The 72,089-nt window shown below is 39.1% G+C and overlaps 3 pseudogenes; all 3 read right to left on the minus strand.

Moving 5' to 3' along the window:
• Positions 1-32,630: 32,630 nt before the first annotated feature.
• On the minus strand, positions 32,631-34,654 carry LOC128576970 (ferritin heavy chain-like; annotated as a pseudogene).
• An 18,164-nt stretch (positions 34,655-52,818) lies between these two features.
• LOC128577332 (ribosome biogenesis protein NOP53-like) lies at positions 52,819-54,225 on the minus strand (annotated as a pseudogene).
• Positions 54,226-62,710: 8,485 nt separating this feature from the next.
• On the minus strand, positions 62,711-64,722 carry LOC128576971 (histone-lysine N-methyltransferase SETDB2-like; annotated as a pseudogene).
• Between the last annotated feature and the right edge of the window lie 7,367 nt (positions 64,723-72,089).

The following is a 72,089-nucleotide window of genomic DNA, read 5'->3' on the forward strand; positions in this document are numbered from 1 at the left end:
TGCCCTTATTGTAGGAAATTTAGAAAATGACACATATTTTGTAAGTAAGGCATGAAGCGTTACTTTCAAATCTTTGTACTGGCTAACAATTTAATATCACGTAGTTGTCATGCACACTGTGCCAGTAACTTGGACTGGTTTGTTCAGGGTTCAGAAGACACTGGTTTCTTGTACTATATGCAGGTCCTTGTGATCACGTTCTGTTAAAAAGAAGCATTGATGCAAGGAGACAGAAAGAGACCAGGTAAGCATGGCTCAAAAGCATCATAAACCCATTATGACCTCATCTAGTTTGCACTGTAATTTTAAACCAATAATTTACTTAGTTAGCTTTCAAATAAACAAAATAAATGAATGTTTCCTAAGTTTTTGTGGATAAGGATCTTTGTGAGAACCTAATGAATACTGTGGGAATTATTTATTTATTTATTTATTCATTCTGAGGCAGACTGGGTACAGTGCCTTGGTGGTCATGGTTTTCTGTTTTTTTTTTTCTTGAGAAGTGGTCTTACTCTTGCTCAGGCTGGTGTCTAATTCCTGATCTCAAGTAATCCACTCACCTGAGCATCCCAAAGTAGTAGGATTACAAGCGTGAGCCACTGTGTCTGCTTGGGAAGTTTTTTTAACGCATATATGCACATACAAACAAAAATTAAGAAACTCGGATGAAACCTAGAGTGCTGTCTCTAAAGAGCACCCAGAGAATAGGAGATCAGTCTTTGACACTTTCACAGATATATGTGATTCTAGTATTATCCATCATTGAAACCAGATCTGACCCCTGCCTAAAACTCTCCAATGCATTTCCTTTCAGTTAGAATCCAAAATAATGATCAACCAAGGCCAGCATTCCACAAGCTCTGCCTAATTTTCCCTCATCACTTACTGCTTTCCTCCTTAGTAGCTGTACTCCAGACACACAGGGTTGCTTTCATTCTCTTCTATCCTCCTTCCCTTTTCCCTTCTCAGAAAAGTCAGTTACACTTTCTTTTTCACCCCTCAATAACACATTCACCTAGATTCTTCCCTCATCTGACGACAAAGGACATGCATTTATGAGGAAGTAGTAGCAGAACTGACTTACATGTGTGAGAACTACATTCAAACCTTTTTTTCTTTGAGCCAGTCTCACTCTGTCACCCTGGGTAGAGTGCCATGTCATCATAGGCCACAGAAACCTCAAACTCTTTGGCTTCAGCGATTCTCCTGCCTCAGCCTCCCAAGTAGCTTGGACCAAAGGCATGTGCAACAAATCCTGGCTAGTTTTTTTTTTTTTTTTTTTTTTTCCCCTATTTTTAGTAGAGAGGGGTTTCACTCTTGTTTAGGCTGGTTGTAAATTCCTGAGTTCAGGTGATCCACCTATCTCAGCCCCTCAGAGTATTGTTTTATGTATTACAGAATTGTTCATCAGCTTAATTGAGATGTAACTTATGAATTTTAATGGCCCTTTGTATCAGAACATAACTACATGGAAGGAAATTCTGAAAGAAGTGTGCTGTACTGGTAACTGTGTAACCTCTGGGAATGGTATGCAGATTATGGCTGGTAATCAAATGTGATTTTGATTAATTCCTTCCACAACCATTAATTGACCACCTACTATAATGCCAGACTTACCATGCTGACACACCATGAAAAACACACACAGAGAAAACCTCTGCTCACATGGACTTCACATTCTAATTGTGTGACTGAATAAAATGAAGTCAATAGGATATGCATATATCATGATGGTCAGGAACACAACAAATTAAACAGAAATTGAGGGAAAAGAAATGGCATTGGGTGGGTTTGGGATGGGACCTTCAAGTAGAAAGTGACACAGGAGGAAAGGCCTGAGGGGGATGAAGGGCAAGTTGTGGAAGTCTGAAGATGTAACTTGCAATGAGACCGTGTTCTGAGTTTCCTGCTGATTTTTTCCCAGTAAATGTATTAGTCACTGAGAAACAGTAATGTTACCCAAATAATTGATGAAAGAGGTGAAATGTTCTTGTCCTTTGGCAGATATAAATTGGTCAGACTTAATGCCAGAATTACATTGATAGTTGAAACAAATAAGGGTTTAAGACCTGTGATGCTTTGACCAAATTGAGGCTATAGCTGGGCATATTAAATGTGTATGCTTGTATAACATGGATCATTTTGGACATGTGTTTAAACAGGTTCTTGCAATATCTTCCCAAGTAAGTGGCTCTGTTCATTGTTGTAAACTGTATTGTTACTTGAGTCACAGAGCTGTAGAAAATCCCAATGGGAAAGTAGTAGGAAAAATTACTTAGGTGTGTGAGAACTGAATTAAAATCTTTTATTTTTATTTATTTCTTTATTTTCTTTTTAGTAATTCTTACTCTGTCTCTATGGGTAAATTGTCATGACATCATAGCTCACTGAAACTTGAAACTCTTGGCTCAAGTGATCCTCTTGCTTCAGTCTTTCAAGTAGCAGGGAATACAGGCACCTGCAATAACATCTGGCTAGGTTTTCCTATTTTTAGTAGAGTGGGGGGTCTCCCTCTTGAGCAGGCTGGTCTTAAACTCCTGATCTCAATCCATCCACATGTCTTGGTCTCCCAGAGTGCTAGGATTATAGGCATGAGACCCCAACTCTAGTCACTGTATAAACTTTAAAATCTTTATCATATATCTATAAATTTACATATCTTTTGCTTGTAGTATGAAGTCCTTGAACATTGATAAATTAATAAGCAGTGTACAACTTCTAAGAAATCATCAATGTCTACTCTTATGGAGTCTACATTGCATATTTTATTAAAAACATTTAAATATTTGACTATTTGTATGACAAATGCATGGATCCTTAAGTTGGTTTAAATTTCAAGGTTGTCCCAGCATGTCCACAGGTAGATAGAGGGCCATACCCACCAGCAGCTCTACCAGTGCCGCCTCTATCCAAAGGAGTACATTTTCCTCCTCCAACTCATTTACCTGGACTAATTAATAATCTATCATCATCATCATCACTTTTGGAGGCCTCCTCCTCTACCACCACCTTTGTTGGGGGATCCCATTTCTAGGAGCACCACTTCCTCTGTTTTATAGAATGAGGCAGAAATAAATGTATAAACATGAGCTCCATGTGTTGATTTTTGAACAGCATGGGAGTTCTTTTTGAAGACAATCAGCCCATAAAAAGCAAAACTTTGACTTGTTTTTCACATCTTCTGGACATTGGTGGTCATGAGTGGTTGAAAACTATGTAGTCATATGTAAGAAGGATATAATGTTTGAAAATACGACTGCTGATCCTTGATTTCCTATATGAGCCCTCGATCTTGTGTTTCCCTTTCAGTACACTATCTTAATGATAGATAGTCCATAGAGGCTTGGGGCCTGTAGCACAGTGATCATGGCACCGGACCCATGCACTGAGGCTGGTGTGATTGAACCCGGCCTGGCCAGCTAAAACGACAATGACAACTGCAACAAAAAATAGCCAGGTGTGGTGAGTGCCTGTAGTCCCAGGTATTTGGGAGGGTGAGGGAAGAGAATTGCTTACCCCCAAGAGTTTGAGGTTGATGTGAGCTGTGACACTACAGCAGTTTAACCAGGATTCAAGCTAGAGATGCTGTCTCAAAAAAAGGAGGAGGAGGAGGAGGAGGAGGTCCATAGAGCATAAGAAATTCATGTAGAAGGAAGGAAGAATCAATCCTAACACTCTGGGAAGCAGAAGCGGGTGGTATAAAGTAACTGGGCATTATATGGGGGGCCACCTGTATGCCTAGAAACTCAGGAGCCTGAGGCAATAACATCTCTTAAGCCAAGGAGTTTGAAATTGCTATATGCTACAATGACATCAGGGCACTCTTCCCAGGGAAAAGGAGCAAGATTTTGTCTCAAAATAAACAACAATTCCAAATGAAATAGTATGGAATAATATGCCTTCCATGTCAATTCATGGCAGTGTGAGTGTGAGCAGGGAGATAGGGTTGACTTTATATTTAGGCACTCCCACTACCTTGGTAATCATGATGAGAGCATTTAGAGCATATAAAGTTTTGGAAAACACCTTTAAGTATCCTTATTGAAATATGTAGTTCACCCTTTTCAAGTGTACAATTCTGCATTTCTTAGTATATTCACAGGATTTTACAGCTATCATCACAATCTAATTTCAGAACTTTTTATTCTCCCTCCACTAAGAGAAAGTCAATACTGACTTGCAGTCCCTTTCCTCTTCACCACCTTTCCTCACCTCCCTTCTTCTAGCATGCATGTTTGGCAGTGTCTTGATGTTTTCTTATATGTTCAATCATAGTATATGTGGTCTTTTGTAACTAACCTTTTTCGCTTATCATAATTTTTCAAAGGTTTATTCAAACTGTAACATAAAAATGCCATTCATTTCATTTTAATGTTTTAAAATATTCCAGCATATGAATGTAGCACATTTGACCTATCCAATCATCTGTGGATCCCATTTAATCTACTGAAGAAGTAGTTCCCTTCTACTCATAGTTTCTTTCTCTCTTTCTTTCTTTTCTTTTTTGAAACAGAATCTCACTATGTTGCCGTTGATAGACTTCCATGGCATCACAGCTCACAGAAACTTCAAACTCTTGGGCTTAAGCAATTTTTTTGTCTCAGCCTCCCAAGTAGCTAGGTCTACAGGCACCCACCACAATACGTATCTAATTTTTTTTTTTTTTTTTACAGTTCACATTGTTGTTTAGCTAGCATGGGCTGTTTTCGAACCCAGCAGCTTCGATGTATGTGGCCACACACTGTCATACACACTGAGCCACGGATGCTGCCATAGTCATAGTTTCTTTAATGATTTTCATCTTCAAGATGTGTTGCATCTATCAAATGACTTTTCTGTGTTTCTTTACAGGATCATGTGGGTTTTTTTCTTTGTTCAATTAATGTATTGTAGTCTATTAGTTGATTTTCCCTTGTTGAACTAGATTCTATTTACTGGTACGAAATCAAATTTGGTGAATATGTTTACAATATTTTGTATGCTACTGGACTTTGTTTGTCTTCTTTTTTTTGTTTATTACATCATAACTGTGTACATTAATGCAATTATAGGGTACAGTGTGCTGGTTTTATATACAATTTGGAATACTTCCATCAAACTGGTTAACAAAGCCTTCACCACATTTTCTTAGTTATTGTGTTAAGACCTTTATATTCTACACTTAATAGATTAAACTCATACCCTTGTAAAATGAACCATAGGTGTGGTCCCACCAATTACCCTCACTCCACCCATCCTCCCCCCGCCCCCCTCTACTCTTTACCCTTCTTCTTGGTCTATAGTTGGGTTATAGCTTTCATATGAAAGTGTGGGTGTTTATAAATTGGTCTCATAGTAGGGATGAGTACATTGGATACATCTTCTTCCATTCTTGAGATACTTTGCTGAAAAGAATATTTCCAGCTCCATCCATGTAAACATGAAAGAGGTAAAGTCTCCATATTTTTTAAGGCTGCATAATATTCCATGGTGTACATATACCACAATATTTTAATCCATTCATGGGTCGCTGGACACTTGGGCTTCATCCATGACTTAGCAATTATGAATTGGGCTGCAATAAACATTCTGGCACAAATATCTTTGCTATAAAGTGATTTTTGGTCTTCTGAATATATACCTAGTAGAGGAATTGAAGGATCGAATAGCAGGTCTATTTTTAGATCCCTAAGTGATCTCCAAACATCTTTCTAAAAGGAACGTGTTAGTTTGCATTTCTCTACACATATACGGTCTATCATTTATGTATTTGAGGCTGTGTTTCCCCCCTATGTTTCACAAAAATACAGTGGTACAATCACAGCTCTAGGCAATTCAACCTGCTTAACTCAAGTTATGCTCCTGACTGGATACTCCTCAGCACCTGGGAGTCTAGGCACATGCCACCACTGCTGGCTATGTTTTGCTTTTTTTTTTTTTTTTTTTTTTGGACAAGTGGAGTCACCCTAAAGAGACTGGTCTAGAATCCCTGGCTTCAAGTGACACTCTTCCTGGGAATCTTAAGTGCTAGGGCTATAGGTATGAGCTACGGTGCTCATCCATACTTTTGTTTTGATGAAGGTTTCTTCCTATTTCCATAACAGATAATTGCCTGTAGATAAAAATAAAATTTTTATTCAGATATAATTCACACACTCCACAGTTCACCCATTTGGAGTATTTAGTTCAAGACTATACTTTCAGGGATCACTTGTATAGTTGCTTATTTGTTACAAGAGTCTTTTCCCTGAATGTGTAGATGAGACAGAGAAAGTGAAAGTGAGAGAGAAGGAAGAAAGGAATGAAGGAGAGAAAAGAAAAGAGAGAGAAAATGAGAGAAAGAATGAGAGAGAGAGAGATAAAAGGGGAGGAAAAATGGATAAAGGGAGGGAGGGAGGGAAACAAAGAAACAGGAAATGAACAATCTTGGTGATTCACACCTATAATCCTAGCCCTCTAGGAGGCTGAGACAAGTGGAATTCTTGAACTAGGTGGTGCTGAGAATAGACTGACCAAGAGTCATACCCTGTCTTTACTACAAAATTGAAGAATTATCTAGGCATTGTGGCAGGGTCCATAGTCCTAGCCATTTGGGAGGTTGAGGCAGAAGGATTACTCGAATCCTGGAGTTTGAGTTTGCTATGACCAAGGCTGAGGCCACATATGCCTAGCCTAGGCAATGTATCAAAACTGTATCTCAAAAATTCCCCACCACACAGATACACACACTCATGCACAGACAAAAAAAAGAAACCAATAACAAACATTTTAATCATCTAAAAAGACGGGAATTACCTTGATGGTTCAAGCAAAGTGGACATATTTTAAGATGTGTGAAGCTGGTGGCGCCTGTGGCTCAAAGGAATAGGGCGCCAGCCCCATATGCCGGAGTTGGTGGGTTCAAACCCAGCCCCGGCCAAAAACGGCAAAAAAAAAAAAAAAAAAAGACGTGTGAAGCTATGACAAAATTGAGGCTGTAGCCAGGCATAGGAAATTTGTAAGCTTCTATGAAATAGATCTTTTTAGTTATGTGTCAAAGCAGGTCTCTTAAATAGCATCTCACTTAAGTGACTGTCTAGATCTGCCAGCTATGATGCAACTTGGATCACAGTGCTGTACAAAAATCTCATCTGTTGTGTGAGCCTACAGCCAGTAACTCAATTTTCATTGGAATCTATAAGGCATGTTTGGGAGAACATTTCTCTCTCTGCGAATGGAGGACTAACAAGTTTACTCTTCCAAACCCTTCAGGGATATCAGCTGAAGTGAGCAGAAAAGGCCAATTAGTATTTGTGACCATAAGCATGGATCCCAAGGCATTACAGGATGAAGTCACTACATAGTCATAGTAGATGACATCACAATGGGTGTTGCCTCTTGTTACCATTGTCAAGCTTAGCCTTATTCCTGCTAAGCCTGGGTAGTGGCTGTGAGGGTTTCTTATTGTTGTACTTCTTGTGTTTCAACCTGTTCCAAAAGAATGGGGTTCTTTTCTCCAGAGTCAATTCCCGCTTTGGAAATTTTCTTTGTATCTGTGTGTAAAGGTATTCAAGGCTACTTTCTTTCATTTTCATGTCATGGATTTCTAGAAAATGAATGAGTGTGGTTTATACCTACTGCTGCCTTGGGATGTTGTAGACCAGGAACTCAAGCACAAAGATCAGATACTGATTTTGTAGACCTGACAGGTATGTCACAAATTCTCAATTCTACTTTTCTGGTGTTTTACTTCTATCTCTAGAATTGGCTTGATTTTAAAGGTAGGTGTCTCACTGAAAGTCCTCTCTTAATATCAGGATAGACACTGTATCCAGTAATGTCCTCAATAGCTCTAGTTATTTATGAAGATCATTGGAAATATCAGGTTATCTAGAAAGTTCCAACATTCCTGACCTCAGTGCCAGGTGTGCCCAAGCTTTTGGCTTCTCTTGGCCACATAAAAGGAGAAGAATTTTGTTGGGCTACACATTGAATACACAAACACTAATGAAAACTGATATGCAAAAAAAAAGGTTGTGCATAATTTTGGTGATATATGCCATTACAGATATGCAAAATATTCATGAAATAATCCACATGTGTCATAGGGTCCTGAGGGACTGGATAATCTTATATACCCCAGTAAGAATCAGTTTTTAAATAGAGCTCAAGGACTTTTGATAAGCATGACTAAAATATTTGGATGCTCTGGTAGGCTAAGGGGGATAGAACCCCTGAGCTCAGGTGTTGGAGACAAGCCTGAGCAATAGCCGGACACCCTGACCCCCCATGCCCCACATGGTTTCTACTAAAGTAGAAAAGGTAATCAAGTGTTCTGGCACTTGACTGTTGTTCCAGCTTCTCAAGAGGCTGAGGAAGGAGGATCCCTTTAATCCAGGCAGTGGCTGTGTTATAGGCTGATGCTATGACACTCTAGCCTTGGCAACTGAGTGAGAGTCTATCTCATTAAAAAACAATAATAATAATAGAAAGAAAGAGATTTTGCTATCACACTTTCTCAGAGCAAAAGTACAAGGATGGGTCAGTAGTCTGGTGGAATGGTGGACTCCTTAAAGGAGCAAGTTTATTGTGGCCCTTGTGTGGAGTAATGAGTAAGTGAAGACAAGCAGGTGTGTTATTGGTTATTTGGGATATTGTCAGTGGATCTGAAATGTAGAGGTTGTCTAGACATGTCTGGTACCTGGCTTTGGACTGATTGGGGCAAGGGAATAATAGCCCAGATTGAAAGAGCCAAAAAGAAGAGGTGGAGTGACACTCTGGATTGGTTTTGTGCATATGAAAAGCCAGATTTTAGTTAAGAATTTATTATGGGGGCAGTTTCTAGAGGACTATAAGAATCTAAGTTATCAAAAGACGAGTTACATCAAATGAAAAGGCTTCATTAATAAAGATTTTTAAGAAAACAATTCTTATATAGTATTTTCTCTAATTGACATCCAATCTAGGGGTAAAATTTCAAAACTAGATCCATGGTAAAAAGTCAAAATGAGGGGTAAGTCCCATCATAATGGTTTTCTTCATTTCAATATTGAGAAAGAGTCTTATTTGGTTTCCCTCGGTGGAGTCTTAATATCATTGCTCGCCTCAATCTTCAAGCGTTGTCATCAAGTGAACCCTATTCCCTCAGCTGGGGGTATAGGTTTCTGCATAAAATTCAGACATTTTTTAATCTTCAGAGATGGGGGTCTCACCCTTACTCAGGCTGGGCTCTCATTCACTGACTGGGCCTCCCACAGTGCCAAGGTGTGACAGGGTTGAAGCACCACTGCTGACGGCAAACCATATTTTTTTTCTTTCTTTTTTTTTTTTTTCAGATACAGTTTCAATTTGCTGCCCTCAGTAGAGTGCTGTGGCGTCACAGCTCACGGCAACCTCCAGCTCTTGGGCTTAGGCAATTCACTTGCCTCAGCCTCCCAAGTAGCTGGGACTACAGGCGCCCACCACAACGCCCGGCTATTTTTTGTTGCAGTTTGCCTGGGGCCAAGTTTGAACCCACCACCCTCGGTATATGGGGCTGGTGCCCTACTCACTTAGCCATAAGTAGTTTTAAACATATCACCACTTCAGAGTATATTTGCTTCTGAGGATGTGTTGGGAAGTTTTCCTTCTTTTTCTATGCTTTGGAAAAATTTGCATAATATCAGTACTATCCTGTTTTCCCCAAAATAAGACAGTGTCTTATATTAATATATTAATTTTTGCTCCCAAAGATGCACTAGGTCTTATTTTCAGGGGATGTCTTATTTTTCCATGAAGAAGAATACAGTACACATTTATTGTTAAATGAAAATAAAGGAAATTTATTGCCGGTATTCGGTACGGTAGTACGGTAGTGGTCAACACAACCCAGACAAACTGAATCCTACCTTCAGTCATCATGAGGATGGCCACAAGCATCAGGCAGTGTCACCAGAGACAGACCAGCACTCACCACCTTTGCCGCGTCCCGTCCCCTCTGATCCTCTTGTTCTTCTACACGCATCTGCGAAAGTCTCCTCCTCTCTCCCACCCCGCACTCACGGCTCACTCAGACCTCAGCTCCGCCTCCACACAGCAGTGACTTCAGGACTCTGCATAACGTCACTGGTTGCTAGATGCCAGTTGGGGTGGCCCTAGCAAACAGTTTATGGTAAATTAATTTTCATTCCAAGACAGAGCCTGGGGGCGCCTTATTTTCGGGGGGTTGCCTTATATTTCACCCAGAAGGATACCTGTAAGTAGGTCTTATTTTCAGATGATGTTTTATTTTCGGGAAACATGGTAGTTCCTCTTTAAAGGTTTGATAGAATACATACGTGTCTAGTCCCAGATTTTCTTTCCAGTTGAAGCTATTTCAGTGATGGATATAGGTGTATTTGAGATTTCTATCTCTTTCTTTTGAGTCTAGGAAGGCAGCGTGCTTCCAGGTATTGGTCCATTTTCTTTAGATGTTCATAGTTTTGGGAATAGAGTTTTTCTTATAGTAATCATCCAGAATTTCTTGAATTCCTCATGTGTCTGTTTTTATTTCTCCTTGCTGCTTTGCATAGATAATATTAGAGATGTTATGTTTCTGGTTCTGGTTTGGTTGACCAAAGTTTTTCAATTTTATTAATCCTTTCAAAAAACCAACTTTTTCTTTCATTGATCTTCTGAATGATTCTTTTGATTTAAAAATCATTTAACTCTGGCCTAATTTTGGTTATTTCTTTTCCTCTGCTGGGTTTGGGGTTGGAATTTTCTTGCTCTTCCAGTTGCTTCAGCTGACCATTAAGGTGTTGATGTCCTGTCTTTCTGTTTTCCTGATGAAGGACTGATAACTGGAGTCCATATAGAACTCAAACTAATCAATAAAAAAAGAACAAATTATCCTGTTTCTTTGTGGGCAAAAGACTTGAACAGAAACATCTCTGAAGAAGACAGGTGCCTGGCCTCTAAACACATGACAAAATGAGCATCATATTTAATGATCAGTGAAATGCAAATTAAAACTACATTGAAATATCACTTAATTCCAGTAAGATGAGCCCATGTCACAAAATCCCAAAACCCCAGATTTTGGCGTGGATGCAGAGAGAAGGGAACACTTCTACACTGCTGGTGGGAATGCAAGCTAATACTAATACTACCTTTCTGGAAAGAAGTTTGGAGAATACTAAAGGAACTAAAAATAGACGTACGATTCCATACTGCAATTCCTCTACTAGGTAGATACCCAGGTGAACAAAAATCATTTTAAAACAAAGACATTAGGACCACTATATTAATTGCAGCCCAATTTATTATTGCCAAGACATGGAAAAAGCCCAAATGCCCATTGACCTATGAATGGATTAACAAATGTTGGTGTATGTACACAGTGGAATATTTTGCAGCCAAGAAAAATATGGAGACTTCACATCATTTATGTTTACCTGGATGGTGCTAGAACATATTCAACTTCTTAGTAAAGTATCTCAAGAATGGAAAAAAAGTATCCAAGGTACTCGATACTACTATGAATTCAATATAGAATCACCTACACATTCATACAAATGGTAAAACATAACGATAATACAGAAGGGAAGTAGAAGGGAAAAAGAGAGAGAGGGAAACAGACAGTGGAGGCAGTAGGAGGGAGGGTTTATGGGGACCCCACCTAATATGCATGATGCAATGGAACATTTTAAAAGTAGTAAGAAAAGAATATAATGTTATGGCTGTTTTAATCACTTCAATTTAAGCATTTCACATTGTTTATCAAATCAGTAGAGTAAATACATATATGCATAAATGTGCATAGTTATGATTTCATAAAAACAAAAAAATGAAAAAATAAAATAAAGTCAAAGTATAAAAGATGAAAAATATATCACAACTTCAAGCCCCAGAGTGGTAGTTCACACCTCTCATCATATCAGTCCTGGAGTGATTGCTCACAAATTTAATCCTAACACTCTGTGAAACAGAAGTCGGAGGAGATGAAAAGTAACTGAGCTGGGCAGCACCTGTGGCTCAAGGAGTAGGGTGCCGGTCCCATATGCCGGAGGTGGCAGGTTCAAACCTATCCCGGCCAAAAAAAAAAACTAAAAAAAAAATAAAAAAAAATAAAAAAAAAGAAAAGTAACTGAGCTTTGGGGGGGGGCACCTGTACTCCCAAATCCTCAGGAGGCTGAGACAATAGTATATCTTGAGCCGAGGAGTTTCAGATTGCTCTTAGCAACAATGACATTAGGGTACTCTACCCAGGTTGAAGGAGCAAGAATCTGACACAAATTAGAAAATAATCCTAACTTCAGTAGTGCAGATCAATATCATGATGGGAGCATTTAGAGTACCCAGAGATTTGGAAAACTTCTTTAAGTATTAAAACTTCTTTATTGTAATATGTAGTTCACCCTTTTCAAGTGTACAATTCTGTGTTTCTTAGTATATTCACAGAATTGTACAGCTATCATCACAATCTAATTTCAGAATGTTCTCATATCCCCACACCCAGAGAAAGTCTATACCTACTAGCAGTCATTTTCATCTTCTCCACCACCATTTCCCACCTCCCCTCTACACCTAGCATGCATTGTTCGGCCTTCTCTTGATGTTCTCTTATACATTCAATCATAGTACATGTGGTCTATTTTAACAGGCTTTTTTCACTTATCGTAATGTTCGTGAGATTCATTTGTACTGTAACACAAATATGCACTTCATTTCTTTTTGCTGTTAAAAAATGTTCCATCATATGAACATAGTACATTATACCTATCCCATCATCTGTAGATCTCTTACGCTACTGAAGAATTTCTCTCCTAGTCTTACTTTCTTAAATGATTTTCATCCTCAGGATGTCGTTCATCTATCAAATGCCTTTTCTGTGTCTCTTGACATGATCATGTGTTTTTTATTCTTTGTTGTATTGATGTAGTATATTCTGTTAGTTGATTTTCCCTTTTTGAAGTAGACTCAATTAACTGGTATGAAGTCAAATTTTGTGAACATGTTTATAATATTTGTATTCTACTGCACTTTTCTGCACATATACAGTCTATCTCTTATATATTTGACACTGTGCTCTCCCCTCTGCCCCCCAAATACAGTGGTACCATCATAGCTCTAGGCATTTCATCTAGCTTACCTCAAGTGATCCTCCTGACTTGATCCTCCTGAGCAACTGGGAGTACAGACACATGCCACAACTGCTGGCTAAGTTTTGCTTTTTTTTTTTTTTTTGGACAAATGAGGTCTCACTTTTGCTCAGTATGCTCTGGAACCTATTTACTTAAGTTGACCCTCCTTCCTGGGCCTCTTAAAGTGTTAGGATTATGTATATGAGCTACAGTGCTCATCCATACTTTTGTCTGGATGAAGGTTTCTCTCTATGGTCATAACAGATAAGAGCCCCTAGATTAAAAACAACAACAACAAACATCTTTTTCAGATATAATTCACACATTCCACAATTCAAGTATTTAAAGTATGTAGTTCATGACTATACTTTCAGGGATCACTTGTATAGTTAGCTCATTTGTTACTAGAGTCATTTCCCTGAATGTGCAGAATATACAGGGAGTGAAAGTGAAAGAGAGAGCAAAGAAAGTGACGAATGAAAGAAAAGAAAGAGAGAGAGAGAATGAGAGAGAGATAGAATAAGAAGAATTGATAGGATCCCTTCAAACCAAGATTTGGAGGTTGCTGTGTTCTAGGCTGACACCATGACACTCAAGCCTGGGCAAGAGAGTGAGAGTTGGTCTCAGTAAAAACAAAACAAACCAAAAAGTAGAAATAATGAAAATTGGCTATTCACACTTTCTAAGAACAATACCATAAGGACATGTCAGCAGTCAGGTGGAATGTGGGACTACATAAAATATCATGTTTATTGTAGCTGGTGTGTAGAGAAATCAGGACAAGCAGGTTTTGGCAGGGTTAGTTGGGATATTGTCAGTGGATTTGAAGTGTAGGAGTTATCCAGAGATGTCTTAGACTATGGCTATGGAATAATTGGGGCAAGGAAATATTGGCCCCAACTGAAAGAGCTCAACAGAGGAGATGGAGGGGGACAATCTGGATTCCTTAGTGTGCATATGAAAAGCTGGATTTTTGGCAAGAATTCACTATGGCAGCAGTTTTCCAGGGACTAGAACAATCCAGTATGTAAAAGGATATGTAAGAGTTACAGCAAATCAAATGCTTGATTAATATTGGTTTTAGAAAAACAATTCCCTTCTTATATAGTATTTTCTCTAATTAACATCCGATCTAGGGGTAAAGTTTCGAAACTAGATCCATGGTAACAAGTCAAAAGGATGTAAGTCCCATCACGTTGTATTCCTTCATTTCTATATTGAGAAAGAGTCTTATTTGGTTGCCCTTGGTTGAGTGTCTTGGGATCTTAGCTTGCCGCAATCTTCAAATGTTGTCATCAAGTGAACCTATTCCCTCAGCTGGGACTACAGGTGCCTGCACAAAGTCTGGCCATTTTTTATTCTTCAGAGATGGGAGTCTCACCCTTGCTCAGGCTGCACTCCAATTCAGAAGCTCAGACAATCCAACTGACTAGGCCTCCCAAAGTGCCAAGATGACTTCTGGCTGCAAACAATAGTTTCAAGCATATCACCACTTCATGGTGATATTTGCTTCATAGAATGTGTTAGGAAGTTTTCCTTCTTTTTCTATGCTTTGGAAAATGTTGTATAAGGTTGGTAATAGTTCATTCTTAACGGTTTGATAGAATTTGGATGTGTCTAGTCCCAGACTTTTCTTTTTTGGGAGATTTCATCTAGTTGAAGCTACTTCAGTGATGAGTATAGTTCTATTGGATATTTCTTTTGTGTGTGTGTGAGAGAGAAAGAGATTCTCACTATGTCATACTCGTAGAGTGCCAGGGTGTCACAGCTCAAAGAAATCTCCAACTCTTGGCTTTAAGTGATTCTCTTGTCTCGACCTCTCAAGCATCTGGGACTACAAGCAACCAACACAAGCCCAGCTACTTTCTTTCGTTTTTTTTTTTTTTTTTTTTTTTTTTTGTAGTTGTCATTGTTTGGCATGCCTGGCCTGGTTTTGAACCTGCTATCTCTGGTGTATATGACGGGCACCCTAGCCACTGAGCTAAACGTGCCAAGCCATAGATTTCTAACTCTTTGAATCTAGGAAGGTGACATGATTCCAGGGATTGGTCCATTTCCTACAGATTTTTAGAGTCCTGGAAACAGAGTTTTGTAGTAATGATTGAGGATTTCTTGAATTTCTGAAGTGTCTCGTTATTTCTCCTTTATTGTTTTGGATATATAATATTAGAGATGTTATGTTTCTGTTTCTGGTTAGATTGGTCAAATGATTCTAAATTTAATTAATCCTTTCAAAAAACCAACTTTTCTTTTCTTGATCTTCTGAATGATTGTTTTGTTTCTAATTTCATTTAATTCTAGCCTAATTTTGATTATTTCTTTTCTTCTGCTGGGTTTGGGGTAAATGTTATTCTAGAGCATTTAGAGCACCTAAAGTATGGGAAAACATATTTAAGTAGCTTTTGAACCCCATAAATGCATCAATGTACAAATTTATGATTTAATAAACAAGAATTAAAATAAATAAACAAATAAATAGATTTCCCTTTTCTCTTTTTTTTAAATTAATTCATAGCTGTGTCCATTAATGCAATCATGGGGTACAATGTGCTCGTTTTATATAACATTTGAAATGTTTTTATCAAACTGGTTAACAGAGCCTTCACTGCATTTTCTTTGTTATTGTGTTAAGACATTTATATTCTACCCTTAGTAAATTTAACATGTACCCTTGTAAAATGCAATTCTGTATTTCTTAGTATTCTCATAGAATGGTACAGCTATCATCACAATCTAATTTCAAAACTTTTTCTTCTCTCCCTACCCAGAGAAACTCAATACCTACTAGCAGCCACTTTCATCTTCTCCGCTAGAATCCCCCACCTCCCCTGTACTCCTAGCATGCGTGGTTTGGCCTTGTCTTGATGTTTTTTCATATGTTCAGTCATAGTATATGTGGCCTTTTGTAAGTGGCCATTTTCCCTTATCATAATGTATTTGAGGTTCATTCACATTGTAACATAAATATGCACTTCATTCCTTTTTAATGTTAAGAAATAATCCATCACATAAACATAGTACATTACACCTATCCCATCATCTGTTGATCGCATTTACACTCCTGAAGAAGTTCCCTTCCAGTCTTATTTCTTAAATGATTTTCATCTTCAGGATGTCTTCCATCTATATAATGTATTTTCTTTTTCTCTGGACATCATAATGTGATTTTTATTCTTTGTTGTATTAATGTAATTCTACTTGTTGATTTTCCTTTATTGACAAAGACTTGATTTACTGTTATGAAATCAAAGGATGAACATATTTATAATATTTTGTATACTAGAGGACGTTTCTGCCAATATACAGTCTGTCACTTATATATTTGAGCCTGTGTTTCCTGCCTTTGCCCCAGAAAAATACAGTGGTACAGTTGTAGCTCTAGGTAATGCAATCTGGTTACCTCATGTGATATTCCTGACTTGATCCTCCTCATCCACAGGGAATACAGGCACATGCCATCCCTGCTGGCTAAGTTTTGCATTTTTTTTGGACAAGTGGGGTCTCAGTAAGTTAGTCAGTCTGCTCTGGAACCCCTTGATTCAAGTGACCTTAGTACCTGAGCCTGTTAAAGTGCTAGTATTATAGGTGTCAGGTACGATGCTCATCCACACTTTTATTTTGATGAAGGTTTCTCTCTTTTTTCATAACTGATAAGAGCCCATAGATTTAAAAAATAATATCTATATCCAGATAATTCACACACTCCACAATTCACCCATTTAAAGTATATAGTTCAAGACTATACTGTCAGGGATCACCTGTATAGTTCCCTCATTTTTTCCTAGAGTTGTTTCCCTGAATGTGTAGAAGAGAGAGAGAGTGAAAGTGAGAGAGAGAGAGGTTAGAAAGGGATGAAAGGAAAAAGAGGACAGAAAGAATGACAAAGAGAGAGAAAGATGGAGAGAATGAGAGGAAGAATAGATAAAGGGAGGGAGGATGGATAACCAAGAAAGGAAATGACCAATCATGGTGGCTCACACTTATACTCCTAGCCCTCTAAAAAGCTGAAATGAGTGCAATTCTTGAATCAGGTGGTGTTGAGAACAGAGTGGCCAAGAGTCAAACTGTGTGTCTACTACAAAATTGAAAAATTATCTAGGCATTGTTTCAGGGTCTGCAGTCTTACCCATTTGGGAAGCTGAGACAGGAGGATTGCCTGAATCCTGGAGTTTGAGGTTGCTATGATCTAGGTTGAGGCCACATAAGTCTATTCTTGGCAATATATGGAAACTATATCACAAAAATACTGATACATAATACCCATACACACACATGCACCCAGATGAGAAAACAAACTAACAGCAAACATTTTCATCAGCTATGAACACCAGAATTACCAGTTTTCTCAAGAAAACTGGACATGTTTGAAGACCTGTGAAGATATGAAAAAATTGAGGCTGTAGCCATGCATAGGAAATTGGAAACTTCTATAATATGGATCATTTTAGATATGTTTCAAAACAGGTCCTTGAAATAGCATGCCACTTAAGAGACTCCATCTAGTTTTGTCAGCTGTCATGAAACTTGAGTCACAGTACCTTACAAAATCTCAACTGTTGTATGAACCTAGTGCTAGAAACTGAACTGTCATTAGAATCAACAAGGCACAAGTGGGAAAACATTCCTCTCTCTGCGGATGGACTTCTAACAAGTTTCCTGTTCCAAACTCTTAAGGGATTCCAGCTGAAGTTATCAGAAAATGCCATGTAGTATCTTTAACCATAAGCCTGGATCTCAATACATTACAAATGAAGTCACTACATTGTCACTGTGGATGACATCACATGGGTGTTGCCCCATGTTACCATCTTCAAGCTTAGCCTTATTAATGCTAAGCCTGGGTAGTGGATCTCAGGGTTTGTTGTTGTTGTTGTTCTTGTGTTTCAAACTGTTACAAAAGAGTGGAGTTCTTTTCTTCACATTCAGTTCCTGCTTCCTAAAGTTTCTTTGTGTCTGTGTGCAAAGATATTCAAGGAGACTTTCTTTCCTTTTCACTTCATGGATCTGTAAGAAAATGGAAGAGTGTACTCTACACCTGCTGCTGCCCTGGAATGTTGTAGACCAGGAAACCAAGCACAAAAATGAGACACTGATTTCACAGACATGATAGGTATGTCACACAATTCTCAGTTCTACTTACATGGTGTTTTACTTCTTTCTCTAGAACAGGCTTGATTAGAAATGTAGGTGCCTCACTGAACGTCCTCTCAACATCACGATAGGCAGTGTGTCCAGTAATGTCCTCAATACCTCCAGGTATTTATGAAGATCATTGTTAATATCAGCCTATCTAGAAAGTTCCAATATTTCTGATCTCAGTACAAGGGGTTTCCAAGCTTTTGGCTTCTCTTGACCACATAGGAAGTAGAAGAGTTATGTTGGGCCACATATTGAATACACAAACACTAAAGAAAATTGATAGGCTAAAAAGAGATCGTGCATAATTTTGGTGATAGCTGCCACCAGAGATATGCAAAATAATCCTGATGTAATCCTTATGTGTCATAGAGGCCTGAGGATTGGCCAGCCCTCAAAAGCCCAGAAAGGGTCAATTTTTATCTGGAGCTCAATGACTTTTGATAAACATGACTAAAATATTTGGATGCTCTGGCAGACAAAGAAGAGTTAATACCCTAAACTCAGGTGTTGGAGACAAGCCTGAGCAACAGGGAGACATGCTCATCCCTGATCCCCCATCTGGTTTTTACTGAAATGGAAATGGTAGCCAAGCCTGTGGCACTTACCTGTTGCTTCAGCTTCTCAAGAAGCTGAGGCAGGAGGATCTTTTCAACCCAAGAGTTGGAGGTGGCTGTGTTCTAGGCTTATTCCATGAGTGAGTGTCTGCCTCTTTAAAAAGAAAAAAGAAAAACATAGAAAGACCAACATTTTGCTATTCCCAGTTTACAAGAGCAAAAGTACAAGGATGGGTCTGTAGTCAGGTGGAATAGGGAACTACATAAAGGGGTAAGTTATTTGGGCCCATGTATGGAGGAATGAGTGATTCGGTACAAGCAGTTTTGGGATTGTTTATTTGGGATATTGTCAGTGGATCTGAAGTGTAGGGGTTGTCCAGAAATGTCTGGGACCCAGCCATAGAGTGATTGGGCCAAATAAATATTGGTCCAGATTGAAAGACCCCAAAATAGGAGGTGTAGGGGACACTCTGGATTGGATAGTGTGCATATGCAAAGCCTGATTTTAAGCATGAATTCACTGTGGGCACAGTTTCCAGAGGACTACAGTGAATCCAGGATATAAAAGAATCAGAGTTACATAAAATCCAAAGGCTTCATTAATTCAAGTTTTAGGTAAACAACTTCATTATGATAGAATAATTTCTCTAGTTTACATCTAATTTATGGGCAAAATTTTGAAACTAGATCCATGGTAAAATGTAAAAATGATGGGTAAGTTTCATCACAATGATTTTCTTCATTTCTATACGGAGACTGAGTATTGTTTTGTTGCCCTCAGTAGAGTGTCCTGGTAGCATAGCTAATAGCAGTCTTCAAGTGTTGTCATCAAGCGAACCTGTTCCCTCATCTGGGACTACAAGTGTCTGCACAACGTCCAGCTATTTTTTGTGCTTCAGGGATAGAGGTCTCACCCTTGCTCAGGCTGGGCTCCTATTCAGAATCTCAGACACTCCAACTGACTAGACCTCCCAATGTGCCAAGAGGACAAGCACAAAGCACCACTGCTGGCCACAAACAATAGTTTTACTCAAATCCACACTTGAGAGTGATATTTCCTTCATAGGATGTGTTGGGAAGTTTTCTTTCCTTTTTTTATGCTTTGGAAAAGTTTGTATAATATTGGTACTAGTTCCTCATTAAAGGTTTGACAGAATTCAGGTGTGTTTAGTCTCAGACTTTCCTTTATTGGATGTTGCATGAGGGATTGTGGAGTGACTGGCGTCACAGGTGTAAAGCCCACTCCTGAAATGGTATGAAAACAAGAAATGGCTACAAGCTCATGGTGGCAAATAGAGATATTCTTTATTTCCAGCCAGCTTAAATAGCCAGCTACTCATGTACACACTGTTGATCTATAATCACACAGTACTTTACATAACAAATTGTAAAACTTGATTAACCTTTTCTTGGTGCTTGCCAATCTACTGATCAACTGATATACATTTTTGTAACCCAAAAATAACTATCACATGAGTCATATGTCAGCTGCTTTGCTCATGAGCCAATAAGTCACAAGATCACACTAAAGAAAGAGTAGCTTGTTCCTTTAAATCTCTGGAAACCCATAATGACCTGAGGGGCAGAAACTCAGTATCTCGCTTAAGCATGGCCCAGAGGCCATTCAGCATATTGATTACATGATGTCCATGAATCAGCCTCTGGGCTGTATCTCTGAGGGTGGAGTTTTCTGCTCCAAAGCTCCCAGGCTTAACGGCCACATACCAAGGTCACCAGGCCTACAACAAAACCAGGGCAGCAAGAAATTTAAACTGTTTTACTCAGGCAGCTTGAGCACAGAGCATATAGGCTTTTAGCCTATAATTGGGATATTGTGTGTAGTGGAAGCTCTTTCAGCGATAGTCTGTTCAAGATTTCTGACTCTTTCTGTTTGAGTCTAAGAAGGTGGCGTTATTCCAGGTATTGGTCCATTTCCTTCAGATTATCATAGTTTTGGCAATAGAGTTTTTTTGTAGTAAGCATTGAGGATTTCTTCAATTTATCAGGTGTCTGTTGTTGTTTCTCCATTATCATTTTAGATAGGTGGTATTAGAGATGTTAGATTTCTGTTTATGGTTAGGTTTGCAAAAGGCTTCTCAATTTTATTAATCCTTTCAAAAAACCAACTTTTTGTTTCATTGATCTTCTGAATGATTCTTTTCCTTTCAATTTCATTTAATTATGGCCTAATTTTGTTTATTTATTTTCGTCATCTGGGTTGGGGACTGGAATGTTCTTCCCATTCCATTTGCTTGTGATGACCCATTGTGGTGTTAGCTTCTTCTCTTCCTGTTTTCTTGATGAAGATCTGATAACTAGAATCCATATACAACTCAAACTCATCAATGAGAAAAGAACAAATAACCTCATTTCTATGTGTGCGAGATATTTGAACAGAAACTTATGTGAAGGAAACAAGTACATGGCCTCTAAACACATGACAAAATGCTCATCATCGTTAATCAGCAGTGAAATTCAAATCAAAACCACTTTCAGATATGACTTAACTCCAGTAAGATGAGCCCACATCACAAAATCCCGATACCACAGATGTTGGCACAGATGTGGAAAGAAGGTAAGACTTCTACACTGCTGTTGGGAATGCAAGCTAATATGGCAATTTTGAAAATTCTTTATTAAATCATAACTGTGTACATTAATGCTTTTAGGGAGTGCAATGTGGTGATTTGATATACAATGTGGAATGGTTACATACAACGGAGTAATAGAATGGTGTCCTTGTTTATTCATTTGTTGGGGTAAAAAAATTCATACTCTATTCATAATAGTACAGAATTATGTCATTGCATTATGCATATGAGAATACTAATGGAACTAAAAGTAGACCTACATTTTGATCCTGCAATTCCTCTACTAGGTAGATATCCAGATGAACAAAAATCATTTTAAAATAATAACATTTAAAAGGTGATCAAGGGTATCCACATAGGGTCAGAAGAGATCAAACCTTAACTCTTTGCAGATGATATGATTGTATATCTCGAAAACACCAGGGATTCTTCTAAAAAACACTTAGAAGTGATCAAGGAATACAGCAGCATCTCAGGATACAAAATCAACACTGATAAATCTGTAGCCTTTGTGTATATCAACAATTGTCATGCTAAAAAAAAGAGTCAAGGACTCTTTTCCATTCACAGTAGTGCCAAAGATGAAATATTTGGGAGTTTACCTAATGAAGGATGTGAAATATATCTATAAAGAGAACTATGGTACTCTAGGAATGGAAATAGCTGAAAATGTAACAAATGCAAAAACAAATGCCCATCGACCCAAGTGCCCATCGACCCAAGAATGGATTAATAAATTGTGGTATATTTACACCATGGAATATTATACAGCCTTAAAAAATATGAAGATTTTACCTCTTTCATGTTTACATAGATGGAGCTGGAACATGTTCTTATTAGCAAAGTATTTCAAGAATGGAAGAAAAAGTATTCAATGTACTCAGCCCTACTATGAAACCAAGTTATAGCTTTCATATTATAACACAATTATAGCCAAATAATATGGGGAAAGGGAGGGAAGAGGAGGGGGAGGATGGGTGGAGGAAGGGTAATTGGTGGGACCACACCTATGGTGCATCTTACAAGGGTACATGTGAAATTTACCAAATGTAGAATATAAATGTCTTAACACAATAACTAAGAAAATTCTGTGAAGGCTATGTTAACTAGTTAGATGAAAATATTTCACATTGTATATAAAACCAGCACATTGTATGCCATGATTGCATTAATATACACAGCTATGATTTAATAATATAAAAAGAAAAATAAATAAAATAATAACATTTGGACCACAATGTTTATTGGAGCCCAATTCATCATTTCGAAAACATTGAAACAACCCAAGTGCCCATATACCCATGAATAGATTAACAAATTGTGGTATATGTACACCATGGAATACTATGCAGCCACAAAAAAGATGGAGTGTTCCCAATTTACATTTACCTTGATGGAGGTAGAACATATTCTTCTTTGTGAAGTATCTCCAGAATGGAAGAAAAAGTATCCAAAAAGTACCACTATGAATTCAATATAGAATCTACACATTCATACAAATGGTAAAATATAACTATAGTCCAGAAAGTAAAAGGGAAGGGGACAGAGAGGTGAGGGGACAGTGGAGGTGTGAGGAGAAATGGTGTTTGGGGGGCCTCACCTAATGTGCACAATGCAACTGAATATTTCAAAACTATTAAGAAAGGAATATATTTGTGATGCTTATTTAATCAGTTCAATGTAAGCATTTTATTTTGTATATCAAAGCACTATAGTGGACCCCATAATTGCATAAATTTACAGATGTATGATTTAATAAATAGAAAAATATAAAAAATAAATGAAGTAAAAGTATAAAAATGAAAATAAATATCATAACTTTAAGGTCTGGAGTGGTGGCTAATCCTCTAATCTTGACACTCCTGGAGTGGTGGCTCACACCTGTCATTATAACTTTATGGGAAGCAGAAGTGGGTGGAAAGAAGTAGCTGGGATTGTGGGGGTGGGGGGTGACACCTATTCTCCTTCTCAGGAGGTTCAAGCAATAGAATCTTTTGCGCCCAGAGGTTTGAGATTGCTGCTAGCCACAGTGATTTTAGGGCACTCTACCCACGGTGAAAGAGTGAGACTGTCTCAAAGAAAAAAAAAAATCCCAAATGCAATAGTATGGAACAATGTGCCTTCCATGTCCATTAACTGTAGCATGAGTGTGAGGAGGGAAATAGGGTCGACTGTCTCCACAGGCACTCTCACTACCTGAGTAATCATTATGCAGGGAGCATTTAGAGTACCTAAAGTGTTGCAAAACATTTTAAGTACCTTTATTGAAAGATGTAGTTCACCCTTTTCAAGTGTACAATTCTGTGTTTCTTATATTCACAGAATTGTACAGCTACCATCACAATCTAATTTCAGAAGCTCTTCTCCCCGCACCCAGAGAAAGTCAATACCGACTAGCAGTCACTTTCAACTTCTTCACCACCTCCTCCACCTCCCTTCTACTCCTAATGTGTATTATTTGAGTTGTCTTGATGTTTTCTTATACGTTCGGTCATAGTATATGTGTGTTCATTTGTAACTGGATTTTCCTATATGTGTAGCCTTTTGTAATTGGCCTTTTTCCCTTACCATAATGTTTTTAAGGTTCATTCAGATTGTAACAAATGTGCACTTCATTCATTTTTAATGTTAAAAAAATTCCATCATATGAACACAGCACATTATATCCATCCAATCATCTGTAGATCCCATTTAGACTACTGAAGAAGTTCCTTTCTAGTCTTAGTTTCTTAAATGATTTTTGTCTTCAAGATGTGTTGCGTCTATCAAATGGCTTTTCTATGTCTCTTGACAGGATAATGTGTTTTTTCTACTTTGTTCTATTAATGTGGTTTATTCTTAGTTGATTTTCCCTTATTTAACTACACTTGATTGACTGGTATGAAATCAAATTTTGTGAACATGTTTATAATATTTTTTCTTTTCCTTCCTTCCTTCCTTCCTTCTCTTTCTTTCTTTCTTTCTTTCTTTCTTTCTTTCTTTCTTTCTTCTCTCTCTCTCTCTCTCTCTCTCTCTCTCTCTCTCTCTCTCTCTCTCTCTCTCTCTCTCTCTCTCTTTCTTTCTTTCTTTCTTTCTTTCTTTCTTCTTTCTCTCTCTCTACCGGAGCTTTTCTGCACATATACAGTTTATCTCTTATACATTTGACACTGTGTTTTTCCCCTTTTGCTCAAGAAAAATACAGTGGTACCATCATTGATCTAGGCAATGAAACATGTTTACCTCAAGTGATCCTCCTGAATTGATTCTCCTTAGCAGCTGGGAGTACAGGCTTATGCCATCTCTGCCGGCTAAGTTTTGCAATTTTTTTTTTTTTTTGGACAAGTAGATTCTCACTAAGTTGCTCAGTCTGGTCTGTAACCCCTCCCTTCAATTGACAGTCCTGTCTGGGCCTCTTAAAATGCTAGGATTATAGGTGTGAGCTATGGTGTTCATGCATACTTTTGGTTTGAATAAAGTTTCTCTCTATTTTCAAAACAGATAATAGCCCGTAGATTAAAACTAACATATTTATTCAGATACAATTCACACACTCCCCAATTCCCCCATTTATAATATTCCATTCAAAACTATAATTTCATGTATCACTTGTATATTTTTATCATTTTTTACTAGAGTGGTATCCCTGAATGTGTAGAAAAGAGAGAGAGTGAAAGTGAGAGAGAGAGGAAAGAAAGGGATGAAAGATAGAAAAGGGAGAGAGAGAAATGAAAGATAGAGAGAGAGAGGGAGAGAGTGGGAGGAAGAATGACTAAAGGGATGGAGGGAGAGAAACAAAAAGAGAAAATGACCAATATTGGTGGCTCACACTTATAATCCTAGCCCTGTCAGTGTCTGAGATGTGTGTAATTCTTGAACTATGAGGTGCTGAGAACAGACTGAACAAGAGTCTGGCCCTGTCTCTACTACAAAATTGAAAAATAATCTAAACATTGTTTCAGGGTCTGTAGTCTTAGCCACTTGGGAGGATGAGGCAGGAGCATTGCCTGAATCCTGGAGTTTGAGGTTGCTATGATCTGGGCTGAAACCACATAAGTCTGGTCTGGACAACATACTGAAACTGTATCTCAAAAATACCTCCCCACAGGAGGGAGTAAAATGGTGGCCAAGTAACAGCTTCTTTGCAACCAGACACCATTAGCTTGGGGAGAGAAGACCCCAGGCATCTCTAACTTGTGGGCTTTGCCCAGAAGCATCCCCTCTGGGGACACAGGGAGACAGTAAGGGACCTCTGGACCCCAGGAGGACAAAAGCAGTGGAGAACTGGCAAGTTGTTGCATGTGTTCCATCTGTGGCTGCCACTGCTGTAACTAACAGCAGCAAGATTACAAATGGGGAGGACCTTCCCTGTGGGCTTCTCTGTTTTTTTTTTTTGACTTGGGCACTTGGTTGAACTACATTGAGAGAACTTAGGTGAGAGTGTGGATGACTTTAAGTCTTGTTTATGGCCCTGGACTGAACCACAGAGCTGGAACGAAGCTGATATTGTTCAGTGTGGGCTGGGTGTAGCCATTGTGAGAGAACTGCCCTTGCAGGCTCCACCCTTAGCATCACAGAGCCAGGCTTGGGCTGTGAGACCTTGAGTGAGTGATCTAGTGACTGAGCTGTGCCAGAGGGTGGGACTGAGATGCTGGGGAAGACCAGAGATTTCAGTGTTTTTCAGTAGCAGGACTGCCTTGCAACCTTGCCCCTCAAGGGCATAGAGTGAGACCAGTTTTGGCACACTGGATAAACGGGAAGCCACTTCAGGAGAATTCCCATTGACAAGTGCTTTCCTGGGAAAACTTCTGCTTAGCCAAGTTTAATAGTTTAAAGTGATTTTTAAGTAGGCTAAGGACAGATTTAGACTCTCAACCCTGCAGGGTTTGATAAATCAGCAGAGGCCGCCAGTCTCCATTTCATAAAGCTATATCAGCATTGTGACTAACATCTCTTACTCCAGAAGATCATCTGTTGCCCAGATAATATTCAGCCAGGTATATATACTGCTTTGTTTTTGGTTTCTTTTTTTTTTTTTTTTAACATTTTCCCTATAGATTTTTCTTTTCTTTTCTTTTCTTTCTTCATTTTTCTAGTTTAAATATATTTTTTCATTGTTGCCTTCTTTAATAATAAGAACTTTATATTTGCTAATGTTTCTGCCCCTATCATTTGGTTTTTAGCCCCAATTTTATCCTGCAAGGTTTTCTGTTTGTTTGTTCTGGTTTGAGTTACAGTATTTTTGTCTTTTCTCTCCATTTGGTGGAGGTGGGGTACTGTGTCTGAACAGGCTGACAAACAGCTGCTGACATCAAGACAACCACCCAACCCAGCACCACAAGAGGTTGAGGGTTTTTAAGGACTCATCAAAACCTTAGGCCAGAGGCACAGTAACTTAAAGAGCAAGAGGAAGTTAAAGGAAAATTAGGGCAAGGAAACAGATAAAAGAAAACACTCATGAGAAAGAATCAGAAGAAAAATCCTGGCAACATGAACAACCCATCCAGAGCAATCCCCCCGCCAAAAAAAAAGGACAATGAGGTAGCTACTGCAGAAGATTCTACCTATAAAGAAATGTTAGAAATGACAGAAGGGGAATTTAAAATACGGATGATGAAAACAATGAAGGAAATTGCTTAGTAAGTGTAAAATAACCAAAGTAAATAATAAAAAAAGAATCAAATAAGAGATGAATGTTATGAAGAATATACAAAAGATATAGCAGAGCTGAAGGAATTGAAGCAATTAGGGAAGTTAAAGATTCAATAGAAAGAATCAGCAACAGATTAGACCATGCAGAAGAAAGAATCTCAGATGTAGAGGACAAAGCTCTTGAGATAACTCAGATAGTTAAAGAGGCAGAGAAGGAGAGAGAGAAAGCAGAATGTTCAATGACAGAATTATGGGACTTTATGAAACCTTCAAACATATGAGTTATAGGTATCCCAAAAGGGGAAGATGAATGTCCCAGAGGAATGGAATCCATATAAGAGAGCATTATAAATGAAAATTTCTCAAATATCACCAAAGATTCTAACACTCTTCTTTCAGAAGGATATCTGACCCCAGGTCACCTCAACTATAATAGAACTTTTCCAAGACACATCGCGATGAACCTGCTGAAAGTCAAGACAAAAGAAAAGATTATGCAGCTGCCAGGAGTAAGCGACAATTGAACTACAGGTGCAAATCCATCAGGGTGACTTCAGACTTCTCTAATGAAACTTTTCAAGCCAGAACACAATGGTCATCTACTTTTAATCTACATAAACAGAACAATTTCCAGCAAAATATTCTCTATCCCACTAAGCTAAGCTTTAAAGTTGACAGAGAAATTAAATCTTTTACTGATATGCAAACATTGAGGAAATTTGCCTCCACAAGACCATCTGTACAGAAAATACTTCAACCTCTTCTACACACTGACCATCACAATGTACCACCAGCAAAGTAAGCACCCAGAAATTAAAGGATAGAACCTAGCTTCCAGAATGATGCAAAAGACAAAACTAAGCAATGGCCTTTCATAAAATAAGATGAACAGAATGCTACTACACTTACCAATTATCTCAATAAATGTTAATGGTTTGAATTCCCCACTGAAGAGGCATAGATTGGCTTATTGAACTAAAAAAAAAGAAGCCATCCATTTGCTGTTTTCAGGAAACACATTTAGCTTCAAAAGACAAATTAAAACTCAGAGTTAAGGGTTGGAAGACAATTTCAGGGAAGCAGAATTCCAAGGAAAAGAGGGGTTGCAATCTTATTTTCAGATACATGTGGATTTAAAAAACTAAAGTCAAAAAAGACAATGATGGTCACTTTACATTGGTCAAGGGAAAAATACAACAATAAGACATTTCAATTCTAAATATTTATACACACAACACAATGCTCCCAGATTCTTGAAACAGATTTTACTCAGTCTGAGCAATATGATATCCTATAATGCCATAATAACAGGGGACTTTAACCCTCCTCTTACAGAGCTGGACAGATCCTCAAAACAGAAATTAAACAAAGATATAAGGGACTTAAATAAGACCCTAAAACAACTGTGCTTGATAGATGCATATAGAACACTCCATCCCAAAGCTAAAGAATATACATTGTTCTCATCAGCCCATAGAAAATTATCCAAAATTGATCCTATCCTAGAACACACACAGAAAAACTGCAACGGAATAAAAATAACTGAAATTTTACCTTGTAACTTCTCAGACCACAAGGCATTAAAGGTGGAAATCAACTGAAAAAGAAAAAAGTTCAAATCCACACAAAGGCATGGAAATTAAACAACCGTATGCTAAATGAAAGTTGGGGCAGGAAGAGATGGAAAAGAAAATCATTAACTGCCTTGAGAATAACAACAATGAAGACACAACCTACCAAAACTTGTGGGATATTGCAAAACCAGTCCTGAGAGGAAAATCCATCGCTTTAGTTGCCTACATTAAAAAAACAGAAAGAGAGAGCATCAAAAAACTCACAAATTATTATGGAATTGGAAAAAGAAGAACAATCTAAGCCTAAACCCACCAGAAGAAAAGAAATATCCAAAATTAAATCAGAGATTAAAGGAATTGAAAACAAAAGAATCATTCAGAAAATGAATGAAACAAGGAGTTAGTTTTTTGAAAAAATAAAATAGATAAAACTTTGGCCAGATTAGCTAGAAATAGAAAAGTAAAATCTCTAGTAACCTCAATCAAAAATGATAAAGGGGAAATAACAACTGATGCCACAGAGATACAAGAGATCATCTCTGTACTACAAAGCCATAGTGGTCAAGACAGCATGGTACTGGCACAAAGATAGAGACATAGACACTTCTACACTGCTGGTGAGAATGCACACTAATATGTTTTTTTCTGGAAGGATGTTTGGAGAATACTTAGAAACATAAAAATAGTGCCATTCGATCCTATAATTCCTTTACTAGGTTTATACCCAGAAGACCAAAAATCACAATATAACAAGGACATCTGTACCAAATGTTTATTGCAGCCCAATTCATAATTGCTAAGTCATGGAAGAAGCCCAAGTGCCCATTGACCCATGAATGGACTAGCAAATTGTGGTACACGTATACCATGGAATATTATGCAGCCTTAAAAAAGATGGAGACTTTACCTCTTTCATGTTTATATGAATGGAGCTGGAACATAGTCTTCTTAGCAAAGTATTTCAGGAATGGAATAAAAGGTATCCAATGTACTCAGCCCTACTATGAAGCTAAATTATAGCTTTCACTTGAAGGCTATAACCCAACTATAGCACAAGACTATGGGGAAAGGGCCAAGAGAGGGGATGGGAGGGGGAGGTTAAGATACAGAGAGGGTAATGGGTGGGGCCACACCTACGGTGCATCTTAGAATGGGTACAGGCAAAACTTACTAAATGTAGAATACAAATGTCTACATACAATAACTAAGAAAATGCCATGAAGGTTACGTTGAACAGTTTGATGTTAACCAGTGTGATGAAAGTGTGTCAAACGGTCTGTGAAGCTAGTGAACGATGCCCCATGATCATATCAATGTACACAGCTATGATTTAATAAAAAAATAAAAAATAAGAATAAACAAATAAATAAATAAAAGTGTATGGTGCCCCATGATCGCATTAATGTACACAGCTATGATTTAATATTAATAAAAATATATATATTAAAAAAAGAGAATATTTCAGATTGTATATGAAACCAGCACATTGTACCCCTTGATTGCACTAATGTAAATAGCTATGATTTAACAATAAAAAATAAAGAAAAAAGAACCCTTTTACCATTGCTATGCCAGGAAAAATAAAATAAAATATTTAATTTGAAAAGTGTACCTTGAGGTTGGGCAACAGGATAGCTGGCTCCCAGGAGTTTAATGTTGCAGTGAGCTGTGATGACACCATGCTAGGCAAAGAAACAGAGAGAAAACCCTCCTGAAAAATAAATTATGTGTATTTTACAATAATTTAATTTATTTTTAAATTTCTTGTAAAAAAGTGTACATGACTTCCTTCTTGAGAAAGGACACTAAGAAGGGGGCTTTAAGCAGGGTGAAAAGAAATCCAGGCCTGTTGAACCAAGAAGTCTGGAGGGCCCAAAAGAATGTGGTGTGAAGTCACCCAGGTAACCAATGACAAATAAAAAGAGACCATCAATGACCAATAGGAAAGGGCTATACTGCCTGGAGGCCCAGAGAAGCCAATGAAAGACTTGCAGCAAATTTCAAATGGAGAGAGCATTTATACCCCTGCACATCTTTGCCTCTTTGTCTCTCTCACCTTTTCTCCTGCATGAGAAGGACCTGCTTCTAAGTCTCTTTGAAAGTGCTCTAAACTTTCTCTTTGTTCTTCTGAAAGAAAATCTCCCTTTGTTACACTGAAACTTGTGTAGGTTATCTTTTACTTTCTATCCGCACTGACTGAGGCGCTCCTGGTTTATTCTCACTTTACACTCACTTTTGCTCTTGGTTACCACTGTGCCTCAATTGAACTTTACTAAAGCTCAGCCCAGTAATTAAACCAGAGCAACAGGATTCAGGGAACAGGGGTCCCTGACCCCCAACACTCTTACTCTAAAGGACATCCATTTCATCAGAAGCACTTAACATTAAGGATCCCTAGAAATCCTTTACAAACCACTGAAAGCCATTGATGTATAAGTGGACAGTTTCTGCATTAGACAAAACAAGCTACTGACTTTAGAACTTGTACCAAAGACAACAGAACAAGATTACACCCAGCTAATTTTTTCTATTTTAAGTAGAAAATAGAAAACATTGAGGAGCAAGTGGGAGCTTGGTTAAAATCCTGAGCTCAAGAGATCCACAGCCCTTGGCCTTCCAGAGTGCTAGGATTACTGATGTGAGCCGCCATACCCAGTCTCATGTTAGTAATATTTCAGGGAACCTTTAGCGGATGAGATCCAAGAGCCTTGGTCACTGACCTTTCTACTCATATTGCCTGTTATTACACTACAACAAGCTCTCAAACACTAATATTGAAACAGAGTATCCCTCCCATGGATATGGAAGTGTAAAATTGAGAGTGGAAAATATGTAACAGGAAATGCCCTGAAAAAAATAGTGAGAATGTTTTCTGTCTCTTTAAATCTTTTTGAAACTAAAACATGAATCACTGCCTTTAAAGGTAGTCCCAAGCGTCAGGGAAATATCTTTGGTTATTTTGCTCTAGCAAGGTGGACCAGGAGGCTGGGGTCTGGCTGATTGGCAGAGGTGCTGTGTTGCTGAGCTATTTCCCAGTTGGGCAGTGGAGATCACAGTTGTGTCTTCATCTGATATGGGAAATTAACTGCAGTTGAATAACAATAGATCCGCTCTTATTATTTTGGAGACAGAGTTTCACTTTTTCATGGTTAGTAGAGTGTCCTGGCATCATAACTCACAGCAACCCCAAACTCTTGGGCTCAAATGATATTCTTGCCTCAGCCTTCCAAGTTGCTGGGACTACAGACATCTGCACAAGGCCCAGTTATTTTTTAGAGATGAGGTCTGGATCTGGCTCAGACTGGCCTCAAACGTGAGCTCAGGCAATCCACCCACCACGGACTCTCAGAGTGCTAGCATTATAGGGATGAGCCACCTCATCTGGTCCTAGAGATGAGCCACCTCATCTGGTCCTAGACATTCTATCTTAAGAGCTTTGTGATGCTGCACGTGGTGGCTCATGCTAGTTATCCTAGCATGGAGGCCTAGGAGGTGGTTTGCTTGAGTTCAGGACAGGCCCCCCCCCTGTTTTCTATGTCTGGGTGATCTCAGAAATGAGTCTCATCACAGACCCCCATTTCTAGGAACAAGCAGGCCACCCTTTCTGGGAGGTTCCTCTTGAAGTAGGGACCACAAACCCTAACTACTTGCCTGAGATGAAAACTGCAGGACCCATAATCCTGTGCTAATTTTAGGGTTATATTCTGCTGGCAGACCACTGCCCAATTTGCACACTTTCCAAAACCCACCTGCCTGAAGAATAGGATTTAAAACCCTAGATTGAAGTCTTGGGGTGCTTCCCACTTGGCTTCTCCCACTCTGCTGCCAGAGGTTCTTTTCCCCCTTTTGCTTATCACTCTATCAGTCATTCCCTGTCAAAAAACTCTATCCTGTTGCTTATCAGGATGGTCTGTGGTATCATTCTTCTTTGTGGGGGCACCAAGTTTCTTTATTTGAAGAAATGGTAAAAATGCAAGAACTTTAGAGGATGTTTTGATACAACTTATGGAAAGGAAAAACCCAACAAGCATGCACTGCCTTGATGACTATGGAACTCACTCCATGGCTATGGGGAAGTTTGCCTTAGCTCTCATCATCACTTTCTACCAGGACGTACTTGTCAAAGAGATACTCTGCCATCCCAGATCAGAGGCTCCTGCCCTGCGCAGGTTGGTTATGTGGTCACTCAGTTCTTTAATGGATTTCAGGTAATATGTCTCAATGAAGTCACACAGTGGGGGTCATTTTTGTCAGTGGCCAGTTTGTGCAGTTCCGGTAGTGACTGATTTACACTTTTTTCCCCATGAGTAATGCACACTCCATCACATTCAGCCCACTCTCCCAGTTATCACAGTCCAGTTGCAAGGTTTCTCAGTTTCTCAACATGTTCCCTCTCTTCAAGAGATTGGAAAGACAGTATTTGGGAAAATTCTTCAAAGCCACATCATCATGGTCAAAGTGGTAAGACATAGACAGGTAGACCTAAGGGGCGTAGAGCTGCAGGTTGAGCTGGATGTTAATGTCAACCTCTGAGTCCCCATGATGCACCTGGAAGGGGTCACAGTTGTCATGCTGGCAGCTCGAATATGTACATCAAATTTGATTTCATACCAGTGAATCGAGTCTAGTTCAATAATGGAAAATCAACTAATATAATACACTACATTAACATGACGAAGAGGAAAAACCACATGATCCTGTCAAGTGACACAGAAAAGAAGTTTGAGAGACGTAATACATCCTGAAGACGAAAATCATTTAAGAAACTACAAATAGAAGGGAACTTCTTCAGTAGTGTAAATGGGATCTACATATGATTGGATAGGTATAATGTGCTATGTTCGTATGACGAAATATTTTTTAACATTTAAAAAAATGAAGTGCATATTTGTGTTACGATATGAATGAACCTTAAAAACTTTATGACAAGGGAAAAAGGCCAGTTACATAAGACCACATATAGTATGATGGAATGTATAAGGAAACATCAAGACAAGGCCAAAGAATGCACGCTGGGAGTAAAGGAGAGGTGGGGGAGGGTGATGGAGAATATGAAAGGGACTGCTAGTCAGTATTGACTTTCTCTGGGTGGGAGGAGAAGAAAAACTTCTGAAATTAGATTGTGATGATAGCTGTATAATTCTGTGAATATACTATGAAACACAGAATTGTACCCTTGAAAAAGGTGAAGTATATATTTCAATAAATTTGCATAAAGATGTTTTCCAAAACTTTAGGTGTGCTAAATGCTCCAAACACAACAATTACCAAGGTAGTGAGAATGCCTGAGGACACAGTCAACGCTATCTCCCTGCTCACACTCAGGCTAACATGAATGGATATACAAGGCAAATTGATTTCTATTGTTAAAGTTGGATTTTTTTTTTCTCTTTGAAACAGAGTCTCACTCCTTCACCCTGCGTAGAGTGCCCTGATGTCATTGTAGCCAACAGCAATCTCAAACTCATTGGCTTAAGAAATCCTATTGCCTCAGCCTTTTGAGTATCTAGAAGTATAGGTGGCTGCATCCCACAGTGTCCAGTTACTTTTTTCCACCTGCTTCTGCTTCCCAGATTGTTAGGATTACAGGTGGGAGCCACCACTCCATGAGTGTTGAGATTAGAGGTGTGAGCCATCATTCCAGGCCTTGAAGTTGTGATATTATTCTTCATCTTTTACACTTTCACTTCCTTTTTATTTTTCTATATTCTTTTGTTTTTATTAAATCATAACTGTGTACATTTATAGGCTTCACTGTACTGATTTGATATTCAATGTGTAATGTTTACATTGAACTGATTAATACAGCCATCATAATTTATTATTATATATATATTATTTTCTTTAATGATTTTTGTTTTTCTGGTATCTATCTGGTAGAGAAATTTCAGGATCGAATGGTAGGACTATACTTAGTTCCTAGAGTACTCTCTGAATTTTTTTCCCAAAAAGGTCATATTAGCTTGCATTCTGACCAGCAGTACAGAAATGTTCCCTTCTCTACACATCCAGACCAAAATCTGTGGTTTGGGGTAATTCTTGCCTAAAATCAGGCTTTTCCCATGCACACTAACCAATCCAGAGTGTGCCCTCCACTCTGTGCGCATGGTTCTTGGAGTGCCAGATGCTCAGTGAGTTTGGCACAGAGAGCCCAAGGCTCCAGCCGTCTCTGGCCAGAGGAAGGGCTCTGAGCAGAAGCAGGGAGGGCTCTGGAGGGCACGCTGCTACCAGAGTTTCTGGCCAGACGAGTGGGCCATTGTGGAGGCAGGGAGGGTATAGGAGGGAGGATGCAGGGTTGTGTGGCTCCTGCAGTTCCTGGTCAGGGCATGCAGAGGCCCTGCGGGCACAGGTCACAGTGTCACTTTTCAGCTCTTATGGAGGTCTGGGTGCCACCAAGCCCAGGAGTTTGAGGTTGCTTTGAGCTGTGATGCCACAGCACTCTACCTAGGGCAACAGCCCGAGGCTCCAGTGTGCCAAAACTCATCTCACTCTGCCCCTGAGGGTTAAGGCTGTAAGGCAGCTCAGTACCCGCCTTTAGGCTGCTCAGTCACTAGGTTACTAGTTCCTGCCTGATCTTTGCTCTGTGACCCTGAGGGTGGAGCTTACTGGGGCCATTCTCTGTCAATGGCTCCCTGTGGGCCAGAGCCGAACACTATTAGCTCCTTCCGACTCAGCGGCTCAGTCTGGGGCCCTAGACAATGCCCAAAATTGTCCACACTCCTGCTCAAGCTCTCCTTATGGCAGTTCAACTGAATGCCAAGTCCAAAAACACCAAAACAGTTCACAGGTAAGGCCTTTCCAGTTTGCAGTCTCACTGCTGCTTGTATTTATGGCTGCTGGTGGGATTAGGTCGATCGAACACATGCAACCACTTGCCAGTTTTGCACTGTTTTTGTCCTCCTCTTGGGCTCCAGACATCCCTTGCTGACTCCCTGTATCCTGAAAGGGATGATTATAGGCAGATCCCACCAGCCAGAGATGCCTGGAGTCTTATCCCCCTAGAATCACCCTGTCCAGTTGCAGGGAAGCTGTTACTCAGCCGCCATCTTGCTCTACCCACCCTGGTGAAAGATTTTGTCTGGGCCAAGTCTGCCATTGATAGTTAAAGGGTTTATGTATGATTGGCAGATAAAGAAAAATGAAAGAAAAAAAAACTAATAATGGCTCAAAATGACTGCATTGGACCCATGAGTGATAGAACAAAGGCCTATAAATTGAAGATGACCTCTTCTTCGTGTAAATAGACTTTGTTAAATACCTCACTCAGAGGTGCTAGTTATAAACCTGTTTATCAGATGTAGAACAATTAGGGTGGAAAATCTCAGTAGGTGCTTCACATCAGATGATAAAAGAGTTTCTCTAGGCCAAGATTAAGATGCAAAAGTATATTTTTTAGTTTAGAAGTGGGGAGAGGAAAGTGAGAGAGCAGAGACCAGAGAACAGGGAGATGGGGTGGTATCTCAAACAGAAAATAAAAAAAAAAAGGAAAAATGCCTGCTCTGAGGTTCAGAGGGTTCTTGAATTTAAGGGGACAAAAAATATAACTGCAATCAAATTGACAGGATATTGTGAATGTGAATTCTGTATTCATTTTTTTTTTCTAACAAGAGTGAAGACATATATTTATCCAGGTTTTTCCAATACCAAGGCCTGATAGTTCATATTCCATTGTTCTCAGGTGTCACTGAGGAATCATTTGAGGCTATGGAAACAAATTCTAAAAGGACAAAGATCTGGTGAAATGTAAGGAGAAGTAATGTAATACCTTACAGATCTGCTAGGCTCCTCAATTTTTTGTGAAAACAGAAATCCTTTTTGTGGGGTGCTGCCATCAAGAGAGAGAAAGCAGGAAAATATCTTAATCCCTATTGAAAAATAATGAGTTAGGCTGGGCACATTTGCTCAGGCCTGTAATCTTAGCACTCCGGGAAGTGGAGAGGTGTAGATCAATTGAGCTCAGGAGTTCCAGACCAGCCTGAGCAAGAGTGAGACCTTGTCTCTACTAAAAATAGAAAAATTAGCTGGGTGCTATTGCTGGTGTTTGTAGTCCTAGATATTTGTGAGTTTGAGGCAACAGGATTGCTTGAGACCTGATTTTGAGGTTACTTTAAGCTAGGCTGAGGCCACTGTACTCTAACCTGGGCAACACAGTGAGACTCTATTTCCAAAAGAAAAAAGACCAGGAAAAGGAAAAAGATAGAAGAATAACTCTGAGCTAGTAATGTTTCTTTCTTTCTTTCTTTTTTTTTTTTTTGAAACAGAGGCACACTCTGTGGACCTGGGTAGAGTGCCATGGCATGACAACTCACAGTAACCTCAAACCCTAGGACTCAAGCAATCCTCTTGCCTCAGACTCCCTAGTAGCTAGGACCACAGGCTCCCACCATAATACCTGGTTAGTTTTTCTATTTTTAGTAAAGATGGAGTCTCACTCTTGCTCAGACTGGTCTGCAACTTCTCATCTCAAGTGTTCCACCTGCCTTGGCCTCCTAAATTTCTATGATAACAGGCATGAGCCACCTAAACTGGTGTAATTTTTTTTTTTTTTTTGAGACAGAGTCTCACTATGTTCCTTTTGTGCCATGGCATCACAGCTCACAACAACCTAAAACTCTTGGGCTTAAGCAATTTTCTTGCCTCAGACTCCCGAGTAGCTGGGACTACAGTTACCTGCTACCACACCTGCCTATTTTCCTGTTGCACATGTCATTGTTGTTTAGGTGGCCTGGGCTGGGCTGAAAACCACCAGCCCCAGCGCATGTGGCTGGCACTGAAACCACTGTGTAACCTGAACCAAGGCAATTATTATTTTTTGTGGGCAGGGGAAAGAGACTCACTTTGTTGCCCTGGCATCATAGATCACAACAACCTCAAAATCTTGGGATCAAGTGATTCTCTTGCCTCAGCCTCCCAAGCAACTGGGACTAAAGGTGCCAACCACAACACCCAACTATAATTTTTGTATTATATCACTATAAAGATCAACTGTCTTTACTAAAACAAAGACAGGATGAAACCAATCACCCTACCAGATATTGAGACACCTAACTTCCCTCCCTACTTGACTGCACATTTACCTTATCTTATGCATAGTGACACTAAAAAATAATCAGAATCGCAAGAATGTAAGTGTTGCTTGAAGAAGCTAAAGAAATTTTACACCCAAATATGACTATTTTGTATAAAGAATACTTTTAATTAAAGACTATTGGAGGCTCGTTGCCTGCAACTCAGTGATTAGGGCACTGTTCACATTCGCTGGGGCTGGTGGATTGGTACCCAGCCAGGGCCTGCTAAACAATTGTGACAACAATAACAACAGAAACAACAACAACAACGAAAACGCCTGGTGTTGTGGTAAATGCTTGGAGTTCCAGTTCCTGGGAGGCTGAGGCATGAGAATTGCTTAAGCGCAAGAGTTTGAGGTTGCTGTGAGCTGTGACCCATGGCACCCCACCAAGGGCCACATGGTTAGACTCTGTCTCAAGAAAATAAAATGAAAATAAAGATCATTATGAGATGAGAAAGCATTGGAAGGGTTTTGCCTTCTATCTAATTAAATCCTGACTGGCTGGATCAAAATATCTATGGTGGGCCACTGAATTACTTTCCTCCACATGAATGCTAGCAGACCTGGCCCAACTCACTTATTTTTTCTTTTCCTTTTTTTTTTTGTATTGAAATTAATATGAGGGTACAATCTTTAAGTTACATTGTTGTCCCTTCCAGGATAAAGTTGCATTTGTAGAAGAGCCCTTCACCCTGATAATGTGCACATTAGTTGAGATCCACGCCCTACATTTTTCTGCCATACTTACTCTCCCATGCCCCCTCTTGCAATCCTCTACCCCCGATCTGGACTATATTAGTGTTTTATTGTTACTATGAACATGCAATTGTTTATATATTGATTTCATATTAGTATGGAGTATATTTTTCCATTCTTGAGATACTTTACTAAGAAAAATGTATTTCAACTCCATACAGGAAAATTTAAGAGATTTAAAGTCTCCATCTTTTTGCAGTTTTTGGCTGGGGCTGAGTTTGAACCTGCCACCTCCGGCATATTGGGCCAGCAGCCTACTCTTTTGAGCCACAGGCACCACCCAAAGTCTCCATCTTTTTAATGGCTGAATACTATTCCATGGTGTAAATATACCATAGTTTTTTTTTTTTGTGTTTTGTTTTTTTGCTGGTTATTCTAATATAAATCAAATGGTATTGGAATAGACTCTCATTTTTGATATTGCAATTTTCTTTTTTTTTATTAAATCATAGCTGTGTACATTGATATGATTATGGGGCATCATTCACTAGATTTACAGACCATTTACCAAGTTTCACATATACCCTTGTAAGATGCACCACTGGTGTAATCCCACCAATCCCCTTCCCTCTACCCACCTCCCCCCTCCCTCCCCTCCCTTTCCCCCTTCCCCCTATTCTTAGGTTGTAACTGGGTCATAGCTTTCATGTGCAAACCCTAAATTAGTTTCATAGTAGGGCTGAGTACATTGGGTACTTTATCTTCCATTCTTGATATACTTTACTAAGGAGAATATGTTCTAGCTCCATCCATGTAAACATGAAAGAGGTAAAGTCTCCATCTTTCTTTAAGGCTACATAATATTCCATGGTGTACATGCAACACAACTTATTAATCCATTCATGGATAGATGGGTACTTGGGCTTCTTCCATGACTTAGCAATTACGAATTGGGCTGCAATAAACACTCTGGTACAAATATCTTTGTTATGATGTGATTTTTGGTCTTCTGGGTATATGCCCAGTAGAGGGATTACAGGATTGAATGGCAGATCTATTTTTAGATCTCTAAGTGTTCTCCATGTCTCTTTCCAAAAGGAATGTATTAATTTGCATTCCCACCAGCAGTGCAAAAGTGTTCCCTTTTCTCCACATCCGTGCCAATATCTCTGGTCTTGGGATTTTGTGATATAGGCTAGTCTCACTGGAGTTAGATGGTATCTCAAAGTAGTTTTGATTTGCATTTCTCTGATGATTAAAGATGATGAGCATTTTTTCATATGTCTGAAGGCCGTGCGCCTGTCTTCTTCAGAGAAATTTCTCTTCAAATCCCTTGCCCAGCCTGTGATGGGATCCCTTGTTCTATTCTTGCTAATGCCTTTGAGTTCTCTGTGGATTCTGGTTATTAAACCTTTGTCAGAGACATAACCTGCAAATATCTTCTCCCATTCTGAGGGCTGTTTGCTTGCTTTACTTACTGTGTTCTTGGCTGTGCAGAAGCTTTTCAGTTTGATCAAGTCCCAGTAGTGTATCTTTGAAGCTGCTTCAAATGCCCAGGGGGATCCTCCTCATAAAATACTCGCCCAGCCCGATTTCTTCAAGGGTTTTCCCTGCACTCTCTTCCAGTATTTTTATAGTTTCATGTCTTAAGTTCAAATCTTTGATCCAGTGAGAGTCTATCTTAGTTAATGGTGAAAGGTGTGGGTCCACTTTCAGTCTATAACAGGTTGCCAGCCAGTTCACCCAGCACCATTTGTTAAATAGGGAATCTTTTCCCCACTGAGTGTTTTTAATTGGCTTGTCAAAGATTAAATAATGGTAAGTAGCTGGATTCATCTCTTGGTTCTCTATTCTGTTCCAGATATCTACTTCTCTGTTTTTGTGCCAATACCATGCTGTTTTGATCACTATTGATTTGTAGTATAGTCTGAGGTCTGGTAGCGTAATTCCTCCTGCTTTGTTTTTATTTCTGAATAATGTCTTGGCTATTCGAGGTTTTTTCTGATTCCATATAAAATGAAGTATTGTTTTTTGAAGATCTTTAAAGTATGACAGTGGAGCTTTAATAGGGATTGCATTGAATTATATATTGCTTTGGGTAGAGTAGACATTTTAACAATATTGATTCTTCCTAGCCATGAGCATGGTATGTTTTTCCATTTGTTAATATTTTCAGCTATTTCTTTTCTTAGATTTTCATAGTTCTCTTTATAGAGATCTTTCACATCCTTTGTTAGATAAATTCCCAAATATTTCATCTTCTTTGGCACTACTGTGAATGGGATAGAGTCCTTAACTGTTTTTTCAACTTGACTGTTGTTGGTATATATAAAGGCTACTGATTTATGAATGTTGATTTTGTAACCTGAGACACTGCTGTATTCCTTGATCACTTCTAAAAGTTTTGTAGTAGAGTCCCTAGTGTTTTCCAGATATACTATCATATCATCTGCGAAGAGCGAAAGTTTGATCTCTTCTGACCCAATATGGATACCCTTGATCGCCTTTTCTTCCCTAATTGCAGTGGCTAAAACTTCCATTACAATGTTAAAAAGCAATGGAGACAATGGGCAGCCTTGTCTGGTTCCTGGTCTGAGTGGAAATGATTCCAATTGAACTCCATTCAATATGATATTGGCTGTGGGTTTGCTGTAGATGGCCTCTATCAGTTTAAGAATTGTCCCTTCTATACCGATTTTCTTAAGTGTTCTGATCATGAAGGGATGCTGGATATTATCAAAAGCTTTTTCTGCATCGATTGAGAGAATCATATGGTCTTTGTTTTTTAATATGTTTATGTGCTGGATTACATTTATAGATTTATGTATATTGAACCAGCCTTGAGATCCTGGGATAAAACCGACTTGGGCATGATGTATAATTTGTTTGATGTGTTGCTGGATTCTGTTTGTTAGGATCTTGTTGAATATTTTTGCATCTATATTCATTAGTGATATCGGTCTATAATTTTCTTTTCTTGTTGAGTCTTTTCCTGGTTTGGGGATCAGGGTGATGTTTGCTTCATAGAACGTGTTGGGTAGTCTTCCTTCTTTTTCTACCTTTTGGAGCAGGTTGAGTAATATAGGTTCTAATTCCTCTTTAAAGGTTTGATAGAATTCAGACGTGAAACCATCTGGTCCCGGGCTTTTTATTTTAGGGAGGTTTTGTATGGTTGATGCTGTTTCCGAACTTGATATGGACTTGTTCAACATTTCCACTTGATTCTGGCTAAGTCTTGGAAGGTGATGTGCTTCTAAGTATTAGTCAATTTCCTTCAGATTTTCATATTTCTGAGAATAAAGTTTCTTGTAATATTCATTAAGGACTTTTTGGATTTCTGAGGAGTCTGTTGTTATTTCATCTTTGTTGTTTCTGATTGATGAGATTAGAGATTTTACTCTTTTTTTCCTGATTAGGTTGGCCAAAGGTTTATCTATTTTATTGACCTTTTCGAAAAACCAGCTTTTTGATTTATTGATCTGTTGTATTATTCTTTTGTTTTCCGTTTCATTTAATTCTGCTCTAATTTTGGTTATTTCTTTTCTTCTACTAGGTTTGGGGTTGGAATGTTCTTCCTTTTCCAGTTGCTTGAGATGTCCCATTAAGTTGTTAACTTCCACTCTTTCCGTTCTCTTGAGGAAGGCTTGTAGGGCAATAAATTTCCCTCTTAGAACTGCCTTTGCGGTGTCCCAGAGGTTCTGATAGTTCGTGCCTTCATTGTTGTTTTGTTCCAAAAAACTGGTGATTTCTTTCTTAATCTCATCTCTGACCCAGCTATCATTCAGCATAAGGTTATTTAACTTCCATGTTTTTGTATGAGTATGCAGATTCCTGTTGTTACTCATCTCAAGTTTTATTCCATGGTGGTCCAAGAAGATGCATGGAATAATTTCTATTCCTTTAAATTTACTAAGGTTAGGCTTGTGACCTAAGTTGTGATCGATTTTGGAGTAAGTGCCATGGGGTGATGAGAAGTATGTGTATTCAGTTTTATTGGGATGAAATGTTCCGTAGATGTCTGCTAAATCCAAATGTTGGATGGTTAAGTTTAAATCTAAGATTTCTTTGCTCAGGTTCTTGTTGGAGGATCGATCCAACACTGCCAGAGGAGTTTTGAAATCTCCGATGATTATGGAGCTGGTGGAAATCAAGTTGCTCATGTCTGTTAGAGTTTCTCTTATAAATTGAGGTGCACTCTGGTTGGGTGCATAGATATTAATAATTGAGATCTCATCATATTGAGTATTACCCTTAACAAATATGAAGTGACCATTCTTGTCCTTCCTTACTTTTGTTTGTTTAAAGCCTATTGTATCTGCAAATAAAATTGCAACACATGCTTTTTTCTGATTACCATTTGCCTGAAATATGGACGACCATCCTTTCACCCTGAGTCTGTATTTATTTTTTAAGTTAAGATGTGACTCTTTATGCAACAAATATCTGGCCTGAGTTTTTGTATCCAATCAGCTAACCTATGGCTCTTTAGAGGACAGTTTATGCCATTCACATTAATGGAGAATATTGATAAGTGTGGTGAAGTTTTGGGTATTGAGTTTTTCAAAAGTCCAGTGGGCATTTTTAATCCTTTCAACAGTGTGGAAATTGGAGTTTGATCCGAAGTTTCTGAGTGAGTTTACTTTTGTGGTATAGGATTGGATTGGTCATTATGGAGGATAGGTCTGAGAATGTCCTGAAGAGCTGGTTTTGTTACGGCAAATTTCTTCAACATATGAATATCATTAAAGTATTTAATTTCTCCATCATAAATGAAACTCAGTTTAGCTGGATACAAGATCCTGGGTTGAAAGTTATTTTGCTTTAGGAGATTAAAAGTCGGTGACCACCCTTTTCTGGCTTGAAAAGTTTCAGCAGAGAGATCTGCAGTCATTCGAATATTCTTGCTTTTGAAGGTAATGGTTTTCTTTCTCCTGGCAGCTTTGAGGATTTTCTCCTTGATATTAACTTTAGTGAAGTTAATTATGATATGCCTGGGGGATGTCTTAGTGGGGTTGAGTCGTGCTGGGGTTCTGAAGCTGTCTGCTATCTGAATTAAAGAATCTCTAGTCATGTCTGGAAAATTCTCTTTCATAATTTCATGCAGAAGGGCCTCTGTGCCCAGCGAGGCCACTTCATCTGTTTCTGGAACCCCTACGATTCGGATATTCACCTTCTTCGAATTATCCCAGAGCTCTCTGAGAGAATGATCCATTTTTGCTCTCCGTTTCTCTTCCTCTTTGAGAGTTTGGGAGCATTCAGAGGCTTTATCTTCAATGTCAGAAATCCTTTCTTCTGCTTGCTCCATTCTGTTGCTGAGGGATTCTGCTGTATTTTTCATATTTTTGAGGGCTGCAAATTCTTGCTTCAGTGTGTCTAAGTCTTTGGTGGTTTTTGTCTTTAAATTCGTTAAATTCTTGAGACAGCTTTTGAATTTCTCCTCGAATTCCTAATTCCACTTTGTTGATCTTGTCTGCAATCCAAATTCTGAATTCGATTTCTGACATCTAAGCCAGTTGTTTATGACTGGGATCTTCAATTGCATCTGCCATATCTTTCCTTGGGGGGGTTTATCTATTCTGGTTATTTATGTTACCCAAGCTTTTCCGCTGATTCCGCCCCATGGTTGTTTTACTCCCTCTGATTTTTTCCCCTGGAGCTTTGTCAAGGGCCTGTACAGTGTTGTGGCCTGAGAAACTGGGGCCCTGTCTGGTGTGGTGGGGCTAAGTTGTTCTGTCTTGTTTTCAGCTGGTTTCTGTTCCACCCTAGTGAATCAGATACTTTGGATTGAAGTCTCAGCTGTGAAGAAATATCAGCAATTAAGTCACCCCGCCCCCCACTGTCAAACAATTGGAAAAGAAAAATCAAACCTTCACCGTGCACCCAGGTCACCACCTGATTTGTCCTCAGGCGATTGGTTCAGTTAAAAAAGGTCCAAATCAATTGTCTCCGTCTGCACCTGTCTCGGGTGAGAGGTGTTAAGAGGTCTCTGGGAACTGGATCACAGGGGTCTGGTGACTACTCTGGTGTGGCTTGCTCCAGTGCTGCGTGGAGTCAGGAGAAGCCACCCAGCCAATAAATCAGTCTGGGAAGTTTGCTGCCTCCTTCCCCACCTTGCACCACTTCACATCCAGTCACTGATAGCCCTGCAGTTGGCTGACCCAGTTGCCTGTAGTGAATCGGTACTCCAAGAGTTTGTACCTGCCTGAATCACAAGGAAGTCTGCCAGGCTGTTGCACTCTGCCTCTCTCCAGCAGGAGGAGGTGAGGCCTGACAACCTCGGGCGCTTGATGAAGGTTGAGGGGTTTTCACTCAGGTGCAGTGTTGCCCCTGATTAATGTTACTGACAGAACAGAACAGAACAACTCTGCAGTTCCCCTGCGGAAGAGAAGCTGAATTGAGCTCCAAATCAGCTTGTCTTTGCTCCTGAATTGTCTATAGGCTGACGATCCCCTGAGGGCCAGGTGCATCTTAGGTTTAGTAAAGCCGACCTCTGGGTCAGCCCCACCCTGGGAGTTTCCCTGGTTTGCAAGTTGGAGTTGCCTCAGGCAAACTCAGAGTCTCTGGTTGCCCAGGGAGACAGGGGGTATGGCTTCAGAATATTCGGTAGTGAGCCGTATTGCTAGCAAAAGAGGGCCACTGCTTTATGGCTCAGGCAACGGCTGCTCTGGTGTAGCTCCCCTCCGGCCAACTGTCCTCTCTCCGCTCCCGTACCCCAGAGTCTGCACCGACATCCTGCAGCCCAGCACTGTCTACACCCCTCGAACAATCACCCAAGAGTCCGGACCCCTGGGGGACAGGACTCCAGACCTTGGAGCGACAGCAGAGGGGAGCGCGGGGAGCGCTGGAAGCCTGGGGTTGCGGGCAGAGAACACACAGAGCTTTACACAGTTTTATGCCTGGCCGTATTGTCACCAAAAGACAGCTGTCGCACTGTGCCTCAGGGAACTGCCACTCCGGTGCAGTCCCATCTCTGCGGACTGACCGGGACTGGCCTCTAGACCCCAGTGTGAGTGAAGGAGAGTGCTGGGAGCTCAGAATTCCAGGTAGAGACCATATACAGTTTATACAGTTTTATGCCTGGTAGGAGGACGCCGTGGCACCCCAGTAGGGGAGGTATGTCCAGTTTTTAGGGGGTCTCTCCTGTGGAGTGTAGTGTGAGGACCTTTGAACTCTGACCCATTGTTTGTGGGGCACTCTGAGCCATTCCCATGGGGGAGGGGACTCCCGTCCTCTTGCTGATGGATTTTGTACCTTTTGTTTGTATCCTTGTGGTCGCAGCTCACCTCAGCAGGGTTGACATGCGTTCTACAACCTTCTCTCTTAGTGCAGCTCAAATCCACCAGGTTACTTGCTGAATTTTTGTCCTTTAACTCTCCTTCTGGACGGGAACCTCTGTGGAAAGCTGGCTTCAGTCAGCCATCTTGTCTCCCAATATACCATAGTTGATGTGCACTTAGGTTGCTTCCATGACTTGGCAATTATGAATTGATCCACAGTAAACATTGAAATGCAAATGTGTTTGTGATAAAATGATTTTGTTCTTCGGTAATAAGATTTCAGGGTCAAATGGAAGCTCTACTTTTAGATCATTGAGGATTTTCAATCCTTCTCTCCAAAAAGGCTGTATTAGTTTGCAACCCCACCAGCAGTGTAGAATTGTTCCCTTCTCTCCACATCCATGCCAGCATCTGGTGCTTTGGGACTTTGTGACGTGGGCTAATCTTGTTGGGGTTAGGTGATATCTTAGAGTGGATTTAATTTACATTTATCTGATAATAAAAGATGATGAGCATTTTTTCATGTGTTTGTTGCTAGCCTAAATCGTTGAAAACACAATACCTCTCAACTTCATTTACAAGTCAACCTGTTTTTCTCCATCTATTCCTCCTCCCTAGCAACCACTTGCTGCACGTACACTTCAAATTCTTCCCCCTACCTTCTAAAAGACATCTACAAATGTATCTGACAATCCCTGAGACATTGGTTAACCACTCTTGTGGTTTTCCCCATGACCATGGTATTTGGAAACAAACATTTCTCTTATTACTCTGCCTTCATTGTGAGTTGATATTTCAGTGAACTTCTGGGGTGAAAAGGGCAAATTTCTCTTTGCCTTTAGGAGGTACCTGCTTCTCACATCTTCTGGCCCACACATTTCCCACCTCCACTCTCCCCCACTCCCTGTTAGAAAGTACATGTATACTGTGCCTCATGTAACCTACTTCCAGGTACAATCTTGTTTCACACCTGTAATCTGGAAGGCTGAGGCTGGTGGATTGCCTGAGCTCAGGAGATTGAGACCAGCCTAATCAAAAGTGAGACCTTGTATAGAAAAATATCCAGGCATTGTGGTGGGCACCTGTAGTCACAGCTACTCAGGAGGCTGAGACAAGAGGATTGCTTGAACCCAAGATTTTGAGGTTGCTGTGTTGTATTATGCCATGGCATTGTATCAAGGGCAACAAAGTAAGGCTCTGTCTAAGCAAAAAAAAAAAAAAAAAAAAAAGGAAAAGAAAAAAGGAAGAACACAAAAAATAACCAAATGTGTGGTGATGTGCACCTGTAATCCCAGCTTCTTGGGAAGCTGAGATGGAAGGATCACTTGATCCCAGGAGTTGAAGTCTTCCCTGAGCTATGATGATGCCACTGTACTCTAGCCTGTGTGACAGAGTGAGACCTTGTCTCAAAACAAACAAACAAACAAAAAAGCTCTCTGGGACTTATTGGCTCCAATAAAACTGGTGATATACTAATCACCATCTAAAGCAATACTTTTACATTGAGAATTTTGCTAACCATCCCTCACTTCACCACACACATTCTGTCTATCTCTGTCAAAATCTATCCTTTCTGTCTTTGTGCCCCTAACTGATACAAATGTCCATTGTAACACTTTATGATATTTGTGTCCCAGATACATTACTTTAGAACTCAAAAAAAAAAAAAAAAAGATGTGCCCCATTCTTCTTATTAAGTCCCAGAGAAAATCCTGGGACAAAGTAGGTGCTCAATATTATTTATTGATCAATCAATTAATTATTATAAAACATGACCTAATAGAAGTGAGAACCCATCTCTACTAAAAATAGAAAATCTAGCTGGGCATTTTGGTGGACACCTGGAGTCCCAGCTACTGAGTAGGCTGAGGCAAGAGAATCACTTGAGCCCAAGTGTTTGAGGTTGCTGTGAGCTATGACACCTAAACTCTGTATGCCAGGGTGACTGACTGACAGTCTGTCTCAGAAAAAAAGATAAAAAAGAACACTTCTTCATCCACTTGAAATATGTTAAATAAAAAATAGCAAGAGAGGAAGGAGGCTGAAGTCCTGAGTTCTTCAATTGCAAATATTTTATAAGATGAACAAAAGTGAAAATTTCCCATGAGTCATAGCAAACTTCTATTCCTCATGTTTAATGGATTAGTATAAAAATTTTTCAGAAACACTTTGTTTTCCAGTAAGTGGTTGTTCTCTCAATTTGTTCCCTCACCCCCCTTTTTATGAGACAGGTTTGCAGGCACTCTGTCACCCAGGCTGGAGTTCAGTGTCCCGACCATAGCTAACTGCAACCTCAATCTCCTGGGTTCAAATTTTCCTCTAGGCTTAACCTCCCAATTATTTGGGACTGCAGATGTGCACCACCATAGCCAGCTAATTTTTAAAACTTTTTGTAGAGACAAGGTCTCACTATGTTGGTCAGGCTGGTCTTGAACTGTCTTAGCCTCCCAAAGTGCTGGGATTACAGGTATGGGCACTTAGCCTAGGCCAATTTTCTATACCTTTGCATGCAATCTTCTCAGGAAGGTACATATAGGTATATAAAGGACAGAGGACCAATTTCCAATCACACAGGCAATGATTACTTTTCTCATATTGCGAATAGGATGAATATATTTTCTTCTTGAAAATCTATTATTTAAAAAAAAAAACTCTCACTTCATCACTTAGAAGTAACCAATAGGGATATTTTGGTTTATCTTCTTCCTGACTTTTTTACACTACGTATGTCTGTGTACACATACTTAAAGCAAAACCTCTTTTCTGATTCAGTTTGACATGGCCATAAGGGCACTTCATCAATTCTGAGTGGAACTTTCATCATTCACAGCAAATTCTATGTAAGTGTTCACTCAGGAGTTTCTTCTGTGATTCCAGCTACTAAAGCCATAATGAGAAGGAATTTAGTGTTGAAATCCACCTCAGAAGCACAATAATATTAAAAGCAAGGAAGAGAAGATAAATGGAAATTCTGTTCAGCTAGTTAATAGCCCCAAATAAAATCAAGGCTATCTGTACAAATAAAATAGAAGAAAATTAGTAGTAAGAGGACATTTTCTTTCATTTTAATTTTATTTTATTTATTGAGACAGAGTCTCACTTTGTCACCCTTGGTAGAGTGCCATTGCATCATAGTTCACAGCAACCTCAAACTCTTAGGCTCACGTGACTCTCTTGCCTCAGCCTCCTGAGTAGCTGGGGAGTACAGGCAACCCCTACAATGCCCAACTAGGTTTAGAGCAGAGGTCCTCAAACTGCGGCCCGTGGGCCACATGAGGCTGTGTGAATGTATTTGTTTCCATTTTTTTTTTTTTACTTCAAAATAAGATATGTGCAGTGTGCATAGGAATTTGTTCATAGTTCTTTTTTTAAACTATAGTCTAGCTCTCCAATGGGCTGAGGGACAGTGAATTGGGCCCCTGTTTAAAAAGTTTGAGGATGCCTGGTTTAGAGATAGGGTTTTGCTGTTGCTCAGGCTGGTCTTGAACCTGAAAGCTCAGGCAATCCAATCCAGCAGCCATGGCCTCCCAGTGTGATAGAATTACAGTTGTGAGCCAGTACACCCGGCCCATTTTCTTTCATTTTAAATTCTGAAAAATAGAATCATTATACCATGGAATGATGAACCTTTTGCAGGCCCTTATCCTTTTATTTTCTTATCCAGAAGCTGTTTATAAGATTCCTAGAGATGATCAGGTTTTATGGGCTAACTGAAGGAAACAAAATGGCAGAGAAACTCCTGAGTTATACACCAGATACTATTTGATTCCTTGATAGTGGGTGGTATATTTCTAGGCATTGTCAATAGCAAAGCCTCATTCAGGCCATTGTGTTTCTGGGCAGTCCAATAAAACATTGGAGAATAGCGAATTGAATATGGAAGTTGCAGGCCAGAGAGCTTTGTTCAGGATTTTAAAGGCCTTCAAACCACTTCTATGGCATAGAATAGCCAAGACCAAGCCTTAAGATCTGCTCTCCTCTACCTCCTAGACACCTGCCTCAAATCCATCCAAAGATAAGAATTTGACTTTTTTACATGAGACCTTGTCCTAGTCAACTCACACTTCCCTAAGAAAATGCCATAGACTGTGTGACTTAAAAAAAAGACATTTATTTCTCATAGTTCCAGAGGCTAGGAAAAGTCCAAGATCGAGGTGCCAGCTAATTTGGTTTCTGGTAAAGCTTTTCATTCTGGCCTGCACATTTCTGGTAAAGCTTCTCATTCTGGCTTGCATGTTTCTGGTAAAGCTTCTCATTCTGGCTTGCATGTTTCTGGTAAAGCTTCTCATTCTGGCTTGCACATTTCTGGTAAAGCTTCTCATTCTGGCTTGCACATCGCAGTCTTCACATGATGGGGAGAGAGCAAGCATGCATGAGAGCTATACCTTCTGTCTCTTATTACATGTTTACAATCTAAACATGAGGTCTCCAAATTATCTTCCAAAGGCCTCACCTCTTATTTATTTATTTATTTGTTTTTTATTAAGTCCTTTTCACATAGATCATAAATACATTTATGCTAATTTCAATGTGTTGATTATTTGTACAAATTGGAGTGCTTACATCATACTAATCAGCATAGGTTTCACCTCATTTACCCAATTACAGCATTAGGACATTTATGTTCTGCACGTGATAGAAACAACTTGTATTTGCAATGAGCTCCATAATTGTGGTCTCCCTACTATCCCCTAATATCCCTCCCACCCTCTTCCCATTCTCTCCCTCCCCTTCCCGCCTTTATCCTATAGTTGTGTTTCATTTTTCATAAGCAAGTGTGAGCTATTATAATTTGGTTTCACAATAGTACTGAGTAAATTGAATACTTTTTTCCATTCCTGAGATACTTTACTAATAAGAATATTTTCCAGCTCCATCCATGTAAACATAAAGGGGGTAAAGTCTCCATTTTTTACTGCTGCATAATATTCCATGGTATACATATACCACAATTTATTAATCCATTCATGGATCAATGGGCACTTGGGCTTCTTCCATGACTTGGCAATTATGAATTGAGCTGCAATGAAAAATCTGGTGCAAATATCTTTATTGCCAAATGATTTTTGGTCCTTTAGATATACACCTAGAAGAGGAATTGCAGGATCAAACAGCAGGTCTACATTTAGATCCCTGAGTGTTCTCCACACTTCCTTCCAAAAGGAACGTACTAGCACCTCTTAATACCATCGCACTGAGGGTTAGAACTGCAGCATATACATTTTAGAGGTGACATGTGTAGGGCAAAGGGAAAATTTTCACTTCCTTCTCTGAAGGGTCACTGAGAAATAGATTTAAGAAAGGAAAATTAATATATAAAAGATATGCAAAATTTATTGTTACATGCATAACACAAGGAAATTGCAGTAGAACAATTACCCAATAATCCAATGAGGTACAGATGGTTACATAATCTTCTCATAGATGAAAGGAAGATAGGGAAAAGTGACTAGTTTTCAAGGGGATAGAAAGTGATTTTCAGGGGACCTCAACGGGCATGGAGAATGTACTTTGGCTTTGGGACAAAGTCTGTTGGGCCCACAGAGCAGATAGTGATATATGACAAAAGTCTGTTCAGGTGTGTTGACAAACTTCAATGTCTCATTCTAGGATATAGGTTAGTGAAAACTGAGGGAAAGCACCAGAGGTAACTATTTTCTTCTTTGGATGTCCCAGACTTCAGGCAGATAAAGGAGTATTCGTGTAAGGCTTCATCAGTGCTGGTCTTCAAGGGTCATTAGTTTAAAATAATCAGCACACCACAGTGCCATGCTTTGGCGTGAAACTTACCAGTCACCTTCACACAAATATTTATTCTATAACATTTCACCTCTTCCCTAATCAGATTCATCTAACATGAAGCATACGTTTATTTCATCCCCAAAGCCTCAAAAGTCTTAACTCATTCCAGCATCAACTTAAAACACTAAAATCCAGCTCCATCCATGTAAACATGAAAGAGGCAAAGTCTCCATCTTTCTTTAAGGCTGCATAATATTCCATGGTGTACATATACCACAATTTATTAATCCATTTGTGGATCGATGGGCACTTGGGCTTTTTTCATGACTTAGCAATTATGAATAGGGCTGCAATAAACATTCTGGTACAAATATCTTTGTTATGATGTGATTTTTGGTCTTCTGGGTATATGCCCAGTAGAGGGATTACAGGATTGAAAGGCAGATATTCTTCTTAGTAAAGTATCTCAAGAATGGAAGAAAAAGTACCCAATGTACTCAGCCCTACTATGAAACTAATTTAGGGTTTTCACATGAAAGCTATAACCCAGTTACAACCTAAAAATAGGGGGAAGGAGGAAAGGGAGTGGAGGGAGAAGGGAGGTGTGTAGAAGGAAGGGGATTGGTGGTATTACATAGCAGTGCATCTTACAAGGGTATATGTGAAATTTGGTAAATGTGGAATGTAAGTGTCTTGGCACAGTAACTGAGAGAATGCCAGGAAGGCTATGTTAACCAGTGTGATGAAGGTATGTCAAATGGTCTGTGAAGCTAGTGAATGATGCCCCATGATCATATCAATGTACACAGCTATGATTTAATAAAAAAAAGGAAAAAAATCACTAAAATCCAAAGTCTCATTTAAAAATTATCTAAATCAGATAAGAATGAGCCTTGAGGTAGGATTTCATCCTGAGGCAAAATTTCTCTCTAGCTGTGAACTTATGAAACCAGACAGGTTATATGCCTCAAAAATATAATGGTGGAACAAGCATAGGATCGACATTCTATTACCAATTACTGAAAAATATAATGGTGAGACAAGCATAGGATAGACATTCCCATTCCAAAAGGGGGAAATAGGAAAGAAGAAAGGAGTGAGGGATCACTAGGAAGTACAAAACTTAGGAAGGCCAGTTCCATGTAATCTTACTGCTTAAAAATAATCCTCTTTGGTTTAATGTTCTGACCTCTAGGTCCACTATGGTGACAATATCACCTCTATGGCTTGGCATGACACTACCCATGCTGTAGCTTTCTGTGGGGGTCACAGTCCTATACTTGAAAAACAAATTTCTGTAGAGATGGGATCTCACTGTTACACAGGTTGGTCTTGAACTCCTGGCCTCAAGCAATTCTCCTGTCTTAGCCCGTTAAAGTTCTAGGGTCATAGATATAAGCCATCATGCTCAGTCCTGAATTTTTTTTTTTTTTTGTGTGTGTGTGTGGTGAGAAGGAGCTTTATTGAAAGGAGGGGATCCAGCATTCTACAACTGGATGTCCTGGAATGCTTGCTCCTCCAAAAGCTTCATGTTGTGCTTGCCCTTGAATTTGGCTCTTTCATGAGGTTTGATCATATTGATCATATTCCTCCACTATAAGCTCTTGAACCTATCTTGGAGGATGTTGCCCTTGGGCTTCAGCGTCTGGAGCGAGTCAGATAGCTCCCAGCTAAGCTGCAGGTGGATGTCAGGGTCCTGATACTTGAGCTGCCCCAACCTATGGGGCTTGTTGGCCTCAGATAGCTGCTGTGCTTGCCGGTGACATCGCCAAACCACCAGCCAACTGCCAGGCCACTTGGGCCTTAATCTCAAGTAGCCTGAAGAGTTCCTGGTGCTGCAGCCTGCCAGCTCACATTATAGCCTTCTTTGCCGGTAGGTGGACTGCCTTTTCCATCCACTGCTTCTGCTCTGACTTCTTATTTGCAGTGAGTAGGCAGGCGGGTGGGGGACAGGCCTCAGCTTCTCCTCCTCAGGGACCTCACCCCTCTGGCCAGCTACCCCTCGAAGTTTGACCCCTCCAGAAGCCCCTGGAATAGCTCCCTGAATGTGGACTCCTGGGTGGCAGCCTGCTCCCCTGCGGGCAGGGCCAGCTGCCACTCCAGCTTCTCCACCTCCTTCTGCCACTGCAGCTCCACTTTGTGGGCTACAGAGAGCAAGGTCTGGGGCTCTTCAAAGGACGGGTTATAAGGGGCTGCAGCGAGTATCACCTCCACAGTGGCCACCTCGGAGGGCTTGGTGCGGAGATGTGGTGGTCTCTTCACTCCTTTCTTCTTGGTCTGCTCCAGGAAAAACTCGTCCTGGTCAACCAATGGGCTATCTAGAAGGTTGTCTGAGGCCCTGAGATGGTAAAAGGGCCATTAAACAGCATCTTGGGGGCCATCCTTGGCCACAGGCCCTGCACACCTCCCAGGGCAGCTCACCCTGCTTTCCAGCTTCTACCATAGCTGCTCCTTCCACCTGACCTCCTTGGCATTGGGGACGTGCTCAGCAAGGATGTCTTTGTGGGCAGGGAATTCAGACGTGTTCTCAAGGATAAGATTGACCCAAAGGGGATTCTTGAGAAGCAGCAAATTCTTCTGGACTTTGGGCCTGTTCTTTGTCAGCTCTTTTTCCTTGGAGCCAGTGTCCAGGAAGAAGAGTTTATCATCAGCGGCCTCTAACAACAAACTTCTGCTTGTGTGTTCCTGCAACTGCATGTCCTCTAGGAACTGATCATCCTCCAGCCTCAGGGGCTCCTGAGCCAGCTGCCACCCACCCCACTTCTTATTTTTTGGGCCTCATCATGCCTCCTTAGCGCGGGTACACCCAGGTGGGCCACAGACCCAGAAAGCCACAATCTGCATTGCTTTTCGAGCCAGTCCTGCCACCACAGTTACTGCTTCCTGCTGCCATCTTGTCAGAGAGTCCTGGACTGTTTCTGACAGTCTTACTACCAAAACATTATAAGTACCCCATTCCATAATACTGTGCCTCCCAGGAAATGTTCATTTGAAAGTGGAGTATTATGGCAATAAAACCTTTTGAAAACCAAAGTGTGACACATTGTTATGCTCAAGAAAGGTGACAGGGAAAAGCAGGAAATTTGTTTTTTGGTTTTTTTTTTTTCCATTTTCTTGCTCTTTTTTAAAAAAGATTATTATGGGTTACTGAGGGTACATATGGTTAAGTTACATTATTTCTGTTTGTAAGGTAAATTCCAAAGTCTGAGTTGTAGTTAATTCCTTCACCCAGGAAATATGCCATATACCTCTACCTTGCACCCCACAGGTGGGAGCTTATTGAGCCCCTGATCCCCACTTCTTGAATTTAATGGTGTTTTTCTCAGTGTGGGACTATTGCTGTTGGTCTACTGTTTTCAGATTTCTACTGAGTACATGGGATGATTGGAAAAGCAAGAAGTTTTGAATCAATAATTTTGCTTTGTCTCTGCCTCCCAGAAACATCCTTGATCCTCCATCAGCCCTTTACTTCCATTCCTTTCTACTTTCAGCAATTCTGAATTGGTTTTTTCTCTTATATTATTATTATTATTATAGAGTCTTCCTCTGTCACCCTGGGTGAAGTGTGATGGCATCAGTGTAATTCACAGCAACTTCAAAATCCTGGGTTCAAGTAATACTCCTGCCTCAGCCTCCTGAGTAGCTGGGACTACAGGTGCCTGCCACAACGCCTGGTTAATTTTTCAATTCTTTCTTATGCTGATCTTGAACTCTTGAGCTCAAGCAATCTACCTGCCCTGATCTCCCAGAGTGCTATGATTATAGCCATAAGCCACTTCTCCTGGCCTCCAAATAAAACTTTTTAATGGCTGCATAGTATCCTATTTTATGGAAGAATAAACTGCAATTTAATTTAATTTTTACTAAATGTCATATATACAAGAAAAACTGTTGCTATAATGCATATTTTAATATCTAACAATAAAATCAGAACCTATTTGTCTTGCTTAAAACATAGACACTACTGATGCCATGATAAGGAACTGCAGGAAATGCACAACCCTTTGTCCTTCTTCCCTTCTGAACCCTCCCTGCCTCCACACCGGCCCGCTTGTCTGGACAGGGACACTGGTAGCCACGTGCCCTCTGTAGCCCTCCCTGCTTCTGTGCAGAGCCCTTCTCCTGGACAGAGATTGCTGGAGCTTTGGGCTCTCTGTGCCAAACTCACTGGGCGCCAGGCACTCCCAGAACCATGTGCATCACCTCTCGCCCTGTTGCTGGATCCGGGTGTGTCACATTTTGGAGCTGCTTCCACAACCAGAACTCCCTGGTTGGGGCAGCACCAGAGGAACTACACAGGGCCACTCCCTACAAAGATCCAGCAACAATAGAGTGATCCCGCTGGGGTCTAATCTTGGAGAAAGACCTCCCCAACTCTGAGGAAGGCCAGAGGCAACAGTGAAAAACAATCATGAAGCAAAATCAACAGAAAAACTGGCAATATGAATAGTCAGAGTAGATCAACTCCCCCAAGGATAAATGGGGCAGACACAGCACAAGATCTCATGCACAAACAAATAGCTAAGATGTCAGAAATAAATCCAGAATCTGGAGAGCAAATAAGATCGAATTAGAATTCTAAGCAGTAACTCAAAAGATATCTCAAAAATTCAATGAATTCAAGGACCAAATGACCAAAGATTTCAGCACATTGAGAAAAGAAGTTGCACCACTCAAAGATCTAAGAAACACAGTAGAATCCCTCAGTAACAGAATGAAACAAGCAGAAGAAAGGATTTCTGACATTGAAGACAAAGTTTTCGAATGCTCCCAAACTCTCAAAGAGGAAGAGAAATGGAGGACAAAAACAGATCACTCTCTCAGAGAGCTCTGGGATAATTTGAAGAAAACCAATAGTCGTCTTACAGGGATCCCTGAAAGTGATGAAGAGGCTTCAGAAGACACAGAGTCTCTTCTCCATGAGACTATGAAGGAGAACTTTCCATACATGCCAAGAGATTCTGAAATTCATATAGCAGACAGTTTCAGAACTCCAGCACGACTCAACCCAAATAAGACATCCCCCAGACACATCACAATCAATTTCACTAAAGTTAATATGAAGGAGAAAATTCTGAAAGCAGCCAGACGAAAGAAAACCATCACCTACAAGGGCAAGAATATTAGAATAACTGCAGATCTCTTTGCTGAAAACTTTCAAGCTAGAAGAGGATGGTTATCAACTATTAATCTCCTAAAACAAAATAACTTTCAACCCAGGATCTTTTACCCAGCTAAACTGAGTTTCATTAATGACAGAGAAATTCAATACTTCAATGAAATTCACATGTTGAAGAAATTTGCCATAACTAAACCAGCTCTCCAGGATATTCTCAGACCTATCCTCCATAAAGACAAGCATAATCCTCCACCACAAAAGTAAACCCACCCAGAAAATTTTGATCAAATTCAAACTTCCATAGTCACAAAAGGATTGAAAATGTCCAATGAACTCTCAAAAGGCTTATCAATATTCTCAATTAATGTGAATGGTTTAAATTGTCCTCTAACGAGGCACAGGTTGGCTGACTGTGCCAACAAAAACTCAAGCCAGATATCTGCTGCATACAAGAATCGCATCTGACATTAAAAGGCAAATATAGAATCAAGGTGAAGGGATGGTCATCTATACTCCAGGCCAATGGAAAGCAGAAAAGATAGGCATTGCAATCCTATTCGCAGACATAATAGGCTTTAAACCAACCGAAATAAAGACGAATAAGATAAAGATGAATAAGGATGGACACTTCATATTTGTTAAAGGTAATACTCAATAAGATGAGATTTCAATTATAAATATTTATGCACCCAACCAAAATGCACCTCAATTTATAAGAGAAACTCTAACAGACATGAGCAACTTGATCTCCTCTACTTCCATAGTAGTTGTGATTTCAACACCCCTTTAGCAGTGCTGTATAGATTCTCCAAAAAGAAGCTAAGCAAAGAAATTTTAGATTTAAACTTAACCATTCAACATCTGGACTTAACAGACATCTACAGAACATTTTATCCCAATAAAACTGAATACACATTCTTCTCTTCAGCCCACAAAACATCCTCCAAAATTGACCACATCCTAGGCCACTAATCTAACCTAAGCAAATTTTAAAAAATAGAAATTATTCCTTGCATCTTCTCAGACCATCATGGGATAAAAGTTGTACTCAATAACAACAGGAACTTGCATACCCATACGAAAACGTGGAAGCTAAACCACCTTTTACCGATGGATAGATTGGTTATAGACCAGATTAAGAAGGAAATCACCAAAATTTTGGAACAAAACAACAATCAAGACACGAATTACCAGAACCTCTGGGATACTGCAAAGGCAGTCCTAACAGGGAAATTTAAAGCACTGCAATCCTTTCTCAAGAAAAAGGAAAGAGAAGAAGTTAATAACTTAATGGGACATCTGAAGCAACTGGAGAAGGAAGAACACTCCAACCCCAAACCCAGCAGAAGAAAAGAAATAACCAAAATAAAGAGCAAAATTAAATGAAATTCAAAACAAAAGAATTATACAACAGATCAATAAATCCAAAAGTTTTTTTTTTTTTTGAGAAAATTAATAAAATAGATAAACCTTTGGACAACCTAACCAGGAAAAAAGGAGTAAAGTCTCTAATTTCATCAATCAGAAATGGTAACGATGAAATAACAACAGACCCCTCAGAAATTAAAAAAATCCTTAACGAATACTACAAGAAACTGTACTCTCAGAAATATGAAAATCTGAAAGAAATTGAGTAATACCGGGAAGTACACCACCTACCAAGTTTTAGCCAGAACGAAGTGGAAATGTTGAACATGCCTGTATCAAGTTCTGATATAGCATCAAGTGTACAAAATCTCCCTTAAAAGAAAAGCCCAGAACCAGATGGCTTTATCTCAGAATTCTACCAAACCTTTAAAGAAGAAGTAGTACCTTATATTATGAAACCTCTTCCAAAATATAGAAAAAGAAGGAATATTACCCAACACATTCTTTGAATCAAACATCACCTTGATCCCCAAACCAGGGAAAGACCCAAAAAGAAAAGAAAATTATAGACCAATATCACTAACGAATATTGATGTTAAAATACTCAATAAGATCCTAACAAACAGAATCCAACAACACAACAAAAAAATTTTATACAATGACCAAGTGGGATTTATCCCAGGCTCTCAAGGCTGATTCAATATACATAAATCTATAAATGTAATTCAGCACATAAACAAATCAAAAAATAAAGACCATATGATTCTTTCAATCGATGCAGAAAAAGCTTTTGATAATATCCAGCATCCCTTCATGATCAGAACACTTAAGAAAATTGGTATAGAAGGGACATTTCTTAAACTAATAGGGGCCATCTACAGCAAACCCACAGCCAATATCGTATTGAATGGAGTTAAATTGGAATCATTTCCACTTAGATCAGAAACCAGGCAAGGTTGTCCATTGTCTCCATTGCTATTTAACATTGTAATGGAAGTTTTAGCCATTGCAATTAGGGAAGAAAAGGCGATCAAGGGTATCCATATAGGGTCAGAAGAGATCAAACTATCACTCTTTGCAGATCATATGATCATATATCTGGAAAACACTAGGAATTCTACTACAAAACTTTTAGAAGTGATCAAGGAATACAGCAATGTCTCAGGCTACAAAATCCACACCCATAAAATCTGTAGCCTTTATATATACCAACAATAACCAAGCTGAAAAAACAATCAAGGACTCTATTCCTTTCACAGTAGTGCCAAAGATGATGAAATATTTGGGAGTATACTTACCAAACAAAGGATGTGATACAAAGAGAACTATGAAGCTTTAAGAAAAGAAATAGCTGAAAATGTTAACAAAGGGAAAAATGCTCATGGCTGGGAAGAATCATCATTGTTAAAATGTCTATACTACCCAAAGCAATATATAATTTTAATGCAATTCCTATTAAAGCTCCATTGTCATATTTTAAAGATCTTGAAAAAATAATACTTCATTTTATATGGAATCAGAAAAAACCTTGAATAGCCAAAACATTCCTCAGCAATAAAAACACAGCAGGAGGAATCACGCTACCAGACCTGAGACTGTACTATAAATTGATAATCATCAAAACAGCATGGTACTGGCGCAAAAACAGAGAATTAGATGTCTGGAACAGAATAGAGAACCAAGAGATGAATCCAGCTACTTACCGTTATTTGATTTTTGACAAGCCAATTAAAAACATTCAGTGGGGAAAAGACTCCCTATTTAACAAATGGTGCTGGGTGATCTGGCTGGCAACCTGTAGAAGATTGAAACTGGACCCACACCTTTCACCATTAACTAAGGTAGACTCTCACTGGAGAAAATATTTAAACTCAAGACATGAAACTATAAAAATACTTGAAGAAAATGCAGGGAAAACTCTTGAAGAAATCGGCCTGGGTGAATATTTTATGAGGAGGACTCCACAGGCAATTGAAGCACTATCAAAAATACACTACTGGGACCTGATCAAACTAAAAAGCTTCTGCACAGCCAAGAACATAGTAAGTAATGCAAGCAGACAGCCCTCAGAAGTGGAGAAAATATTTGCAGGTTATACCTCCGATAAAGGTCTAATAACCAGAATCCACAGAGAACTCAAATGTATTAGCAAGAAAAGAACAAGTGGTCCCATCTCAGGGTGGGCAAGGGACTCGAAGAGAAACTTCTCTAAAGAAGACAGATGCATGATCTACAAACACATGAAAGAAAGCTCATCATCCTTAATCATCAGATAAATGCAAATCAAAACTACTTTGAGATATCACCTAATCCCAGTAAGAGTAGCCCACATAACAAAATCCCAAAACCAGAGATGTTGGCGTGGATGTGGAGAACAGGGTGGGAATGCACACTAGTACGTTCCTTATGGAAGGATGTTTGGAGAATACTTAGAGACCTAAAAATAGACCTGCCATTCGATCCTATAATTCCTTTACTATGTTTATACCCAGAAGACCAAAAATCACAACATAACAAAGACATCTGTACCAGAATATTTATTGCAGCCCAATTCATAATTGCTAAGTCATGGAAGAAGCCCAAGTGCCCATCGACCTATGAATGGACTAGCAAATTGTGGTACATGTTTACCATGGAATATTATGCAGCCTTAAAAAAAGATGGAGACTTTACCTCTTTCATGTTTATATGGATGGAGCTGGAACATAGTCTTAGCAAAGTATCTCAAGAATGGAAGAGAAAGTATCCAATTTACTCAGCCCTATATGAAGTTAACTTATAGCTTTCACATGAAGGCTATAACCCAACTATAACACAAGACTATGGGGAAAGGGCCAAGGAAGGGGAATTGATGGGGGAGGTTAAGGTGGAAGGAGGGTAATAGGTGGGGTCACACCTATGGTGTATCTTAGAATGGGTACTGGCGAAACTTACTAAATGCAGAATATAAATGTCTACATACAATAACTAAGAAAATGCCATGAAGGCTACGTTGAACAGTTTGATGAGAATATTTCAGATTGTATATGAAACCAGCACATTGTACCCCTTGATTGCACTAATGTACACAGCTATGATTTAACAATTAAAATAAATAAATAAATAGACACTACTTGTATATTTGAAGACCTCTCCCCAAGCAGATAACTATAGGGTGATACATAGATAGGGAAAATGGGAAATGGTAGTTAAATATACTATTTTTTTACTATATATATATATATATAGTAAGTATATAAATATATATATAGTATAGTAAGTATATATGTACTTATATATATATAAGTATATGGTATAGTAAGTATATATATATACATATATATAAGTATATGTATAAGTATATATATTATATATACTTACTATACTATATACTTATATATAAGTATATACATAAGTTATTATACATATATTATATATACTTATATATAATAATATATATTTGAGACAGAGTCTCACTATGTCACCCTCAGTAGAGTGTCATAGCGTCCCAGCTCACAGCAACCTCAAACTTTTCATCTTAAGCAATTCTCTTGCCTCAGCCTCCCGAGTAGCCAGGACTACAGTTGCCCGCCATAACACCCAGCTATTTTTCTGTTGCAGTTGTCATTGTTGTTTAGCTGGCCTGAGCCAGGTTCGAACCCACCAGCCTTGGTGTATGTGACAGGTGCCATAACCACTGTAATATGGGTGCCGTGCCTACAAAATATTTTTCTATTTACAAAATATTCATTACAAAATGTTATAAAGGGGTAGCCAATATTTTGTGAATAATATGTTGTAAATTGAGGTACATTTACCTAAATTTCCCATTTTCCATATGTATGGAGCCTTTGGGGCAACTTTTGGGAAACTATATTATCCTAATTTTTATTATTTACTAGTTTTTCTTTGTGTTACATAGCATTCAAGTGTTCTTTTTTTTAATTTACTTTCTTTTGAGTCAGAGTCTCATTCTGTGGTCTTGGGTAGAGTGCCATGGCATCATTGCTTACAGCAACCTCAATCTCTTGGGCTCCAGCAACCCTCTTGACTCAGTCTCCTCAGTAGCTGGGACTACAGACATGTGCCATTACTCCCAGATAATTTTTCTATTTTTTATTAGAGATGGGGGGGTCTCACTCTTGCTTAGGCTGGTCTCGAACCTATGAGCTCAGGCAATACACACGCCTTGGCTTCCTGGAGTGCTAGGATTACAGGTGTGAGCCACTGCACTCGGCCTTTACTCTTTTTTTCTATCATCATCATTTAAGTTGTCTGTGCAAGTTTAACTACAAGTTCAAGTGTGCTGTGATATTTAAAAAAGAAAAAAAAAAAAACTTTTAAACCTGCCTTAGTGTATATGCCCAGAAGTGAAACTGAAGGTGTGCTCATTTTTAACTTTACTCCATAATGCTAATTTATTTCCATAATAGTTGTACATGTATAAATATGCACTGCCATAAACAGTATACAAGAGTTCCAGTTGCTCCACTTTCTGGTTCATATTGATGTTGTCAGACTTTTAAACTTTCTTCTAATATATATATTTTTGAGTTCTGGTATGACATTTGATAGCACCTAATATATATATGTTATATATATAATATGGGTAATATATATTATCAATTGTATATATATATATATATTATCAATTGTACAGTGGTGTTTCACATAAAATATACACTTTCTTCCTACACATGTAAAGTTAAAGAGGAATAAGAACAAGAGATACCCTATACATATGAAAATGCCTCTTTTTGTTCCTGGCATTTGTAAGTCACACATATAAAATTAGTAACAAAATAAGAATCCCCTAGCAACGGACAGCTGAGAAAAATTACCTTGAAGGGCCTAAACCTAAATTACTTCCATTAGTGACTGAGGATTCTTTTCTGGTGTTCAAATTTCAGCATCAATAAGTATTAGCTGCATATTTATAATATTTTTTCCTACATTTATTATCCCCACCTTTGGCAGAGGATTTCCTCCTCAGGCACAGTCCTAGCTTCATAACCCTAACCCCATGTTAGTTCTGTTCTTGCTTTGACTTACCGGTTGGTGAAGAATGCCACCAATAGAAAACTCCTGTCGCATGTTTCTAAAAAACATTCTGTACCAAGAGATTTGGGCAACAGCTATGATTAAGCAGGTGGCCCACATTTCCTTCTTTTGTGGCATCCAGTAAAAACACATTCCCTTTACTGAAATTCCTTAAAGAGTCAGATGAAGTCTTTTTGGTTTCATTTGGCAACTCTTCATCACAAAAGATCTGCTATTTTTGACATGCTGAAGATTGTTACTCTTGGGGCTTTTGTATTTGAATCTCAAATTTCTTTTTCATATTTTCATAATTCATCATGGCTTCATTGTTACATGTGTCCCCTGGTGGAGTTTCTTCTCTATGTCTAGTTACATTTCTCACATTTGAAAAAGCAGTGTCTTCAGAACCTTCAACTTGGTTTGAATTAGAGTCCTTTTGAACTCCCTTGGTTTTAGAGCTCAGAAATTCCTGGGCTGGTTCAAATCTGTCATTATCTTCTGAGGTGACAGACTCCAAGGAAACAAATTCAAATTTTTCCCATTGCATTGAAAAATTTCTATCTTGAATTTAGACTTCTAATAACTGAATGATACTGAATTCTTGAAATATTGTTATACTTCATTTCCATAACAAGCTTCCCAGAATTCCTACTGAACTTTGGTGAACACTCCTCAGCTCCAGCATTTCTAGCATGTGTTTCCAGTTCTAATGGGAAAATTTCAACCTCAGAATCTGAACATGCAACTTATATACTCCACTTTTTTTGGAAATGTATTTTTCATAGTATTCTTTTCTGCTTCATTTTCATCAATAGCATTAGATTTCTCAACATTAGCTCTGCTTAGTAATCTTTCTGAATGGATACAAACAAATGTCCCTCTGTCAACATCATCCAGGCAATGTATCCCTAGCCCTTTTTCTCACTTTTGAACACCTATAACTTCACTTGAGGATATTGTTGTACAACTAGGTTTTGACACAATCATTAATTACATTTGCACAACAGACTGCATTCATAAATTCCAGTAAGTACTAGTCTCTGTAGTCTTTTGTATTTATATCCAGAGGGTACTTTATTACTTGACAAGGGAAAAGTTTTTGGCATTCCTTGCTGTCAGTTGAAGACACACACATTTTGCTATGTCTACACAGCCCTCAAAACCATCACATGAATCAGTGAACATGGTGGAGAAGCCATATAGATGGTATGCATGTGGCCACATGGTCTTCCTGTACTTAAACTGTGGAAGCTTTTTACTATCAATTCCATTAGAGAAAGGAATGTGCACAGATTCCACTCTATTGCTAATGTCCACATCAGAAACAATTTCTTCTTCCTTTAGTTACTTCTCAGTCAAGTGGAGTGCTAAAGAATGAGAGTTTGTCTTTGCATGTCATCTCTGGAAGTGACATTTAATTGGTAGCTGCAGAGGGATTTCTCCATTGAAGGTTGGTGGCATTTTCATTATACAGGCACCAGAGCAGGCATGACTTTGGTAAGATAAATTCAAAGATGATTATTTTCCTCTAAACTCTACCATTTTATTTTTCAGAGAAAGAATTTCCTCATATTCTGTAGATAGAAGTGCACAGTCTTTTGCAACGTTTTCATATGATGTAGAAGGGAATGTATTTGATTGGTTTTCCTGTTCATTCTGAGTCACAGGTATATGATACTTTATCAAAGCTAAATTGTTACTAATATTTGCTTCATTCACTAGAATCATTACTTGGATATATTCTTTATTTGTAGCAGACCCATCTTTAGTCTTTTGTTTCAGTGACTGTGGCACATTTTGTACTTGTTCACATATTAAGTCCACTTTTCAATCATCTTTTAGCTCCATCCGGAACGTTTTTGCATCGTCATTTTTTCCTCCCATCCTTTGGTGTTCATAAATATAAGACTCTTCAACATTAGTTTTATCAGAGAACAGAATGGTATTAATCACTTTGACTGGAAAATATAACTTGAATCCAATTGTGGTCTCTATGAAATTTGTAGTCCACAGACAAAATACATCATTATACTATTCTAAACTCAATGTCTTTTGATACTTGAAATTTTAAATTAGAAACTGTAGTTGAAGAAACTTTCAGAAATGACCAATAGTCCAACCACATCACAAGTCCATGCACCTTCAAGTGAAAATTTTGCTTGTACCTGATCACTGACAATAATTTTTTAATGAAAACCAACTTTAACTTTCGTCCACCAATGCATGAAACATTCATCTGTATCATAGCAGTGCCCTAGCACACACCTCCTGATTGGCTACCAGGGCTCTCAACTCCTTTCAATATATTATCCATCTTAGATTTGTATTTCCCTGATTCCTAGATTGAGCAATAGTCTCATAGGCTTATTTGCCATCTGTGTTTTCTCTTTCTTTTATGAATGGCTTATGCAACTTTCTCACCCATGTTTCTCTATCAGTCTGTTTTTTTCTTATTTGTAGGAAAATAACTTTTTTTGAGAAGAGTCTCACTCTGGCACACTGAATAGAGTGACATGGCATCATACCTCACAGCAATCTCAAGCTCCTTGGATCAAGAAACTGTCTTGCCTCAGTTTTTCAACTTTTGGTAGAGACGGAGTCTTACTCTTCCTCAGCCTGGTCTCCAACTCCTGAGCTCAAGTGACATCCGCCTCAGCCTCCCAGAGTGCTAGGATTACAAGTGAGAGCCACCTCTCCTTTTAATTCCAGTTTGATTTCTACAGCATCTGTTCAGTCTGCTTTTTATTTTTAATATTGTTCATGCCTTTCCTCTTTTTCTTAATCAATCTGGCTAAAGTTTAGTTTATACATCCCATCAATGTTTTCTTTTCTTTCTTTCTTATTTCTTTTTTGTTTGTTTGTTTTTTGTTTTAGATAGAATCTCACTGTATTATCCTTGTGTTGCGTGCTGAGGTATCATCATAGCTCACAGCAACTTTAGTCTCTTGGGTTCAAGCAGTCGTCAACCTTCAGCTTCCCCAGGAGCTTGGACTGCTGATGCCCATTATGACACTTAGTTAATTTTTCTGCTTTTAATGGAGATGGGCCCTTCCTCTTCCTTAGGCTGGTCTTGAACTCCTGAGCTCACAAAATCCACCTTCCTTGGCCTCCCTGAATAGTAGGATCACAGGCAGGAGCCACCATGCCCAGTATCAATGTTTTCAATGAACTGAATTTTGGCTTGCTCATCTACTTTGATCCTTATTTTGTTATCTTCTGGTTTATTATTTTCCTCTTTTGCACTTATCATGTTATTGAATCTAAAAATGCAGATGCTTAGCTCATGAGGATTTTATGGAATGGAGAGTATAAAAATGTGTCACTAGCTGGAGAGAGTAATGTTTAATCAAAGGATGATTAGCCATATCTATTAAATATTAATGAGATGCAAACTATTCAGTTATACATGAATCTGTGTAGAATTAGAAGGCATTTTTAATGAAATAAATGTGACCTCCCTTTGTATATATTGAAGCTGTTGGTCATTTAGTGCCTCATTGCATATCCAGCTCAAGGTATAGGTAACTGATGAAATTCAGATTTGGGGCAAGCTTGGTCAGGAAAATAGCTCAAATTTACTGGCATCTTTAGATACTGTCAAAATATGTGTGTGTGAACAAAATGTGTCCTTGTGTGTTTCTGGGTACACAAGTTAGGGGTGGTATTGAGTAGTAAAAGACGTGGCTAGCCAAAAATCAGATTAGAGTCATTCACTAAGGGGGCTGGATTTATCCAGCATTCAGACAGAGCCAGTCATAGATTGAGAGAGAAGATTCTAAGCTACACTCTTGATAAGCTCACTAAGGTCCAGCAGCAAGCAAGACTTAACTCACTAGGTCCTGTAAAAGGCATCTTGGAAAGGGAAATAAAGAATTCTCCAAGGTTTTCCTCATCTTTCATCAGAAGAGTTATTAAAGAATGACTAAAGGAAGTTCTCTAAAGAGAAAATAAACTATAACCTAAGGACACTGGAACTTCACGAAGGAAGAAAGAGTAATTGAATGGGTATGAAAAATGTCAACATAATAGACTAGGCTTCTCATGATTTTTATAGATATTATTTGAGGTTTATAGCCCAAATTGTACATGTCTAACATAGCATTCAATGTATATAGGGAAAATACATAAGACATTTCTATTTTAATATGTAAAGAGGGTGAAGAGAATTTTCCATACCTTACTTCAAGTGGTAAAATATTGATTACTAGTTAGATATGTATATTCTAACACTTAGAGAAAGTCCTAAAGAAAATGAAAGTATAATTGTGTTTTACTTAATAAATTATTATTACTTTTATTTTTGGTGAGACAGAGTCTCATCCAGTTAGTTGCCCTTCATAGAGGGCCATAGCATAGTACCTCATAGAAACCTCAAGCTCTTGGGCTCAAGCGATCTTCTTGACTCAGACTCATGGTTAATGCAGACTAAAGGTGCCTGCCACAATGCCTGGCTATTTTTTTTTTTTTTTAGAAATGGGTTCTCCCTTTTGTTCAGACTGCTCTGGAACTCCTGAGCTCAAGCAATCCACCTGCCTCAGCCTCCCAGAGTGCTGGGATTACATATGTGAGCTACCATACCCCATCTATCATTTTCTCTTTCAATTTTTTTCTTTCTTTTTTTTATTTCCTCCTTTTTCCTCCTCCTCCTTCTCCTCCATTTTGCCTTGCTGTATTGCCCAGGCTGTCCTCATACACTTGGACTCAACTGATTCTTTTTACCTCAATCTCCCCAGTAGCTGGAACTACAGGAAAGTGACAACATGTTAAAAAATGTTCAAGTAGCTCACAAAAACATAAGAGGCAGGAAAAAGAAGGACAAAATATGGAATAAGTAAACAAAAACTAAGTAATAAAATGGTACACTTAATGCCCTAGCAAGAATTACTTTCACCAGGCACTGTGCCTCACACTTGTAATCCGAGCACTCTGGGAACCCAAAGTGGGTTGATTGCTTGAATTTAGCAGTTCTAGACCAGCCTGAGCAAGATTGAGATCTGGTCTCTACTAAAAATAGAAAAATTGGCTGGGCATTTTGGCTGGTACCTATAGTCCCAGTTACTTGAGAGGCTGAGGCAAGAGGAGCTCTGTTTTTTTTTTTTTTTTTTTTTTTGAGAAAGAGTCTTACTCTCTCAACCTAGGTAAAGTGTGGTAGCATCATAGCTCACAGCAACTTCGAACTCCTGGATTCCAGTGATCCTCTTGCCTCAGCCTCCCCAGTAGCAGGGACAACAGGCATATGCCATTACGCCTGGCTAGTTACTCTATTTTTAGTATGGGGGGTATCACTCTTGCTGAGGTTGGGTTAAAACTCTTGAGCTCAAGCAATCCACCCGCCTTGGCCTCCCAGAGTGCTAGGAATACAGGCATTAGCCGCTGCGCCTAGCCACAAGAGGAACTCTTTATTTATTTATTTTTTGAGACAGAGTCTCACTATGTTGCCCTTGGTAGAGCGCTGTGGCATCACAGCTCATAGCAACCTCACACTCTTGGGCTTAAGTGATTTTCATGCTTCAGCCTCCCAAGTAGCAGGGACACATGCACTGGACACAATGACTGGCTATTTTTTGTTGCAGTTGTCATTGTGGTTTAGGTGTCCTGGGCTGGGTTTGAAACCGCCAGCCTTGGTGTATGTGGCTGACAACATAACCACTGTGCTACGGGTGCCAGTTCAACACAACAGGAACTCTTGAGCTCCAGAGTGAGTTTGCTGTAAGCTGTAACACCACAATATTCAACCCTCGCGACAGAGGGATACTCTGAAAACAATAACAACAAGAACAATCAAAGAATTACCTTTGATATATATAATGAAAAATAAAATTACATATTGATAGCATTGATAAAAATATATGATCAACTATAAGCAATCTATATGAAACTCACTTCAACTATAGTGACACAGACAAGTTGAAAATAAAAGAATGGAGAATGACAATCATGCAAATATTAAAATGTAAGAATGGCTAGGCTACACTAATATCACATAAAGTAGACTACAAAGCAAATAAAGTTATTAGAGACAAAGAGTGACATTATATAATGGTGAAAGGATCAATTAGTCAAAAAGACACGGTGGTATGCCCTACATACGTATACACCAAACAGCACAGTCTCAAAATACATAAATAAAAAACTGACTTAGAAGGAAATATATTAGTCTTGTATATAATTCTGCAATGGTAGTTTCTTAATGTTAGCAGCCTTTTTTTGTGGGCTTGGGCAGATGCTAAACAAAAACAAAGAAAAATCCAAAGCAAGCTGAAAACAGAAAATAGTAAAGATAAAATCAGAAATCAATAACATTGTAAACAGAAAGAATAGAGACACATGAAGGTGCAGGGTAGAAATGGTTCTCACCTGTTATCCCAGCACCCTGGGAGGTGGAGACAGGTGGATTGCTGGCGGTCAGGAGTTCGAGACCAGCCTGAGCAAGATCAAGTCCCTGCCTCTAAACAAAATTAAACAGCTTGGGGTTGTAGCTATAGTCCAAGCTACTTGGGTGGCTGAGGCAAGAGGGTCATTTGAGCCCAGGCTATAAGCTATGACATCAAGGCACTCTACCAAGGGAAATATAGGGAGACTCCATCTCAAACAAAAAATAAATTGAGGCTCAGCGTCTGAAGCACAGTAGTTATGCGCCAGCCACATACACCGAGGCTGGCAGGTTCGAACCCAGCCCGGACCAGCTAAAACAACAATGACAACTGCAACAAAAAATAGCCAGGCATTGTGGCAGGTGCCTGTAGTCCCAGTTATGTGGGGGCTAAGGGAAGAGAATCACTTAAGCCCAAGAGATGGAGGTTGCTGTGAGCTGTCATACCACAGCACCCTACCATGGGTGACATACTAAGACTCTGTCTCAAAAATAATAATAATGTTTAATTAAAAAAGAAACATAAAAGTGGTTCTTCAAAAAAATAGCAATGAAACTGATAAACTTCTAGCAAGACTGACAATTTTGTTTTGAGATATAGTTTCACTTTGTTGCCATTGGTAGAGTGTTGAGGTGTCAGAGCTCACAGAAACCTCAAACTCTCAGGCACAAGTGATCCTCTTGTCTTAGACTCCTGAGTAGCTGGGATACAGGCCTCCACCACAATGCCTGGCTATTTTTAGAGAGGGGGTTTTCTGCTTGCTTGAGTAAGTATCAAACACCTGAGCTAAGGTGATCCACCTGCCTCAGCCTCCCAGCATGCTAGGATTTCCGGTGTGAGCCACCACACCCAACAAGACTGACAAATATTAAAAGAGAAAAGAGATAAAAGCATTACTAACAGTAATGAAACTGAAGATATCAACGTATAACCTGTAGCAATTGAAAATATAATTGAGGAAATATTACCAGCAACTTTATTTATTTATTTATTTATTTTGGAAACAGTTTCTCAATCTGTTACTCAGAGGTTGAGTGCCATAGTGTCACAGCTCACAGCAATCTCAAACTCTTAGGCTCAAGTGATTCTCTTGCTTCAGCCTCCTGAGTAGCTTCGACTACAAGAGCCCACCACAACACCCGGCTATTTTTAGAGACGGGGTATCACTGTTGCTCAGGATGGTCTTGAACTACTGAACTCAAGCAATACACCTGCCACTGCCTCAGCCTCCCAGAGTGCTAAAATTACAGGCATGAGCCAGTATCTGGCCTGACAAGAATTTTCTGTTCACAAATTAAGCACTTTAGAAGAAGTGAAAAAATTCCTCAAAATTCTAAAATCACCAAAGCACAGTCAAGATGAAATAATCATACTAGTTCTATAACCATTAAATACATTGAATTTGTAACTACTAGATCACCCCCAAAAAATATCTTTCGGCCAAAAAAATTTTACTGGAGAATTCTACTAAACATTTTAATAATAAGAATTAACATCAATTTTGAACTTAGATATGAAAATCCTCAATAAATTATAAGCAAATCAAAGCCAACAGCATAGAAGAATTGTATACTATGATCAAGTGGGACTTATTCATGTATGCAAGATGTGATTAACATTTCAAAAACAATCAATGTAAACTACCAGATCATAGGCTAAAGAAAATCATAATGTAAATTGATAAAGGAGAGGTATTTTATAAAATCCAACAACTATTCATGATGAAAAATAATTTTTCTCAAATAAAAACAAAAAGAATAATTTTTCTCAGCATACTAGGAATAGTATCTTTATCTTGATAAAGAGTATCTACAACAAAACTTGGAGCTACATTATATTTCACAATGACAGAATGCTTTCCTTCTAATATTAAGAAAAAGATAAGGATATCCACTTTGTTGGAGATCAGAAAAAAGTATCCTGAAATGAAGGTCTTAGATGCAAAATTTCTTTCTGACCTTCTCCTGTCATCCTTCCTTGATCCCAATTCTCCCCCAGGCTAGAAGTAGAAACTAGAATCTCTCTACCCAAAGGCAAGTCATAGAAACCAGAATCACTACCCGCCCCAACAAAAAACCCCATAAAACTTAAAAGTATTCTGTGTAAAGCATGGACATAAATCTGACCACCAGGCATGGTGGGTCATGCCTGAAATCCTAGCACTCTGAGAGGCCCAGATGGGTGAATTGCTTGAGCTCAGGAGTTAGAGTGCAGCCTGAACAGGAGAAAGACCCTGAAAAAAAATCACCTGACCTACCTTGGAGGTATTTTAGACAGGTTATTGTAGGTAGTTTAGACAGGTAGTTTAGATTGCAGGTTATTTAGACACCCATTCCAGTAAGAGTCCTGCCTCACACTCAGAAGGAAGATATGCTGCTCAAAGAAGCTAGGAATAATCTAGACAGATGGGCCTTGATGGGTTTCCCAACTCAGTCTATTAAGATTATATCATACATTTTGTCCAACCCTATTTCTATACAGGTGTCAATACTTTATTGAATCTAAGCAAAAAAATGGTCAATTTCCCCTGTATCTTTGGATCTCCATTCTGAAGGCTCCCATGTATACATGCAAATGAATCTGTACATCTTTTACTAACCAACCTGCCTCATGTCACTGATCTTTTTACAAACTTAAAGGGGCTAAGGGCCTTGGTCCCTGCAACTTTCACTACTTTTTTTTTTTTTTTTGAGACAGAGTCTCATTTTGTCACACTCAGTAGAGTGCTGTGGTGTCATAGCTCATGTCAACCTCAAACTCTTGGGCTCGAGCGATTCTCTTGCCTTAGCCTCCCAAGTAGCTGGGACAATAGTTGCCTGCCACACCACCAGACTATTTTTAGAGTCTTGGACTTGCTCAGGCTGGTCTCAAAACTGT

The sequence above is a fragment of the Nycticebus coucang genome, chromosome X (assembly GCF_027406575.1).
Source record: "Nycticebus coucang isolate mNycCou1 chromosome X, mNycCou1.pri, whole genome shotgun sequence".
In the NCBI taxonomy this organism is placed as follows: domain Eukaryota; kingdom Metazoa; phylum Chordata; class Mammalia; order Primates; family Lorisidae; genus Nycticebus; species Nycticebus coucang.